Raw genomic sequence first — 72,089 nt, forward strand, 5'->3', positions numbered from 1 at the left:
GGGGGTTGGACTAGATGACCCTGGTGGTCCTAGCTCTATGATTCAGTAGTCCAAGTGTCAAAACCAGTAGGGCAAATCCGAAAGACACAAGTCAGGTCACAACTTCTTAGACACCACAATACGGATCCACGGGGGACACACAAGCACCACATTGTACCGGAAACTGACGGATTGGCAAACGTATCTACATGCGTCCAGCCACCACCCCAACCATATCAGACAATCCATTGTCTGTAGCCACGCCCTACGCTATAGTCGCATCTGCTCCAATCCTTCAGACAGAGATACACACTTGAGAGACCTACAGCAAACATTTTTGCAACCACAATATCCTGCTGATATGGTGAGAAAGATGATTGAGAAGGCCAGAATGATACCCAGACACAACTTACTACAAGATAAGCCCAGAGAGAATGACAACAGAACACCTCTGGTTGTCACTTATAGCTCCCAACTAAAACCAGTCCAATGTATTATTAAGGACCTACAACCAATGCTGGATTGTGACACTTCCCTCGCTGAAGCACTAGGGAGGCAGGGTCCCTTTCTTGCTTAGACAGCCGGCTAACCTAAAACAACTTCTCACCCATGATGATAAACTACTTAACAGGAACATGGACTCTGGCTCCAAGGCCTGCAACAAACCAAGGTGCCAACTTTGCCCTCATATAGATTCTAGGAACATCATCTCTGGACCCACCAATGTCAGCCATACTATCTCAGGTTCATACTCCTGCTCATCTTCTAATGTGATTTATGCCATCACATGCCAGCAATGCCCTTCCACAATCTACATTGGACAAACAGGTCAGTCTCTTAGACAAAGATTAAATGGACATAAGTCTGACATCAGAAACCACAATATTCAAAAACTAGTGGGAGAACATTTCAACCTTCCAGGACATTCTGTTGCAGATTTAAGAGTAGCAGTTCTCTTACAAAGGAATTTCAAAGGGAGATTGGAAAGAGAAACTGCTGAATTACAGTTCATATTCAAACTAAAGTCAATGCATTTACCTGGGCTAAATAAAGACCTTGCATTAATGGCTCATTACCAATGCTGATTTCTCCACACCCATCTCTCCCCTGGACATCACAGACTCTTCTGCATACCACACCTAATCCCATCACGTCTGCTATTCACATTTACATACTGTTAACATTTACATACTAATGCTTGTCTGAATTCACTCTCCTCTACTTAAAGACAGATGGATTCACATTCTAGCTGTATCTGAAGAAGTGAGCTGTGGCTCACGAAAGCTCAGACCCTGCCAGAAAATATTTTTGTTAGTCTTTAAGGTTCTACTGGACTCTTGCCCTTTTCTACTAAGTCAGGTCACAGTACTGGAAGTAAAACACACTGAGGTCCAGAGCAAGGCAAGGCCCAATGACAAGCACACAAGAGTTGTTGAATGACAAGCACACAAGAGTTGTTGCTTCCACACTGGCTTGCCCTTTCCTGGTGGCTTTTATGTGAAAACCCTGCTGAGCCATCCAGGGACAGATCCCGACTGAGAGTCTGAGGGACCGAAGGTTTGATTCAGTATAAGGCAGTTTCATGTGTTGTGTGTCATGTTAGTAGCCATAACCACTTTGCAGGTACCTGTAAGTGTACATCCGGACAGCGTCACTTCTGGCTAGCTCCCTGGAATTTCTGGGGGATGGGGGTGAGGGGTCAGCCCCCCTGCTTGGTCCAGCCGGGTTCTGCTCACCAGGTCAATCATCTCACCCAGGGCTACGCTTGGCACGAATGCTGTTTTTCAAGGGACTAACCTGGCCTGCAGCATATGTATTCGGTGTTCAGGTATTCACATGCATTATTGTACTGCAAATTTGATGTCAGGGCTAGCATTACCCGCTGAGAGCAGATGGGCTTGAGCGACGCTCTAGCCTAAGGCCACCTGGTGAGTTTATAGCGGAGCAGAAGCAGGAACTGGTTTCTCCAGATTGCCAGCTCGGATGTACCAGTATGTCGGCCGCCCATGAATTTCTCATGGAATTATGCCGGCGGTCGGACCCAGAATATTGATTTTACAGCCAGAAGGGAATCAAATGTACAATGTGCGGAGCTGAAAATATGATTATGGGAACTCGTCCTTGTGAATTCTGCCTGCATGCAGGGCTCTCTCGCGCACATACAAATGCTTGCATTGGATTGTGTCCACAGGAAGGAAAGGAAAGATAACAATCGCACACTGGGCGAAAGTTTCTCTCACAAAGAACTTGCCTGACAAAACTAACAAGGAAGCAGAACTCCCCCCCCCCCCAGCAGCACAACCGGAGGCCTCCCGTAATTTCAGCCTTGTTTGGGGCATTTGGCTGAATCACTCAGTTTGGGGAATGGGGCTTAACTGGTCACCATGTTGCTGAAGTCATAGAATCATAGAGCTGGAAGGAACCACCAGGGTCATCTAGTCCAACCCCCTGCACAATGCAGAAAATTCACAACTACCTTCCCCCACCACACCCCTTGTGACCCCTACTCCGTGCCCAGAAGATGACCAAGATGCCCGCACTCTCATGAACTGCCTAAGGTCACAGAATCAGCATTGATGACAGATGGCCATCTAGTCTCTTTTGATTTAATTTCAACCCGTTGGTTCTGGTCCGACCTTCTGGAGCAACAGAGAACAACTCGGCACCATCCTCTATATGACAGCCCTTCAAGTACTTGAAGATGGTTATCATATCACCTTCCGGATCAATGGGCAGAGATGGGTATTGGGGTACCCATAAGCTCCAGTGCTTGTGTTCCTGTCCAGCTCACCGGCACCAAGAGGTGGGGTTGGGGGAAGGGGAATTGATGCACAATGATTTGACCTTTATGCTCATCAGTCCAGCAGGGTTCTTATCTTGACCTAGGCACTTTTTTGTATGTGCTGGCTGGGACAACTCATCCAGAGAAATGGAGTGAAGTGTCATTGGTATGCTGAAGGCACTCAACCCTTCTATGCCTTCTCAGCACAGTCAGGTGAGACTGTGGAGGTCCTGAACAACAGTCGGGAGTTGATGATGGGCTGCATACGGGATAGGGTTGCCAGCTCCGGGTTGGGAAATACCTGGAAATTTGGGGGGCGGAGCTTGAGGAGAGTGGGGTTTGAGGAAGGGAGGGATGCCATAGAGTCCAGTTGGCAAAGCGGCCATTTTCTCCAGGTGAACTGATGTCTATCTCCTGGAGATCAGTTGCAATAGTCCAAGCTCACTTTGTTGAGCCTGATGAAGTAAACTTTGACTCATAACAGCTTACAGCCTGAAAATTTAGCTGGTCTTTTAAGTACTTCACCGGAGTCACCATCCCATGCAAAGGGTTGGACGGTGGGAGGGGCTCTGGCTCAGTGGTAGAGCATCTGCTTGGCATGCAGAAGGTCCCAGGTTCAATCCCTGGCATCTCCAGTTAAAGGGACCAGGCAAGTAGGTGATGTGAAAGACTTCTGCCTGAGACCCTGGAGAACCACTACCGGTCTGAGTAGACAATACAGTGACTTTGATGGACCAAGGGTCAGATTCAGTAGAAGGCAGCTTCATGCGTGTTCATGTGTTTGTGGCTTTCATCCACAGGGGTCCTACAATCTCTAGGAATAACTTTTCAGTGGTCAAAAGCGGTTCTCGTCTCCCTCTTTTGCCAGCTGAAAAAGGTGGTAGGGCTGTGGCATTTTAAACTCAGAACACTCATTCCACATCTGTTTGCCTGACTCCAAATGAACGAGAAGAACGAACGACACTTTGAAGACTAACAACATTTATCCCAGTATGAACTGTCAGGTGACAGAGCTCAATTCTTCACACATAATAGGAGGGGCGGGGGGAACCCTTTAAAGAAGTTTCACAGAAAATTACAGAAAGAGAAAAGGAAAAAAGGGAAGAGTTGAGCAGTGAGAAACCTAGCATGAAAGATCAGATGAAATTCTCTGTTTGAGGACTTGGGTAGTTTAATGGACGATGGGAGATGGGAGATACCACAAGTTCTGGCCTCTCTTGCATGTGGTGAAGATAAAGAAAATTGCCATAATGTAGGGCAGCGGTTCCCAAACTGTGCTCCATGGAGCACTTGGTGCTCTGCGAAATGTCTCCTAGTGCTCCGTGAAGAGACTGGAAAGAAAAGTACTACTGTCATTCAGTTTACTATACAGGTGCTGGGTGAAAATTAGTGCTCCGTGATGAATTTCTCTCCTGAAAAGTGCTCCATGACTCAAAAAGTTTGGGAACCGCTGATGTAGGGTAAATAGCAAACTAATTAAGGGAGAGACAGTTTGAAGCATGAGAAAATTGACTGCCATCAGTAAAGGATTGTGGTATGCTACAACATGTTAAGAACAGTCTATTGAAGTTATTAAAAGGAGGAACCACTTGGGTTATTAGAAATTATAATGAGCGAAGAATCCCAAGTCTCCGTTTAAACCAGGGCGACAGAAGGTGTTTAGTTTCTTGATGAGCTCTAATTCAGCACTTTTGCACTGTATATTCCTTTTGAAGTTTTTCTGTAGAGCGGGGACTTTCAGATCTGCCGGAGTACGTCCAGGAAGATGAAATGGCCCAGCAGTTCCTGAATGTTGCCATTTCTTCTGTCTGATTTGTGTTCATTGATCCTTTCATGTAGGGACCTACATGTTTGTCCAATGCAGACAGGACAAGGGCACAGTTGGTGCATGAGAGCATGCATTAAATTGGATGATGTGCAAGCAAATGAGCCAAGACGGTATAGCTGACGCCATTAGGTCCCATAATAAGCGTGACCTGAGTGTATGTCAGGACAAGGTTGTCTTCTGGGTCTGTTGTAGGGTTTGGTTCCTGGGTTTGTCTCTGTGGTTGAGTGGTTCCTGAGTTGTTTGGGGACTGTCTGTCTCAAAACCTCCTTCTAGCTTTCAGTGTGAGCTTTGTTTTCTGTTGCCCCAGTAGGTCAGACCAGAACCAACGGGTTGAAATTAAATCAAAAGAGTTTCCATCTAGACCTTAGGAAGAATTTTCTAACAGTTAGAGCAGTTCCTCAGTGGAACAGGCTTCCTCAGGAGGTGGTAAGAGCTCCTTCCCTGGAGGTTTTTAAGAAGAGGCTAGATGGCCATAAAATTATAGATCGCCCTGACCTGGATGGCCCAGGCTAGCCTGATCTCATCAGATCTCAGAAGCTAAGCAGGGTCAGCCCTGGTTAGTATTTGGATGGGAGACCACCAAGGAATACCAGGGTTGCTGTGCAGAGGAAGGCACTGGCAAACCACCTCTGCTAGTCTCTTGCCATGAAAACCCCAAAAGGGGTCGCCATAAGTTGGCTGCGACTTGATGGCACTTTACACACACAGAGATGGCCATCTGTCAGCAATGCTGATTTTATTACAGGCCATTCCTCAGCTGGGAGGGCGAAAGTCCTCAGAAGGTGTGCAAGGGCCCGTGCCAGTGTCCGGGCCATTTGTGCTGCCAAGAGTGGCATGGATGCTGTTGCTGGGGCGCTCACGCTGGCCTCCCTGCGCTGCTGTGGCAGCGTGGCCCTGGGACACCGGCTTGGCCTTCCGCCAGCGTCCTCACTGCACATCTACATGCACTGTTGTCCCAGGGGGCATTCCTGGGACGTTCCTGGGGGTGGAGCTGCCTTTAGGCGACTTCCTAACCCCCCCTTCAGGCCGGGAACACCCCCTTTGCCCTTACCTGGAGTTACACCACCTTTTTAGGTGACTTAGCCCGGTGGAATGCTATGGAGCAGTTCCCAGGGCTTGCACGTAAGGGCAAAGTGCAGGCTTCAGTGAGGGCCCCCGAATCCTCCTTTGGAGGCGGGGCGGCTGCGCTGCCTCCAGCCACTGGCTCAGCCCTTCCCTTCAGGAATGGGCTGCTCATCTCTTGCCTTGAAAACCCTACTTGGTTTCCATTAGTTGGCAGTGACTTGATGGCACACATTTGATGAGAATTATAAGGCATTATTTGCTCTTCCATCTCCTGCACTCATTTTTAATGCTCCGATGTTTTATTGCTGTTTCTTGACATTGTTATTGGTTGTGGTGAAGTACTTCAAAGCTGCTGGGGTTTTGTTGTTGTCGTCTTCCCCCCCATCGGTTTATTACTGCTTTCATTGGTCTTTTATGTTATGGATTGCTTGCATTTTAATGTTTTAATAATTTTAAATTGGGCATTGTTATATAAGTTATCTTTGAAAATATTCTAAATAAAGATATATACGATGCTTTCAGCTGCACCTCCAGAGTCTGTGCTTGGATTTGCTCAGATGATTAGGGCCTGTTAAACTCAGCCAGCTTTTCAGAGTCTGGCTAAAGCCTCAGCCCAGAACAGGTTCTCGAGCTGCCCTCCATAGATACAGTTATGCTGGCAAGAGCTCTAGAAAGGGAGTTCTTGGAAACCACTTCACCGGTTCAGTCCTCCAGAAACAGCCTATCGAGCTACCATGCATCAGGTAGTTTTCCAGTGCATTCAAAGGGAGGAGCTGTGGCTCAGTGGCAGAGTATCAACTTGGTATGCAGAAGGCCCCTGGTTCAATTCCCACTGTTTCGGTTAAAGGGACTAGGCAAGTAGGTGATGTGAAAGTCCACCACCTGAGACCCTGGAGAGCTGCTGCCAGTCTGAGTAGACAATACTGAGCTTGATGGACCAATGGTCTGATTCAGTATAAGTCAGCTACAAGTTGTGTGTAAGTGCACAGTTCTCTGCCCCAAATTCTGTAATGGAAAAACTTGTACTTTTATACCTGTAATCAAAAGGGGGGGAAAAGGTTTATGTATATATAGATATATAGATATGTGTGTGTGTGTATAAGAATATATATATATATATATATATATATATATATATATATATATATATATATATATATATATATATATATATATATATATATATGAATATATATATATATATATATATATATATAAGAATATATATATGTGTGTGTGTGTGTGTGTGTGTGTGTGTATAAGAACTTGCAATAAATATTAAGCCCTCGACCAATAGTGCTGTAATTATAGTTTCTCTGTTTTTTCTTGTTTTGTATTGTTTGCTTTAGGTACTTACGTGTTTCTGTGTTTGTGTAATGTGATTGTATCTATATCTGTTAATAAAAAAATTTTTTAAAAAAAGAAAGAAAAACTTGTTATTCAGAAAGAAAGTTTTGTGGCAGAGGAAGAAGCAGGAGGTTGGGGGACATTTAACATGTTTCCAGGGGCGTTGGAGTGATGTAGTTTAGGCCAAGTACTTAGTTTCATTGAAACAATTGGGACATTTTTCCTATGAAGAAAGGCTGAAGAGTCTGGGGATTTTCAGTTTTAAAAAATATGATAAAGGGGGTACATGACAGAGGTTTATAAAATTATGCATGGGGTAGAGAGAGAGGATTTAGAGAACTGCTCCGAAATTACAAAATACTAGAACTTGAGGGCATCCAATTAAGCTGATGGGCTGTAGATTCAGGACAGACAAAAGAATATACTTCTTTACACAGAAAGTGATTAAAATGTGGAATTAGCTGCTAGAGGATGTAGTTTTGGCCACAGGCATAGATGGCTTTAAAAAGGGATTAGACAGATTCATGGAGGAGAGATCTATCAGTGGCAACTAGCCAAGGTGACTGAAGGGAACCTCCACTTTCAGGGGCAGTTAACCTCTGAATCCCAGTGCCAGGAGGCAACATCAGGGAAAGGCCTCGGCCTCTATGCCCTATTGTTGGACCTCCAGAAGAACTGGTTGGCCTCTGTGTGAGATGGGTTGCTGGACTAAATGGATCCTAACTGGTCTGATCCAGCAGGGCTTTTCTGATGTTCTTCATTACATGGATTCTAAGATAACTAAGATACCCCATGCATAGGTGAGGGGCTGTGGCTCAGTGGTAGAGCCTCTACTTGGCATGCAGAAGGTCCAGGTTCTATCCCCAGCATCTCCACTTAAAGAGACCAGGCAAGTAGGTGATGTGAAACACCTCTGCCTGAGACCCTGGAGAGCTGCTGCCGGTCTGAGTAGACAGTACTGATTTTTGATGGACCAAGGGTCTGATTCAGTAGAAGGCACCTTCATGTGTTCAGCTTTGGTTGGATCATATCCTTCATCTTATCTCAATCGTTTAAGGTGTACATATTCATTTTTTTAAAATGTTACTTTCCGTGATGATCCCATGGTGATCAGGTCAGTTAAAAATAACATCCTTGTATTCAGAACAGTTGGTGCAGGCAGTGACTTTTCTCTCAAAGGTCGGCACCTTTGCCTGGGGTTACTTCAGCTGCCAGGTTTCTTTCAATGCTCTGAAGCACAATCACATCACCTGTTTACCACAGACCTGTTATTTACACCAAGAGTAGAAAGCAGGCAGAGATGTTACCCTGGACAAGGTCTTAAAATACCTCCTGGGGCTGAGAAAAGTCTCTTCCTTTTGACCTTTCAGCATCTGCCCAGGGAACTCCTCATAACACAAGGTAAAGAGGCCCATTTTGGCTTCCATTGACTCTGTACCATACACCAGGGCTTCTTAAACTTTTTCGACTCACGACCCCTTTTCACCCGAGAAAATTTTACATGACCCTGGGTATATAGGTATATAAAATACAAATCAAAAATTTACTGATAATAAATCAAATCATTGCGATCACCACATTCAGTTACATGACCCCATATGGGGTCGCGACCCACAGTTTACGAAGCTTTGCCATAAATTCATCTCCAGCATTGTTAATTAGGGGTGTGCATATCAGGTTTACTGAACCAAAAATAAACCTGAAAAAGACCTTTTCGGCTTTTTTCGGGTTTAATTTTGGCCAAATATAAAAATTGGGACTCAAGCCCCAACCTGATAGCAGATTGCCAAAATCGGCTTTCACCAGGTTTTTTATGAGCTGGGGTGGGGGGAGCATTTTTCAAGGTAGTCACCACCCTTTGGAAGCCCATAAAATTGGAGCCCCTGTCCCAAAGACTGGGGTTCATGCAAGGAGAGTCCCTTGCAGCTACCTTGAAAATTTCGCGACTCTACCTCAAAAAACACCCCCCGGGCTTAAAAAAAATCCATATATACTATAATGGACCTGAATTTTTTAAGGTAACCCAGAAATAAAGCTGAAATACCCATTTACCATTATGGGTATTCAGCTTATTTCAGGTTTTCCCCCCCCCCAAAAAAAAAATTAGGTTCAATAACCCCAAACCCGAAATTTACCGGCATTTTTAATTTTAATTTTTTTGCACAGCCTAGCAGGCTAGCAGGCGCTTCCTTTTGCCCTCAGCCTTCAAGGGAACTGTGTGTCTTGCCAAGTCAAGTCCTGGCATTTGAAAGGAATCTGAATGGGCTTTTCCTGGTTTCTGTATTTTCAATGCGTGGACCAAGAGTGGAGTCAATTGCTTCTTCCCGGAGACCGGTGTGGTAACACAAAGCCAGCTCACAAGGGAAGCAACATGCCTGTTTAGCATCTTAAAAGCTCCTACTTCATTTCAGCTCTTTGAGATTTCTGTTTGTTATCACATTTCTGAATGCTGCCGCACTGTTCACTGGATGTCTCATCCTGGACTTGACTTAACTATGTAATCCTCCTTGAATCTCAGCCCGAGAGGCGAACCATAAAGAACCTAAACAAATAAACAAAAATAAATGTATAGAGAATGCCAGCAGGACCAGCTCTTAACACCACGAGCTGAAAAATCTGCTCCCCTCCAACCTCTATATTTTGAATTTTGTAACAACTGGCCTGATGAAGAGTTCTGGTTAGCTCAAACGCTTGCACAATACTTTGTGTAAACTAGATCGGTCCTAATTAAAAGTTAGAACATAGACTTTGTTTTTGTTTCTGGAAATTTTTTGTTTTGTTCTGCATGGGAACGACGTGGCTGTTGATGATTTCTCCATAGTCTGCATGAAGCCCATGGAAGAGACAGAATGTTGGGAAGAAATCCTCAGCATGCAGTTGCTTTGGGTGAATTGAAAGTCTAGCATGGTCTGACTGGGTGCCCGTATCCCTAACTCACTATGTCTATACCCTGCAGATGCTGAGTCAGACCTACGGGGCAGCAGCACAATCTACGCCTGCAATGGAAAATCTCAGGTTCCCTCTACCACATCTCTGGAAATAAGGATATAGGACTGGGGGAGTGTTTTTGTCTGAGACCCCAGAGAAACCCTGAAAGCTGGCCATATGTGGTCCATATGGCTCCAGGCTCTGGCTTTTATGCATCAATAGTCTAGGGCTGCCAACCTCAAGGTGGTGGTTCCTCCTTGGGAGGTGGTAAGCTCTCCTTCCCTGGAGGTTTTCAAGAAGAGGCTAGATGGCTGTCTGTCAGCAATGCTGATTCCATGACCTTAGGCAGATCATGAGAGGGAGGGCATCTTGGCCGTCTTCTGAGCATGGAGTTGGGGTCACTGGGGTGTGTGTGTGGGGGAGGTAGTGTGGAATTTCCTGCATTGTGCAGGGGGTTGGACTAGATGACTCTGGTGGTCCCTTCCAACTCTATGATTCTATCTCTTGCTATTACAACTGATTTCCAGCCAATAGAGATCAGTTCACCTGGAAAGGATGGCCGCTTTGGCAATTGGACTCTATGGTGTTTAAGTCCTTCTCCTCTCCAAACCCTGCCTTCCTCAGGCTCCGCCCCCAAAAACTCCAGGTATTTCCCAACCCGGAGCTGGCAACCCTACAATGGTCTGACTTCATATACTCCTTAAAACACACCAGGTCTCTGGTGCTTTTTCCTCCCAAGAAAGCAGGAAATGTGAGCCCTACAATTTCTTACTGTTCAGAGCAGGGAATGCAGAGCAATATATATTCAGTTGGGTTGGGTATATTTGCCAGAGCACCAAACTATATTCTGCTTCCACTTTTATGATGCTGTTTGAATGTGGGGATGGGGGGGAGGAGAGGGGGGCATTGCGAATTAAGCTGCGAGTAGGTCAGCTAACGCAGCCGGGTGTGTGCGCAGCCTTGCCAAGATGGATAGCATTGTACTTTTAATTTGCACAGCGGCGTAAGACAAACAGATGAGGTTTCAGAGCGGCGCCTCCAATTAATCAGGGTTTTGACAGCTGTGAAACGGGATGTTATTCATCCCCCCCCCACAGGCCAAAAAGGGGAATAATTACACTTAGACGGTGTGTGCCCCCCTCATCCCACGCCCCGCACGGCAAGGCTGCTTAGCGGCAACCCTTCATATCATTCATGACACTAATTCCAAACCGCCTTGGCAATTGCAGAAGGGGACCGAGGCAGGGCGCTTGGCGGGCAGTTTGACTCTGCTGGCCAAAGGGGCTGGAGGCACAGTCAGGAAATTCTATCCCCTGCATCAAAAGCTGGCCAGATCCTGATCAGCTACATGAAAGATACCTTGCACCTGCAGATAGCCATGGAACCCCTTAGGTGAAGGTAGGATCGCCAGCTGTGAGTAGAGAAATTCCTCCAGATTTGTGCAGGGGATTCATAGAATCAGAGTTGGAAGGGACCACCAGGGTCATCTAATCTCTGCAGCCTGGCGATCAGTTGAAATTTCAGATCTCCAGGTCCCACCTGGAGGTTGGCAACCCTATGAGTAACAAAGCTGGGCCAGATCTGGGCCTGGACTGAGCAGCTGCATCCGCGAGGCTCAGCCAGATACAGAATGACAAAAGACTTTTTGTTAGTCTTTAAGGTGCTACTGGACTCTTGCCCTTTTTGACTACTGCAAACAGACTAACATGGCTACCCACTGTGAATTAACCAGATACAGAATGTTTTGTCAGCGTTCCTGATACCTCTTGTGTGAAGCCCGAATAGAACAATCTTTTTGGGGAGGGGCCATGGCTCAGTGGTAGAGCATCTGCTTGGCATGAAGAAGGTCCCAGGTTCAATCCCTGGCATCTCCAGTTGAAAGAATCAGGTCATAGGTGATGTGAAAGACCTCTGCCTGAGACCCTAGAGAGCCACTGCTGGTCTGAGTAGACAGTACTGACTTTGATGGACCAAGGGTCTGGTTCAGTATGAGGCAGCTTCATGTGTTCTTGAGTGCTGTCAGTGTCCCAGTTCTGAGGATTTTCTCCCAATCCATGTGGGCTTCTAAATGTCATGCAAAGTGACTCTTGGCCAGCGGTTCCCAGCTTTTTCAGTATGGTGACCCACAAGGCCAAATTTGCTTGGAATGGTGGCCCATCCATGGCTGGCCCAAGGTTTTTTGGTGCTCTAAACCAACACTGACTTTGGCACCCATCTAGTGCAGCATTCCCTTTTCTGCAGTGGCTAACCAGATGTTTTTAGAAACCAACAACCATCATACCAAGGGCACAACTGCCCTCACTATGAATCTCAAGCAAGTGGCATTCAATTTCTGACTTTTCAAAGGGATCTACTGTCTTCATGTCAGCTTTCTTCACTGTCCAGCTTTCACACCCATACATAGTAATAGGGAATATGATGGCATGAATTAACTCGATCTTGGTGGCCAGTGACACATCCTTACACTTCAGAATCTTTTCTAGCTCCTCCATGGCTGCCCTTCCCAGTCTCAGCCTCCTCCTGATTTCTTGGCTGCAGTCTCCCTTTTAGTTGATGGTGGAGCCAAGGAATAGAAAGTCTTCAACAATTTCAGTTTCCTCACTGTCAACCTTAAAGATGAGTAATTCTCCAGTGGTCATTAGTTTTGTTTTTTGATGTTCAGCTGTAGTCCTTCTTTGGCACTTCCTCCTTTAACTCTCCCCTCAGAAACTCACTCTAGTAACCGTCAGGACATGTTTTACTTGATCAGCATGCATCTGCAATGAAGAAAAGATACCAACTAACCTATGACACAGAAAAGGCTGTTTCCATGGTCAGGTCTTGGTTTTCAAATTACAAAAGAGAAAGGGGTGGGGGCGGGCATTAGGGAGGGTTGGCATGCAACCCACTGGTTAGGAAGCACTCCTTTAATAAATAAAATATTTGTGTGCATAGAAGGAAAATGCACACGTGAGTTGTACACATGCTATTGCACCGTTCCAATTTTTCCTCCAACTAGCCCTGCCTGGGCTAGGTGGGCAGATGGTCCGACTTTGTACAACTTCAGTCAGCTTCCTGTGTCTGAGTTCAATTCACCGGAGACTCGAATGGCTTTGTCTCACAGTTCAGCAGCACCTGAAGCAGGCAGAAGCAGCATGAGCCCCTGCCTTGGCTGAGCCTCGGCGGAATATTTTCATCCACTCCAGACAATGTCAACTTCACGCTGTCCCAGAGGCATTTGAAAAGGTGAGGGTCTGGGAAATAAAAGCGGGGGGGGGGGGTGCGCAGAGCGGCCTCACAAATGAAAGAGATCAGAAGAAAAGCTGTTTATCCTTCCCCCTAATTCTGTTGTGCTTCTTTGCCTTCCCTTGCAGCTCATGTAAATACCAGGATGAGCCGCGTTTATCCAGAGGGGAAGGTTTTATTTGACAGCTTGCCATTAGAGCATCTGAATAAACTGACATTGCCTCCGGCCACAAAGAAACTACCCTTCCCTTCAAGAGTCCCAGAGCTTCCTTAGAAGCGCACCACGGCTCTCGTTAGCAAGTAGCAACAGCCGGGAACGGAGCTGCCTTTGGTGTTTGGGGGGGATTCTCGGAGGTGTGGGAAACAGGCTAGGGGGTCACCAGCGCCTCTCCATAGACAAGAAGCCTTCGGAAGAATCCCAACCTTCGTCAAAGAAGCGCAGGGAAACAGACACAACGTTTTATCTGCCCCCCATTTTATCGCACAAGAGTGTTGCAAGGAAGAGTAGGCTGACTGGCTGAGCTTCACATAGGGTTGGCAGCTACAGGTTGGGAAATTCCTGGAGATTTGTGGGGGGGGGGGGAGGCAGCCTGGGGAGGGCAGGGTTTAGGGAGGAGCAGGTCCTCAGCAGGGATGCACTGCCATAGAGTCCACCCTCCAAAGCAGTCATTTTCTTACAATCATAGAATCATAGAGTTGGAAGGGACCACCAAGGTCATCAAGTCCAACCCCCTGCACAATGCAGGAAATTCACAACTACCTCCCCCCTCCACACCCCTAGGGACCAGAAGATGCCCAAGATGCCCTCCCTCTCATCATCTGCCTAAGGTCACAGAATCAGCATTGCTGACAGATGGCCATCTAACCTCTTCTTAAAAACCTCCAGGGAATGAGAGCTTGCCACCTCCCTAGGAAGCCTGTTCCACTGAAGAACCATTCTGTTAGAAAATTCTTCCTAATGTCTAGACGGAAACTCTTTTGATTTAATTTCAACCCGTTGGTTCTGGTCCGACCTTCTTGGGCAACAGAAAACAACTCAGCACCATCCTCAATACGACAGCCCCTCAAGTACTTGAAGATGGTTATCATATCCCCTCTCAGTCTTCTCCTCTTCACGCTAAACATACCCAGCTCCTTCAACCTTTCCTCATAGGACATGGTCTCCAGACCCCTCACCATCTTGGTTGCCCTCCTCTGGACACGTTCCAGCTTGTCTACAACCTTCTTAAATTGTGGTGCCCAAAACTGAACACAGTACTCTAGCTGAGGTCTAACCAGAGCAGGGTCAAGCGATACCATCACTTCGCATGATCTGGACACTATACTTCTGTTGATGCAGCCCAAGACTGCATTTGCCTTTTTAGCTACATTTTAGCTGCATTTGCCTTTTTTTTTTTTTTTTACCGCATCACACTGCTGACTCATGTTCAGTGTTTGGTCTACTAAGACCCCAAGATCCTTTTCACACACACTACTGCTCAGACAAGTCTCCCCCATCCTATAATTATGCATTTGATTTTTCCTACCTAAATGCAGAACTTTAAATTTGTCTTTGTTGAAGTGCATTTTATTAGTTCTAGCCCACTTCTCCAGCCTGTCAAGATCATCCTGCATCTTGGCTCTGTCTTCTACCGTATTTACTACCCCTCCCAATTTAGTATCATCTGAAAATTTAATAAGAATCCCCTCTATTCCTTCATCCAAATCATTTATAAAGATGTTGAACAACACAGGGCCCAGCACAGATCCCTGAGGAACTCCACTAGTCACTTCTCTCCAAGTGGATGAGGAACCATTAACTAGCACTCTTTGGGTACGATCTGTCAACCAGTTGCAGATCCACCTAACAATAATAGGATATAACCCACATTTTCCCAATTTGTCAACTAGAATACTATGTGGAACCTTATCAAAAGCCTTACTGAAATCTAGATAAACTATGTCTACAGCATTCCCCTGATCCAGCAAGGTAGTAACTTTCTCAAAAAAGGAGATAAGATTAGTCTGACATGACTTATTCTTGAGAAACCCGTGCTGGCTCTTAGTGATCAGATCCATCCTTTCTAAATGCTCAAGGACTGACTGTTTGATGATTTGTTCGAACACTTTTCCTGGTATAGAAATCAAGCTGATGGGTCGGTAGTTACCCGGATCCTCCTTTTTCCCCTTCTTGAAGATGGGGACATTTGCCCGCCTCCAATCTTCTGGTACCTCATCTGTTTGCCAAGACTTTTCAAAAATAACGGACAGAGGTTCAGAAATTACAACTGCAAGTTCTTTGAGTACCCTTGGGTGCCATTCATCTGGCCCACAGGATTTTGTTTCATTTAAAGAAACCAGGTGTTTGTGCACTACCCCAATGCCAATTCTAGGCTGCAAATCCCTTCCCTCATCACATGTTCTGTTTATCAGGGGAACTGATCTCTGTGGTCTAGAGATCAGCTGTAATTCCAGGAAATCCCTAAGCCCCCCCACCCCCACCCTGGGGGGGGGAGAAGGAGAAGAGTTGGTTTTTATTTGTCGACTTTCTCTGCCACTTAAAGGAGAATCAAAGTGGCTTACAATCATCCTTCCCTTCCCCTCCCCACAACAGACACCCTGTGAGGTAGGTGGGGCTAAGAGAGCTGTGACTAGCCCAAGGTCACCCAGCTGGCTTCATGTGGAGGAGTGGGGAGTCAAACCCAGTTCTCCAGGTCAGACTCCACTGCTCCAAACCACCACTCTTAACTACTACACCACGCTGGCTTTCAGGGGCAGTCAACTATGGGTCAAAGTGTGCACCATGGATGAGCAAAGGGATGAGTCTGGTTCTCTGTGGGCCAAGCCCAGCCCACTGGCCATTCAGCCACATGGACTCTCCATGAACTCTGCCTTGAGACGGACTGAGAAAGTTTGCAATTTTTCTTTCAAAAGAACAAACACCACATGGTATAGCAGCCCACTGAGTCCTTGTCTGCCCTGGGCTATAATCAGGGATTGGGGGTGGGGGATGTTGCGAAGAACTAGGCAGACCACGATTCATAGTGGTGTTTGTAGGGCTGCCAACCATAGGGTTGGCAGCTCTAGATTGGGAAATACCTGGAGATTTTGAGGGTAGAGCCTGAGGAGGGTGGGATTTGGACAAGAGAGTGACCCCAATGCCACAGAGCCTAATTACCAAAGCGGCCATTTTTCTCCAAGGGAACTGATCTCTGTCACCTGGAGATCAGTTGTAATAGCGAAAGCTCTCCAGGTACCACCTGGAGGTTGGCAACCCTAGCCAACTATCAGGTGGGGCCTGGAGATCTCCCAGAATTACAATTGCCCTCCAGATGACAGAGATCAGGTGCCCTGGACAAAATGGTTGCTTTAGAGGGAGGACTCTGTGGCCTTGTACTCCACCAAGGTCCTTCCCCAGGCTCCACCACCAAATTTCCAGCACATTCCTAAGCAGGAGTTGGAAGCTCTCATGACCCCCTTCTCCACCTATGGCCCCAACTAGGGTTGTGCAAATATATATATATATATATTGGTAAATTTCAGGTTCCGGTTTTTTGAGCCTGGTTTTTTTTATTTTATTTTGTAAACCCAGAATAAGCCGAATACCTATAGCGGTAAATTTTGGTATTTGGCTTATTGCTGGGTTTACCAAAAGGTTTGGGTCCATTATAGTCTATGGGGAATTTTTTTGAAGCTCCTGTAGGAACGTTTTTGGAGGTAGAGTCCCCAAATTTGCAGCATGGCTGCAAGGGACTCTCCTTAGATGGTCATCAAAGTTTAGTGAACTTTGGGACAGGGAGTCCAATTTTATGGGCCTGCAAAGAGGACACCCCCATTCAGCAGGCATTTGTGAGCTGAGCTGTCCATCGGTTTTCAGGTTCAGACGTTCAGCATTGCTGATGACTGGTGGAAAGACCCAATTGCCAGGCTGGCGCCTCAAAATCTGGGTGTACCTCAAAGTCCGGAGTTCATATCTGGGGTGCATAGCATCATGTCCATGCAAATTAGCTTCCAAACTGAGGAAAAAGGCTTAAATGCAAGAAAAATAAGGTATGGAAAACATTTCTTTTGGTGGCAAATGACATCCTGTGAACAGTTCTTTATTGTGGTCATCAAAAATCTGATTTCAAGAGATGGTCACAGTGTGAGGAAACGAAGCCTCTACTTGGGGAGACCTTCAGTTTGACAGCAGGTTTTCGGGGGCGGGGGGGAATTGGAGCCAGCTGAAGTCATGACCAAGGCAGCTCTTGTGAAGGAGACTGCTCATCCGCGCAGGTTAGCAGTCTCCTTCAGAAGCCTGGTGGTAGCAGCAGTCAAAGCTGGCACTTTTTAGTTGGAGGGTATATCCCACCGGATGGGACTTGGTGAGCCCCATCTTTAAAAAAAAAACCCTTATGCCTGATCCGTATCAACCCAGCGAAAGGTCAGACCAAACTGGCTCCAATTACACAACCCCAACCTCAAAAGGGCCCCAACTATGGGGCCTTAAAAAAGATAGAAAAAAGGGGGAGAAAGCACAGACCTGTGCCTCCGAGCAAAGGCGAATAGCCGAACCTGAAAAAGCTGAATATTTATTCAGCTTTTTCAGGAATCGCCTATTCGGCTTCAGGGAGACCCCCAGGTTCTGGTATTCAGTAAACCCAAAGCCCGAAAATTACTGAAACGGCTAATTTCGGGTTTATTTTCAGTTTCGGTTTATTGATATGCACAACCCTAGCCCCAACTCATTACCGAGTCTGATGGGAAGGCAGACATCTGATCCTTTTCCTGGGGCATGAACCTCCCTGCCTCGGACCTTCCTCCTTTCCATCCGCTCTTTCTTTTCTTCTCCGTTAACACAGCAGGTCGGCCAACGATGGCAGAATCCTGCTGATATTGCAAAGGGGTAGCCACTGTGTTCCTCCGTAGCAGCAAATGAAAACCAAAGTCCGGTGGCGCTAACAACTATTATTAGTCCGGTGGACTCACAACATTTATGTCTGGTTTCCCATTTGCAAAGAGACCAGCGGCCATCATCCCAGACCACGGCCCTCTTTCCCAGGCAGTTCATGAACCCAGCAGATTTCCAGATGAAATAGGAGCTTTTCTCCCCCCTCCCACACACACAACTCCTTTGAAATCAAAAACAAAGCAAAATGGAAACCATCCCCATTCTCTACTCTCCCTCCCAGGAGGTTAACGATTTAGTTATTTCCTGTCGGTTACAAAGGAAGAAGCAGGATTATAAACTCGAATTCAAATTAATTCTCAATTTAGAGACTTTATATTGGGTCAAATGGTGGGGAAGGCTGTTGGTGCACCCAGGAGTGGGAAGGGAACAGCTCAACTTAAAAATTTGGACAAAGAGAAAGAGAGAGTGTACGTTCAGGGTGGTGGGGAGCTTCTTGCTCTTTTCCCCAAAGGCTTCCTGTTCCGATTGTCTCCATGTACAAACACCTGAAAACTATTCACTGAAACAGATAGGCAGGCCAGAGCTAGATTCTAGTAGCGCTGTCAAGAAGATTTTTGGGGTATAAACTTCCGAAAGTCAACACTTCTTTGGTTCCATAGCAGGGCAGAGAGTTTAACACAAGTACATTGAGAAATTGGATGCCTGGGTAGGGTTGCCAGCCTCGAGGTGGGACCTAGAGATCTCGCACTATTACAACTGATCTCCAGATGACAGAGATCAGTTCCCCTGGAGAAAATGGCAGCTTTGGAGGGTGGACTCCGTGGCATTGTACCCTGCTGAGATTCTTCCCCTCTCCAGCCCCCCCAGGCTCCACCCCTAAAATCTCCCGGTATTTCCCAATCCAGAGCTGGCAACCCTATCCATGGGACTCATTGGTCCTGGACATTTGTAAGCACAAAAACTGGGTATGTAAGCTTAGGTGGAGAACGTAAAATTATATAACAGAAAAATATTTTTATTTTAAGGCACTTAAATCAGGTTAAAAACATTAAAATGATAAAACAAGACCCATTGGCAACTCATAAGAGTGATAGAGATCTGCTGCCAGTTTGAGTGCACAATATTTCGACAGACCAAGGGTCTGATGCAGTATAAGACAGCTTCATGTGTCCATGTGAACCTTTTAAAGCAATGGAAGGAGGGCACTTTTCAGATGCTGGACACCATAAGCCCTGGCTGCGAATCATGCTTGCAGGACTGGGCTGGGCATTCTTTATTTCCCACCAAACCGAGAGTGGGAGGCGATCCAAGCCAGAATTTTCTGTCCTAGTCCAAACAAGCAACCATAGGACAAGACCTATTCGAGCCCTGCTTGGCCTTCTCCCCTGAGACTTCGGACAGGTGACGTCATGCCTGCTTTCAGGAACTTCTGTGCATTCCTGCCCTCTCACCGGCTCACGGCGATCCCCTGATTGCCTCGCCAATGCTTGGCACACCCTTATTCTGCACACCCTCTTCCTTCCCACCCTAATGTCACATCATGGCTTGGCGTGATTTATCCCTTCGTGTTATTTCAGGAACATTTCCTTCCATATGCTCTGACACTGATTAATACCACTTAGCACTTTCCATCTCCAAAGCTCTTTGCAGTCATTTGCTAATTAATCCCCACAACTTCTCTCCAGAAGTAAGAAAGGCTAAGCCAGGGAGCTCGCCGTAGTGCCTACAAGCCCTCTCAACTCAAGGAAGCGGAATGTCTGTGCTGTGGGTCATGCCCCCTCTGCAGCTTCTGGATAAAGGAGATTCTCCTGCTTATACGCACCATGCCTCAGACCAGGGCCATGTCCGCACTGCACATTTGCCGCTCCGATTTATGCGGGGTTTCCTTGCATGTTCACACTTCATCTCAACCGAAGGATTTCGGAGACATCTTCACAGCAGAATTTCTCCGCGTTAAGAGGATCCGCTTATACGGCGAATTATTAAAATGAAACGTTTTCCTCACGCGGAGCTTTGAAGTGCGAACATGCAACAGGTCGTTGCAGAAACGTCTTGCAAGGAGGGGGGCTGGGGGGCTGGAGGAGGAGGGACCGTGTTGGTGACTGGGGAGAAAGAGGCTGGCGGGAGAAGGATGCGGAGCTGGACAGAGCTGAACTAGGAAGAAAAGGGGTAGCGCCGGCGAGCATCAGCGGGAAGGGGCTGGACGTTGAGGACGGGAGGGGAAGGGATCGCAGGCGTGCAAACAGGGGAGGGAAGGGAGTTGCTCCCGGCTGGGGCTTCCTCGCAAGCAAAGGCACATAGGCTGGGATCGGGGTGCACCCCGCTGCAGTGCCCCCCAGCCAGCCGGTCCCCTTCCTTCCTTTCCCCACCACCCTTCGTTGTGCACAGTGGGGCTTGCTTCTGAGTAAAGGCGCCTCGGTGAGGGCTTTGCCAGATCGCGTCCTCAGGCGCCACATTCCTTTCCGGGTCTCCGGAAGGATCAGGGAGGCAGCCCGCAAAGGTTTACTGCTCTCGAGCCTGGAGGTTCCATGCTTTGCTGTCAGGGCTAACAGCTGCTGATAGACCGCTCTGTCCGCCAGGAAGGTCTTTAGCCCTTTAAGCGTCACAAAGGCGGCATGGTGGGAACAGAAATCATGCGAACTTTATCAAAAAAAGTGGAGAAAGGTGGCGCGGTGGGAACAGAAATTTTATTTCGTTTTGGATGCTTGTGTGCTCGACACATATAAATAGTGAGGTAAGTTGCTGGTGCGTTCACGGGCCAGTTTCTGCTCCCATCATCTCCTGCTTCATCTATGATTAATGATGGACCTTGGCGCCTGAATAGGCTTCTTATTATCTTCCATGAAGAATGTAAAGTGCTGTGCCTGATGTAGAGGGCTCTCTAGGGCTTGAGTCATTGAGTTCTAGAGTCCTAGAATTGGACAGGGCCTTGCTGGCCATCCAGTCGGATCCCCTGTACGGTGCAGGAAATCCAAGGCTAGAGCATCAGGGACCCATGGGGTCTCATGGCGAGAGGTGAGCAAAGGTGGTTTGCTATTGTCTGCCTCTGTGTACCAACCCCAGTCTCTTTGCTGGTATCCCATCCAAGTAGTATCCTGGGCCGACCCTGTTTAGTTTCTGAGATCTGATGAGAATGAGCTAGCCTGGGCCATGCAGGTCAGATAGTGATTGCCCCAAGCATGTGGTGGAAAGTGCCATCAAGCTGCAGCCAATTTATGGCGACCCTGTAGGGTTTTCAAGGCGAGAGACGTTCAGAGGTGGTTTGCCATTGCCTGCCTCTGTGTAGCATCACATGAAGCTGCCTGATACTGAATCAGACCCTTGGTCCATCAAAGTCAGTATTGTCTACTCAGAACGGCAGCGGCTCTCCAGGGTCTCAGGCTGAGGTCCCTGGACGTCCCGGATGGTCTCCCATCCAAGTACTAACCAGGGCCAACCCCACTTAGCTTTGGGAAGCTGGAGCACCTTCCCTATGAGGAAAGGCTTGAGAGTCTAGGGGTGAAAACGCACGGTCGCTTTAGCCTCCTTTATTCCTTGTTTCAGCCAGGATTCAGCCAGGATCGAAGGCATACATTTCGCTGAACGTGCGTTCGATCCTGGCTGAATCCTGGCAGAAACAGGGAATAAGGAGGCTAAAGCGACCATGCATTTTTGCCCTCAGACTTTTCAGTCTAGAAACAAGACGGCTAAGAGGAGGCATAATAGAGGCTCATAAAATTATGTATGGGGGGCATGAATAGAGGGAGCTTTCTCTCTCTCTTCCATAATGCTAGAACATGGTGGCAGCCAATGAAATTGCTGGGAAATAAATTCAGGTCAGACAAAAGAAAATACTTCTTTACTCAATGGGTAGTTAAACTGTGGATTTCACTGCCAGTGGAGGTAGTGATGGCACAAGAGAGCCAGCATGGAGTAGTGGTTAAGAGCAGTGGACACTAATCTGTAGATCCAGGTTTGATTCCCCACTCCTCCACATGAGCAGCGGACTCTAATCTGGTGAATCGGGTTAGTTTCCCCTCTCCTCTACATGAAGCCAGCTGGGTGACCTTGAGCTAGTCACAGCTGTCTTACAGCTCTCTCAGCCCCATCTATCTCACAGGGTGTCTGTTGTGGGGAGGGGAAGGTGATTGTAAGCCGGTTTGATTCTTTCTTAAGTGGTAGAGAAAGTGGGCATATAAAAACCAACTCCTCTTCCTCTTCCTCTTCTTCTTCTTCTTGTGTTAATTGTTATCAAGCTGCTTCCGACTCATGGAGACCCTATGAATCAATGTCCTTCAAAACATCCTCTCCTTAACAGCCTTGCTCAAGTCTTACCAACTGAGGGCTGTGGTTTCCTTTATAGAGTCCATCTCACGTTTGGTCTTCCTCTTTTTCTGCTGCCTTAAGCTTTTCCTAGCATTATTGTCTTTTCCAGTGACTCTTTGTCTTCTCATAATGTGACCAAAGTACGATAGCTTGAGTTTAGTCATTTTAGCTTCTAGGGACAGTTTAGGCTTTTTGATCTAGACCCCCCTGATTTGTCTTTTTGGTGGTCCACAGTATCCATAAAACTCTCCTCCAACACCACATTTCAAAGGAATTTACTTTCTTCCCAACAGCTTTCTTCATTGTCCAACTTTCACACCCAAACATAGTAATAGGGAATACTGTGGCATGAATTAACTCGACCTTGGTCACCAGTGATGCATCCTTACACTTAAGGATCTTTTCTAGCTCTTTCATGGCTGCCCTTCCCAATCTCAAACTCCTTCTGATTTAGATAAATTCATGGAGGAGAGGTCCATCAATGTCTCCTAGTCATGGTGAATGAAGGGAGCCTCCACCTACAGAGGCAGCAAACCTCTGAATACCAGTGTTGGGAGGTAGCAGCGGGGAAGAGGCTTTGGGCTTGGCCTCAGTGCCCTGTTTGTTGGTCCTTCCAGGGCAAGTGGTTGGCCACTGTGTGAAACAGGATGCTTTACTAGGAGGACTAGAAGGACCACTGTTCTGATCCAGCAGCGTTCTTCTTATGTTCTTATGAAGGCCCTTGCCTGTAGCCCTGTTGTTGGCCTCCAGAGGAAGTGGTTGGCCACTGTGTGAGACAGGATGCTTTACTAGATGGACCACTTGTCTGATCCAGAAGGGCTCTTACAATGCTCTTATGTTCTCTTCCTAAGGCCTTGCCCTCTGTGTGATGTTGTTGGACTTCCAGAAGAACTGGTTGGTCACTGAGACAGGTTGCTGCACTAGATGGACCACTGGTCTGATCCCACAGGGCTATTTTGATGTACTTATCAGGGGAAGGCCTCAGCCTTTGTGCCCTGTTGTTGGCTCTCCAGAGGAAGTGGTTGGCCACTGTGTGAGACAGGATGCTGGACTAGATGGACCACTGGTCTGATCCAGCAGTGTTCATCTTATGTTCTTATGAAGGCCTTGGCCTCTAGGCATTGTTGTTGGCCCTCCAGAAGAACTTGTTGGCCATTGTGTGAGGCAGGATGCTGGACTAGGTGGACCCTCACTGCTCTGCTCCAGCAGGGCTGTTTTCATGTTCTTATTTTTCCATCTGTTAGTGAAAAACTTAGTCTGAATCCCATCCTATGCTCTGTAACTGAAGCCCGCCAGTTCTAGTTCTGCCCTTGGGAGCAGCAGAGAACAACTCCTGGCCCTCTTCCACTTGACAGCTTTTCTGGCAGTTGAAGAGCATGTCTCCCATCATCCTTGTCTTCTCCAGGCTAAACACAGCCAGACCCAGTTTCTTCAAAATGTCCTTGTCCATCCTACTTCAGAGCATTCTTCATATTGCCCAGCCATTTCAAACATTCAAATTTCACTGTTGACAAATTAACCTGTGAGTCTTCAGTTCCATACCACTTTCTGTTTCTTTGCACTGAATGCTTGTTATAAAAATGTACACATTTCTCAACACGATAGGTGCATCATGATCATGTATTTTATTGCATTAAAATATTTCAACGGCAAAATACCAGTAACAGCAGGAAAAACTGGAGTGGACTGGAGCCCCAAAGAAGCAGCGCACCTTAAATTCTTCATGCTTTATGTTTTAGCTAATCTGTCAGGGCAAGGATGCCTCCTCTTCAATGACCCACACCATTAATCCACTTCTCTGTGGCTGCCCCACAAGTAAGGTTGCTAAGCTCCAGGCAGGCCCAGGAGATCTCCCAGAATTATATCTGATCACTCTCCAGATGACAGAGATCAGTTTCCCTGGAGGAAAAGGCTGCTTTGGAGGGTGAGCTGCATGGCATTATACCCTGCTGAGGTCCCTCCCCTCCCCAAATCCCGCCCACCCCAGGCTTCACCCCCAAATCTCCAGCAATTTCCCTACATGGAGTTGGTAATCTGACCCACAAGCACCAAATCTGACAGAGCCTCTTGCAGACCTGCTTGCATTGATAAGAACAAGCAAGACAGCCCTTCTCTGCCTGCCTTCGTCTTCTTCATCCATCATCTCCTGGGCCCCAGCATTCATTTGCATGTCCTTCACAGGTGGCTGGCTGGCCAGTGACCTCTCTGCCCCCTGCCCAGCCACACCTGTATTCTCTTGACCCTGGGAGTCTCTCCAAAGGCCAAGGGCCAGCAAGATCCTCTTAGGACAGCCTGATGTTGACTTTCCTTCCCCTGCTCTCCCAGGAGGCTCATTAAGGCCTCAAGGGCAAGAGGGCTCTGGCTGCAAGACGTTCTCATCTACCAACTTTTATTCCACAGCTTCCCGCTCCTTTCTAGCCATTTCCAAAATAAGTTGATTAAACTGCCCTCAAAGTTCCATTTGCTGACAAGGAAGCCTTTCCCCCAAATCTACATACTTTAGAGCTGGTTGTGGCTATTGATTGGTAAATAAAAAGCACTCTACATATGCTTTGAAGCATTCTCTGTTGTCATATTTTCTTTCACCTGGGACACTGGTGAGATCTGGCTTAGATTAAACACAGTCCTTGCTGCACTGGTCATGACCAGTTTGGGGGAGGAAAGGCAGAGGAGAGAGCTCTTTTTATGGGGCCATGGCTCAGTGGTAGAACATCTGCTTGACATGCAGATGGTCCCAGGTTCAATCCCCGGCATCACTAGTTAAAGGGACTAGGCAGTTAGGTGATGTGAAAGACCTCTGCCTGAGACCCTGGAGAGTCGCTGCCAGTCTGAGTAGACAATACTGACTTTGATGGACCAAGGGTCTGATTCAGTAGGAGACAGCTTCATGTGTTCATAACCAGTTGAGGTTTAAGGAAGAGCCAAAACAAATGGTGGGGCAGGTGTGGGAAGGAAGCCTCACTTTGGGCCCCTTCATTTGCAACACAATCTTGGCAGCTGCTTATGATGCACAAATGAAGCTGCCTTCTACTGAATCAGACCCTTGGTCGAAGAAGAAGAAGAGTTGGTTTTTATATGCTGACTTTCTCTTCCACGAATCAAACCGGCTTACAATCACCTCCCCTTCCCTCCCCACAACAGACACCCTGTCAGGTAGGTGGGACTGAGAGTGTATGACTAGCCCAAGGTCACCCAGCTGGCTTCTTGTGTAGGAGTGGGGAAACATCCAGTTCACCAGATTCGCCTCTGCCACTCAAGTGGAGGAGTGGGGGGAGTCAAACCAGTTCTCCAGATCAGAGTCCACCGCTCCAAACCACTGCTCTTAACCTCTGCACCTCACTGGCTCTCAATACTAACAAGATTAGTATTGTCAATACTAACAAGGTTAGTACTGTTGTCCACTCAGACTGGCCTCAGCTCTCCAGTTTCTGAAGCAGAGGTCTTTCACATCATTTACTTCCTGGTCCTTTTAACTGGAGATGCCGGGGATTGAACCTGGGACCTTCTGCATGCCAAGCAGAGACTCCTCCGATGAATTACAGTCTCTCCTCACCTATAATAGGTGAACACATGAAGCTGCCTTATACTAAATGAGACCATTGGTCCATCATGGTCAGTATTGTCTACTCAGACCCGCAGCGGCTCTCCAGGGTCTCAGGCAGAGGTCTTTCACATCACCTACTTCCTGGTTCTTTTAACTGGAGATGTTGGGGGTTGTACCTGGGAACTTCTGCATGCAAAACAGAGGCTCTTCCCCTGAGCCACAACCCCTCTCCAATGCCTGCATGGAAAGCAGAAGGGGCATGTGCTCAAAGTAGCCCTTTTCATTACTTTGCAAATTGCAGAATGGAACCTATGCTTTCAAGAGAGACTCTGGAGCTGCCCCCAGCTGAGAATGCATCCCATTCCCTCCCCCTGGTGCGTGTGCGCTTGTGTACATGAAGTCAGTCAGATTCTGAGTTTAGTTCATACTGGAAATGAAATCCATTTGGTTCGAAAGCGCCTTTTATTTTACTAAAGTGCCAGCACTTGCGCTAAACTAGCAATTCTTCATAATAATACAGGAAACATTCCCTCACAAAGATCAGAAGCATGAGAGAGAATTAAGGTGATCCACAGAAGATTAAGTGGCTTTCAGTGTAGTTGTTTATGTCAAATTTTTAAAAGCGATGTGGATAGATAGAATTTTTTTTGTAAAAGCTTGAGATCTTGGAGCGAGCACAATTACAGCGGCTCATAGAGCGCAGCCAAGAGGATCGGCTTATCATGGGTCTATTTTGAGAACACGGGGGCCTTAAGATCAGGGGAGAAAATGCTTGCTTGAACAGCGTAGCATGGGCTTGTGTAGAATCTCCTGGAGGAATTCGGTTTCACACTTTAAACTTGCATGGAAAATCCAACTGCCAAATCTAATTCGGCAGAGTTCTGCTTGCTTGCTAATTCCTTCAGCACAAACTGGCCTCTCCCATAATACTAGAGCACGAGGTCATCTGCTGAAGCTGGAGGGTGAGAGATTCAAAACAGATAAAAGGAAGTATTTCTTCACACAACGGATAGTTAAATTGTGCAACTCCCTGCCCCAAAATGCCGTGATGGCTGCCAACTTGGAAGCTTTTAAGAGGGGAGTGGACATGTTCATGGAGGAAAGGGGTATGCATGGCTACTAGTTAAAATGGATACTAGTCATGATGCATACCAATTCTCTCCAGGATCAGAGGAGCATGCCTGATATATGAGGTGCTGTGGAACCCAGGCAGGATGGTGCTGCTGCAGCTGTCTTGTTTGGGGGCTTCCTAGAGGCACCTGGTTGGCCACTGTGTGAACAAACTGCTGGACTTGATGGGCCTTGGTCTGATCCAGCAGGGCTTTTCTTATGTTCTGATGTTCTTATGGCCTTTTCTTTAGGTAAATAACATCCCACAACTTCTGCCTGTACAGTTGCACTGCGCCACGGCTTTGTAGTGTTATGGCTGCTTAAGAAACCATTCATTTGAAGGACCGCCCTTTCCCTATAGGGTCAACCACCAGCTCATGCAGCCCGGAGCTGGAAGTCTGCTGCTTTCGGGAAGTCACAGAAGAGCTTACTTGAGAAAATACATAAAGTGCTTTCTGTGGTTAAGTTATACAAGCTAGTCCAGTGTGCCATTGCCAGCTGATATTGACGAACAAAGACATTTGAATTTTACTGAAGGAAAGAGAGAAGTCTGTCTCCCCATGGTGCTTGTATGTCACCTGTTGATATTTTGAGCGGTGCATTTCTGTAGTTTTTGAGAACAGCTCTGTCACAGCTTCTCTCCCCCTTGTTTGTATTTTTACTGTATTGTTTCTCTAGAGTAATGGCAGATGCTTTGAACACAGGGATCAGCAGGGCATAAATTTTTAAATAAACAAATATATGTTTTGCTTCGGGAAAAGAAGGCAGTTTTGGCATGAAAGGCTTAAAACAAACAAGGAGTCTGGTGCAAAATTGTGAAGTGGGATAGCACAGATGTCTCCAGGTGCGTTGCTGCCTGTTTGCAGGTAAGCATGAACGGATTAATAGGCACACATGAACACGCACACAGGAAGCTGCCTTTTACTGAATCAAACCCTTGGTCCATCAAAGTCCATCTTGTCTACTCAAAATGGCAGCAACTTTCCAGGGTCTCAGGCAGAGGTCTTTCAGATCACCTACTACCTGTTCCTTTTAATTGGGATTGAATCTGAGACCTCCTGCATGCCAAGCAGGTACTCTGCCACTAAGCCATAGCCCCTCCCCTAGATGGCCAGCTGCATTGGGGCAGGATTAGAATGTTAATTTTAGACATTTAGGGGAAATGTGGCTATCCTCCATCTGCCTGAGCTCCTGGATGCAGAGGAGGAGGAGGAAGAGGAGGAGAGTTGGTTTTTTATATGCTGACTTTCTCTACCACTTAAGAAAGAATCAAACTGGCGCCTTCCCTTCCCCTCCCCACAACAGACACTCTGTGAGGTAGGTGGGGCTGAGAGAGCTTGGGGAGAACTGTGACTGGCCCAAGGTCAAGCAGCTGGCTTCAGGCATAGGAGTGGGGAAACCAACCCGATTCACCAGATGAGCGTCCACCACTCATGTGGAGGAGTGGGGAAACCAACCCGGTTCACCAGATGAGTGTCCACCGCTCATGTGGAGGAATGGGGGATCAAACCCGGTTCTCCAGATTAGAGTCCACCACTCCAAACCACTACTCTTAACCACTACACCATGCTGGCTCAGATTGCAACACTAACACATACAAAACCTCAAGCTGGCCACCAGTGCATTTTCAGTGCATTGAACACATGAAGCTGCCTTGTAGTGAACCAGACCCTTGGTCCGTCAAAGTCAGTATTGTCTACTGAGACCAGCAGCGACTCTCCAGGGTCTCAGGCAGAGGTCTTTCACGTCACCTACTTGCCTGGTCCCTTTAACTGGAGATGCCAGGGATTGAACCTAGGACCTTCAGCATGCCAAGCAGATGCTCTACCCCTGAGCCACAGCCCCTCCCCTACCTTCTTGCTTTCCCGCCAGCATCTCACCCATGGTCCACTTCTGGTCACCACACCTAAAAAAAGGATATTGCAGAGCTTGAGAAGGTGCAGGAAAGAGCAACCAACATGATCAGGGGGCTAGAGCAACTGCCCTATGAGGAGCGGTTAAAATGCTTAGGGTTGTTTAGCTTGGAAAGAAGGCGGTTAAGGGGAGACATCTATAAAATTATGCATGGTTTGGAGAGAGTGGACAGGGAGAAGCTTTTCTCCCTCTCTCATAATACTAGAACTTGGGGTCATATCCTCAAGCTGGATAGTGGGTGATTCAAAACAGATAAAAGGAAGTATTTCTTCACACAACACACAGTTGAATTGTGGAACTCCTGTCCCAGATGTGGTGATGGATGATAACTTGGAATGCTTTAAGAGGGGAGTGGACATGTTCATGGAGGATAGAGCTATCTATGGCTACTAGTAAAAATGGGTACTAGTCATGATGTATACCAATAATGCAGGATCAGAGGAGCATGCCTATTCTATTAGGTGCTTTGGAACACAGGCAGGATTGTGCTGCTGCAGTCATCTTGCTTGTGGGCTTCCCAGAGGCACCTGGTTGACCGCTATGTGAACAGACTGCTCAACCTGATGGACCTTGGTCTGATCCAGCAGGGCCTTTCTGATGTTCTTATGTTCACTTCCATCCTGTTTCCTGCCCCAATGCACAGCTCCCCTGGTTTCTGACCTTCTGGGATACCAACTGTTCAGCCCCTCTCTACAGCTGTGCTTTCAAAGAAACTCGATTTGCATCCACAAGGAAGTGGTAACATTCATGTCCATGCTATGAAAAACTTCACCTGCGAATCCCAACCCCCCACCCCTGGCTCCAGAAAATCTCAGTTGTGGAGGCCAGTTGAACAGACTGAACCTATGCTTGGTTTTGGGATACTTTTTGAGGCTTTCTTTATAAAGTTTCGCTGGCTCACACCTCCACTCCTGTCCAATTTCCAGCAGGACTTGTGTGCTACTGCCTTAGAGACTATGGTCACAACCTGCTAGTACCAACAAGGAAGTCCAGGGTTGGTACACAGAGGCAGGTAATGGCAAACCACCTCCGTTCATCTCTTGCCTTGAAAACCCTATGGGGTTGCTGTAAATTGGCTGCCACTTGGCAGCCCTTTCCACCACCACCATAACAAACATTATACGTTTATATTTGTAAATTTTGCTTCTACATGAATGTATATCTATCTAGTTAAAACGAATAAACTCACCAAGACAATGTTGAGTGGGCAGTGGACTCCTCTGTGGGGGTCTCTCCCCTTTCTGCCTTCTTGAGGGATTTGGGGAAAGCACAGCAAAGTCCTTCCTGTGCCATGAGCTCCTTCTATTATGGGGCTTTTAAGTAAAGCATTAGAGATGAGTAGGGTTGCCAATTTCCAGGTGGGTCCTGGAGATCTCCTGGAATTATAATTGATCTCCAGATGACAGGGATCAGTTCCCCTGCAGAAAACGGCTGCTTGTAAGGGTGGAGTATGCCATTATACCATGCTGAGGTCCCTCCTCAAACCCCACCTTCAGGGAGCTCCACCCCCAAATCTCCATGAATTTCCATACCTGGAGTTGGCAACCATGAATACTAGGGTTGCCAACCTCCAGGTACTAGCTGGAGATCTCCTGCTATTACAACTGATCTCCAGCCGATAGAGATCACTTGGAGAAAATGGCCGCTTTGGCCACTGGACTCTATGGCATTGAAGTCCGTCCCCTCCCCAAATCCCGCCCTCCTCAGGCTCCGCCCCAAAAACTTCCCACCGGAGGCAAAGAAGGACCAGGCAACCCTACTGATTACATCAACCTCACTAGCAACTGTCCCCCAACCAGTCATCCTTTGCAAACGGAAAATTCTCAGCTAACTTGGGCTTTGCTAGAAGCAGCCTCCTCTGCCAGCCCACCAGCCCTCCCTTCCTATATCTCATCATTATCTAATGGGAGTTTTTGAACTAGTTATTATTATTACCCCCCAAAAGAAAAGAAAAGCAAGCCCTAAAAGAATGCAAATAAAGCAGGGAGAGACTGGAAAGCATTATTACTCTTTCATTTAGGTACCAACTGGATTGCTTGGAGTGCATCTCCCTCCAGGCCTTCTTCATCAGCTCAGCTGATCAGCAGATGTCTTTGCAGGCCCCCCGGTCTGCACTTCACAGGTAGCTCCAGGGAGAAGCTGCCTGCCGATTAGGAAGGGAAGATGCCAACAACACTGGGCCCAATTGGCTCTTCCCCAGATGCTCCCTGAAGTTTTATTTCTAGACTCAGAGCCATTTGCATAGAAAACAGAGCATCCTCCTGAAGAGCGGTCTGGGTGTAAGCAGTCGGACCCCTCCTCCTGCTAAAGGGTGCCACGAAGGCATGGGGGCCCAAAGACTGGCATAAGAGCAAAACACTGCTCCCCGCAAAACTGATGCCTCTCAGAGGGTTTTGGGATCCATCTTCTGTGTCAAGCCTGGGCAGGAAGGCAGTTGGCCGATGAACATGTCCCCTGGCCCTAAAGTGTGCCTGGCTGAACAAAGGGGCTAGCTAATCCCCATTCTGTCACACTAAGGTGATTTAATCAGTGCTCTGAGCAGACCATTACTTACCCCATCTGCACCCATCTCAGCAATCCATCAGTATTCAGGAGAATAGCCCAGGCATTCTCTTGGGTCCTGACCACTCATCAAACCTCTCCTAACTTTTTGTTTGGATCCCAGAAAAGCAATCAATTATTTGTCTCTGGCTTTCCTGCCACCTATTCTCTCCAGGATCAGAGGAGTATGCCTATTATTTTGGGTGCGGTGGAACACAGGCAGGATGGTGCTGCTGCACTCATCTTGTTTGTGGGCTTCCTAGAGGCACCTGGTTGGCCACTGTGTGAACATACTGCTGGACTTGATGGGCCTTGGTCTGATCCAGCAGGGCCTTTCGTATATTCTTATCTCCTCAGGACTCATTATGGGGTATAAATATTGGTCCTTTGTCCATTCATAGTGAGTAGAAGAAGAAGAATCATAGAATTATAGAGTTGGAAGGGACCACCAGGGTCATCTAGTCCAACTTCCTGCACAATGCAGGAAATTCACAACTACCTCCCCCCCACACCCCCAGTGACCCCAACTCCATGCCCAGAAGATGGCCAAGATGCCTTCCCTCTCATGAACTGCCTATGGTCATAGAATCAGCATTGCTGACAGATGGCCATCTAGCTTCTGCTTAAAAGCCTCCAGGGAAGGAGAGCTCACCATCTCCCGAGGAAGCCTGTTCCACTGAGGAACCGCTCTGACTGTTAGAAAACTCTTCCTAATGTCTAGACGGAGAGTCTAGAAGAATTGGTTTTTATATGCCGACTTTCTCCACCACTTAAGGAAGACTCAAACCGGCTTACAATCACTTTCCCTTCGCCTCCCCACAACAGAAGCCCTGTGAGGTAGGTGAGGCTGAGAGAGCTCTAAGAGAGCTGTGACTTGCCCAAGGTCACCCAGTTTCATGTGTAGGAGTGGGAAATCAAACCCGCTTCACCAGCTTAGCCTCCGCTGCTCATGTGGAGGAGTGGGGACTCAAACCCGGTTCTCCAGATCAGACTCCACAGCTCCAAACCACTGCTCTTAACCACTACACCACACTGTTCTGGATCTGTATGGGCTCTTTCCTTTGTTCCTGGAAATGCTGGTTGTTTTCCTCTTCAGGTCCTGCTTTCTCAGGACCTCCCCTCAAGACTATCCCCCATCCCTGAAACCCTATCCAACTTCCTCCCTTTTCTTGTAGTCAGCTCTTGTATGCTTTGTATGTATATGCTCATTGCTTGGGATGTGTTTCTTGTTTTTAGTACTTAATTCTTTAATAAAAACCCATTTTAATTATACAACTGTCTGCTCATTTGAGAGTTTTTCACCCAGAACTATCCTGGCATGCATAGGTTATCGATCCCAGTTACCCTCTCTTGTTCTCTGTCTCAAGCTAATTACCCTACCACCACCAATGTGACACGGGTTCCTGCTGTTTATTTCCCATCTGGAATCACAATCCCCTCGCTTCTGATATCACAGCTGGTTGCTGTGGCAATCAGAGCCACCTGTTGCAGCAGTGGAGTTTGTGTGTCTGGTCATGGGGAAGGGGAAGAGTGAAGGCTGGAAAGGCAGGGAGGGTTGCCAACCTCCAGGAGTTCTCCTGGAACTGCAGTGTATCTCCAGACAACAGTTGCCTCCTTCACAGGCACTGCCCCCAACCTACCAGAATTCCCCAGGCTGGAATTGGCAGTCCTAAATTTGCAGGGCAGAGCCGTAGAGAGCCAGCGTGGTGTAGTGGTTAAGAGTGGCAGACTCTGAACTGGAGAACCAGATTAGATTCCCCGCTCCTCCACATGCAGCGTGCTGGGTGACCTTGGGCTAGTCACAGTTCTCTCTGAACCCTCTCAGCCTCACCTACCTCACAAGGTGCCTGTTGTGGGGAAAGGAAGGGAAGGCAATTGTAAGTCGCTTTGAGACTCCTTAAAAGAAGAGGAAAGTGGGGTATAAAAACCAACTCTTCTTCTTCTTCTAGATAAGATAGGGACCAATGAGCTGAATCTTCAGAGCTGCTTTTGGCTGGAAAGATGAGTGACCTGGGAGTGGGAGCTGAACTGTCTTTGGAAAGGACCACACACTTTTGGAACAGCTAGATTCAAGTTCAGGAGCACCTTAGAGACCAACAAGATTTTGGGGATATGAGCTTTTGAGAGTCCAAGCCCCCTTCGTCAAGCTACCCTCTGAAACTCCTTTGGAAAACTCATACCTGCAGTTCGGGGATTTGCTACTGATGGGTTGTCAGGTGGGAGAGGGAGCAGGAAGGCCTTGAAGAGGCATGGATTGGCTTGTCTGCTGTGCCTCTTCCCAGCCGAGAGGGATCTGGTCCTTGTGACAACATGCCATAGTGACGCCTATGGATGCTTGGATGCCCGCTGATTCAGCTCACGTTCTGTTTGCAGGTCTCAGACAGGGAGCCAGTTTTTCACCAGTGGTTCAGCTGTTTGAGCAATTCAAGCCAGTTTATGGGGTTGTTTTTTCACATATTCTGCTTGCATCATCTCTTTCATGTATGTATTATCTTGCTCTTGCTGCATTGTTTTCTGCTTTTGTAATGCCTTGTTCTGCACTGAAAATAGTTCCAGGCGGGGTAGCTGTGCTGGTCAGCAGTAGAAGAGCAAGATTTTGATTCCAGGAGCACCGTTAAAAGCAGCAAGATTTTCCGGGGTGTAAGCTTTCAAGAGTCAAAGCTCCCTTCATCAGTATCTCATAAACGGAGCTTTGACTCTTGAAAGCTTACACCCCGGAATATCTTGTTGCTCTTTATGGTGCTCTGGATGAGAATCATGTTTTGCATTGTTTAACATGTCATGTCTAATATTCTACGCTTTGCTTCAGTTTTCAATAACACTGCTCCTACAACATTGCTTATTAAATGTCTCATCCAGTTGCTTGCGCCGATTTACATGGTGCAGTCCACCTTGTGCCTCAGTGGGAAAGACCGACTATAAATAATGTAAATAAAAATAAAAAAATAAAATATTCAAACAGTGTCGTCAGATCGGCAATGTTTCACGCATGTGCCTTCTCACGCAGCCCAATGAGATGTTTACATTCCCCTGCCCCACAGGGCTGTTGTCACCGCGCAGCGCTTGGCAGCTGATTGTATAAATAGTGATTAAATCAATCAGTCAGCCGGTGCTTATAAATATGTAAGTACGTGCCATCAAGTCGCAGCTGACTTACAGCAAACCCAGCAAGTAGGGTTGTGCAAAAAAATAAATAAAAAAAATGTTGATTTCGGGTTCAGGTTAATTGGGCCCGTTTTTTTCGGCAAACCCGGAATAAGTGGAATACCCATACTGGTAAATATAGTATTCAGCTTTATTTCCAAATTTACGAAAAATATTCGGGCCCATTATAGTCTACAGCGATTTCCCCCCCAGAGAATCATAGAGTTATAGAGTTGGAAGGGACCACCAGGGTCATCTAGTCCATCCCCCTGCACAATGCAGGAAATTCCAAACTACCACCCCCCCACACACCCAGTGACCCCTACATCATGCCCAGAAGATGGCCAAGACGCCCCCCCTCTCATGATTTGCCTAAGGTCATAGAATCAGCATTGCTGACAGATGGCCGTCTAGCCTCTCCTTAAAAACCTCCAGGGAAGGAGAGCTTGCCACCTCCCGAGGAAGCCTATTCCACTGAGGAACTGCTCTAACTGCTAGACAGTTCATCCTGATGTCTAGATGGAAACTCTTTTGATTTAATTTCAACCCATTAGTTCTGGTCCGACCTTCTGAAGCAACTCAGCACCATCCTCTTAAAGATGGCTATCATATCCCCTCTCAGTTTTCTCTCCAGGCTAAACATACCCAGTTCCTTCAACCTTGCCTCATAGGACTTGGTCTCCAGACCCCTCACCATCTTTGTCCAACTCTGTGTTTTCAAGGTTGTTTCATATATGCCCATTTCTGCACAGCCTTATGGGAGGCACATAATTTAATTACTTGATCCGTCCATCCATTAATTACCTGATTCTACCATCCACAATCCTTGGGGAGAATTAGATTTCCCCTGCTGTGAAGACGCAAAAGTCCTTGCATAGTAAGTAAACGAACCTCTGCCACTGCAGCTACTGCACAGCCCCAGTGTTGTTCAATAGCTGTTCAGTTTGGATGGAGAGCAGCACAAAGATCAGATGCGAGGCATGTTCACCAGCCAGTATGGTGTAGTGGTTAAGAGTGGTGGTTTGGAGCGGTGGACTCAGATGTGAAGAACTGGGTTTGATTCCCCACTCCTCCACGAGAGCAGCAGAGGCTAATATGGTGAACTAGATTTGTTTACCCACTCCTACACATGAAGCCAGGTGGGTGACCTTAGGCCAGTCACAGGTCTCTTAGATCTCTCTCAGCCCCACCAACCTCACAGGGTGTCTGTTGTGGGGAGGGTAAGGGAAGGTGATTGTAAACCGGTTTAATTCTTCCTTAAGTGGTAGAGAAAGTAGGCATATAAAAAACAACTCTTCTTCTTCTTCGTTGAACCTGTTCACCAGCAACCCCAGGGGCAGCCACACTAGACAATTATGAGCAGTCCAGATGTTCCACAGGTCACTAGCTTTAAAGAGTGCTTGAAAACAGCAGTTAGTCCAATCTACGGCTGCCAGGATTTGGCTTGGTGAGCTGCCAGAAGGACGTTTCTCCTGTTGCGTCCCATCTGTGCTGGTCACCAGACCCAATTTTCACATGAAGCTGCCTGATACGGCATCAGATCCTTGGTCCATCAACGTCAGTATTGTCTGGCAGCATCTCTCCATGGTCTCAGTCAGAGGTCTTTCACATCAACTGCTGCCTGATCCTTTTGCCGGAGATGCTGGGGACTGAACCTGGGCCCTTCTGCACACCAATCAGATGCTCTGCCGCAGCCCCTCTCAAAGTTGTGATCACAACTTTTCTATACAGCCTAGGGCAAAAGCGTTTCGTTGACCCCCTTCTTCCAAGAAGACCCCAGCGGGTACTGGGATTCTCTTTGGAGGTCCTGTTCTTTGTACCCCAAAAATTAAAATGCAGAGGGATGCAGATGGATCCACCACTGCATCTCAAGGAAGGCCTGTTCAGACTTGTCCTGTCTGGTCTTCTTCTACCCGCTGAAGGTGATCCTCTATGTGATGCTCAGTTGATAAGCATTAGCATGCTACTGGCAAATTGTTTTCTGATCAGCATTAGCGATGGTTGTATCACATGTGGAATTGCTGGCTCTTAAGTATTATTATTCTTTAATGCTTTATGTTGTTCTTCCAGAGAGGAGAGGAGGAGAAGAGTTGGTTTTTATATGCTGACTTTCTCTACCTTTTAAGGAGAATCAAACCAGCTTACAATCACCTTCCCTTCCCTGCAACAGACACCTGTGAGGTAGGTGAGGCTGAGAGAGCTCTAAGAGAGCTGTGACTAGCCCAAGATCACCCAGCAGGCTTCATGTGGAGGAGTGGGGAAACCAACCCAGTTCTCCAGAACCACCACTCCAAACCACCGCTCTTAACCACTACACCAAACTGGGTTTTTTTGTACTGTGATTTTACATTGTTTAAAACCTATAGTAATCTGCCTTGGGATAGATTAGGAAAGAAGGTAGGGATAGATATGCTTTTAATAAATTATAGATCAGTGGTCCCCAATCCTTTTAAGCCTGTGGACACCTTTGGAGATCTGCCATAGTGTGGTGGGCACAGCCACAAAATGGCTGCCACAGAAGATTGAACCACATCCACAGAGGAAGCTCAAATACAAGGGGAAAGGGGATGATTTTAAAAGCACACTAGGGAAGAGGAGTGAGAGAGAATAAAATGAACTCTCTGGTGGCAGCTGCCGACAAAACCATGTTATTTAATCTGCAGCGCCAGTCCAAGGGCCAATCAAAAGCCCTGCTTTGCAAGTACCCCACATGGTTCCACCCACTTTCTAAAAAACACATGAAGGGTACCAGGAAATTAGGGTTGCCAACCTCCAGGTAGTAGCTGAAGCTCTCCTGCTATTACAACTAATCTCCACCCAATAGAGATCAGTTCCCTTAGAGAAAATGGCCACTTTGGCAATTGGGCTCTATGGCATTGAAGTCCTTCCCCTTCCCAAACCCCTCCCTCCTCAGGCTGTGCCCCCCAAAATTCCCACTGATGGCGAAGAGGCATCTGGCAACCCTACATACGTGTGATGACTTGACAAAGGAGACCCAGAGGTGCCCTCTCTGGCAAGAGCACATTATAACCACCTGGGAAAAGGGCTTTCAGTCCAAGCCTGGTGCTGTTTTTCGCCTTGAGACTCACAGTCCCATGCCTGAAGTGAGAATCCTTGCAGGAAATAGGAGATTATTATCCTATTTTAACAATTATTTAACAATTATTATCCCTTTTAACAATTCCCCTGCGCCTCCTGTTATCGATAACCTTGTTTTTCTACGATTTGCTCTCCCTGCATGAGGCCTCTTACTGAGATTGCAGGCAGATATGAAGCAGTACCAACCAGCCCCAGCTCACTCCAGAGCCTTCCTGGCCACACAGCGAAAGCAGATAATCCAGGTAGATAAGGAATTAATGCGCAGAAGAGATTTAGCCAGCCATGGGAGGAGAACTGATACAGCTGTCTTGGCTTTAAAGAATGGAACTCTTCTCCAAGTTTCTCCCCCAGTATGGCAGATTATTGGGGTGGGGTGGGGGGAACAGATGCTAGGGAACATAAGTAATAGCTCCTGGGAGTTAGTCCAGCAAAGCCCTAAAGTTTGAAGTATATGCAAGGGTGTCTCTAAGTCGAGCTCTGTCCTTCTTTAACTCAGTTCCCAGCATCCATCATAGACCGTTTGGTACCCATGAAGGGACTGCTTCATGGGCACAGTATGGTTGCTACTTCTGTACCTCTGTGTGCTCATAGTGCTTAAAATGGGGAATCACAAAGAAAGGGCAAGCCATGTGGGAAGTGCTGGACATTTCCAGCTCCTCAGGGGTATGGTGAACTCTAATCTGAAGAAACAGGTTTGATTCCTCACTCCTCCACATGAATGGCGGACTCTAATCTGGTGAATCAGGTTGGTTTCTCCACTCCTACACATGCAGCCAGCTGGGTGACCTTAAGCTAGTCACAGTTCTCTGTGAACTCTCTTAGCCTCACCTACCTCACAAGGTGTCTGTTGTGGGGAGAGGAAGGGAAGGCGATTGTAAGCCGGTTTGATTCTTGTTAAAAAGGTAGAGAAAGTCGGCATATAAAAAACTCTTCTTCTTCTTCTTCAGATCAGATCACCAGGAGAAAAATGGCCGCTTTGGCAATTGAACTCTATGGCATTAAAGTCTTTCCCCTCCCCAAACCCCACCATCTTCAGGCTCCGCCCCCAAAATCTCCCACCTGTTGAGAAGAGGGACCTGGCAACCCTACCCACCCCTGATTTACGATTTGCGTCCTTAAACACTAAGGACCAATCCTCGTTTAAGATCTTCTTTCGTAACTGTTTACAGTGGCTGCTTCCTAAAGGTACACTTTCAAACCAGTTCCTGTCAGCTGGCCTCTTGCAAGAATCCATCTCCTATGATCCTTTTGGACTATGTTCCCATCTCAGCACACCTTTTGGAAATCCAGAATTCACGCTCCTCTCTGGGGTCTTGCATTTTTCACCTGCAAGTCTCCATTAGACTCAAGATTTTAAAAGAGAGAGAGAGAGAAAGGAATTCTAAGCAAACACGATGTGGATGTTGTTGACATATGCATTTATTCTGTTCATAAATTTATGCAATACACAAGATCATTACGATGTTCCCAGTTACCATGTCTAAGGCTGCTCAGTAAAGTCATTTGAATTCTACTGATTGCATATACTCCCCTAGGAAATGACTGCTAGGCTTGCTGACAGAAAAGCTAAAGTCATTTTTGAACACTTGAGATCAGGACTATCTCAAGTTGCCAGCTCTGGGTTGGGAAACACCTGGAGATTTGGGGAGGTGGAATCTGGGGAGGGCAGTGTTTGGGGAGGGCAGGGACCTCACCAGGATATAATGCCATAGAATCCATCCTCCAAAGCAGCCGTTTTCTCCAGGGGAACTTATCTTGGTTGTCTGGAGATCAATTGTGATAGTGGGAGATCTCCAGGTGGCACCTGGAAGTTGGCAACCTTAAATATCAGCAACGCTGGTGATTTCAGCTAGCAGCTTAGGGTCAAGAAAATGGGGCATGGAATAGGAAGAGGGTCTTGCAAAGCATTTGTTAATGTGTGGCAAGCCGAAGGCTTGGGTTGTTTCCATTAATTGCCAGTAATGTTGCTTGGGAAGAGAAAGTGCATTAGAACAAAGACCATATCATGGGAGGGGCCGTGGCTCAGTGGTGGAGCATCTGCTTGGCATGCAGAAGGTCCCAGGCTCAATCCCCGGCATCTCCAGTAAAAGGGACTAGGCAAGTAGGTGATGTGAAAGACCTCTGCCTGAGACCCTGGAGAGACCCTGCCCAGGGTCTGATTCAGTATAAGGCAGCTTCATGTGTTCATGTGAGGAAGGACTAGAGGTCAATCTTCAACCTCATCTGACACTCAAAGTGGGAGAAGGATGACCCACATCTTCTGAAAGTTGCTTTCTGGCAAATGTGCCTGTAATTAGAATCACTGCAAATTGAGGTGATGCAAAATGTTATGTTAGGGTGGAGCCATCCAACAGAGCAGTCTGCCAAGCTGCGGGAGAATCAGCCATGTGGTGGGGAATGGGTGAGGTTGCCAATCTCCAGAGGGTGGCTGGAGATCTCCCACTATTACAACTATCTCCAGGCAACAGAGCTGAGTCTCCCTGGAGAAAATGGCCACTTTGGAAGGTGAACTCTATGGCATTATATTCCATTGAAATCCCTCCTCTCCCCAAACCCCACCCTCTTCAGGCTCCACCCCCAAAATCTCCAGGTATTTCCCAACCTGGAGCTGGCAACCCTAGAAATGGGAGGCATCAGAAGCATTGGCGTCACGTGGACCTGACTTTGGGGCAGACATCGGGTTGCCAGCTCCAGCTTGAGAAATTCTGGGAGAATTGAGAATGGAGGTTGACAACCTTAGATTTGAGGACTATCTTGCCATATAAAGGAGGGGGGGCATAAATTAAGAATCTAAAATCCCAAAAATGAGCCACTGATCATGAGCAAAGGAGAGAGCCCGCCTCCCTGCCGTCTTTTCTCCTCCCCCCCACTTGCAGGCCTGAGATTGCAGGGTGAAAACAAGGCCCTTGATCACAAATTCACGGGCACAGAGAAGGAGGCGAGAGCCGTCGAGGGCTTTTCAAGAGTGCTTGCACAATTAGCTGTTCTTTGCTTAGTGCACCAAGTACGGCAGAGAAGTGCAGCCAGTCGAACGTTCGGGGCCACACAGACCCTTCCAGACATGGCCATCTGAATCAGTGGCTGCCAAAATGAAGTCAATGAGCCCACCGGAAACTTTTGCTTTATGGGCCCCATCTAGGGTTGCCATTGCCAACCTCCAGGTACCAGCTGGAGATCTCCTGCTATTACAACTGATCTCCAGCCAATAGAGATCAGTTCCCCAGGAGAAAATGGCCGCTTTGGCAATTGGACTCTATGGCATTGAAGTCCCTCCCCAAACCCCGCCCTCCTCGGGCTCCGCCCCAAAAATCTCCAGGTAGTTTTCTTCAGCTTTATTCTAATTTTCGATATTAGAATGAGAGGTGGGTGGGACCCACTGCTGGAAGCTGGTTATCCGAGCCCTAGATGCGGCAGGGGGGTCATCAGTTGCCACCAAACTGTGAACAGGGTGGACGCAAACAGCCACCGCTTGCCCCGTCTGCCCAAACCCCAGATGGGGCAGGTGCAAATGGCTGCAGGAGGCTGCTCCTGTCCTCCCCTTGTCAAGGGGGTGGGGCCATAGGCAATGCCCCTCCCAGCGCAGGGCCCGGGGCAACTGCCCCAGTTGCCTGTTGGTTATGCCTGACCCTGAGACCAGAGATAGAGATCCTATTCCAAGCAAGAGAATCTGACATGTAGTAAAACTCCCAGCTTGACTCAGAAAGCATTTTTGGGTGACCAAACCATTTCGCGATGATTGACACTAATACAGTGAGTAGCACACTGCACTGATCAGGAGCACCGCGCTGCCCAGTCTTGCCCCGCACAGGTTCGTTGTCTTAGCAACTTGACAGAAAGGCCGGCCAAACTGCCTTCTGTCTCCCCTTCTGAGCTTATTTCAGACCCTGACTGGCTTTGGGAGCATTTTTCAATTGTGTTTATGAGCTCTCCCTCCCTCCCTCCTTTCTCTTTTGATCAGGGCCCAAGGTTTCTCAATGGCAACTTTCCATCCCAATCTGCAGAACGGGCCATTGCCAATCCACTACCTTCATGGCAAACCGTAATCACTGAATTGTTCAAGGGATAATTACGGCTTGATAGCAACACGGCAGTAACTCTTGCTTTTATGGCCGTTTGTGTTAAATATAATTGCCATGTAAATTATAGTGGGGGAAAAACACCGACCATAAATGATTACAGAGAACTTGTGGTGTGTAGGAACGTGCCGAGGGGTGGGGGTGGCGGCTCTTGAGGGTAACGGAGGGAAGCTGGCAGAAGCAGGAGTTAAAACAGTGCGTCAAACTCCAGAACTGGAAAAGATTAAAGGGGTCAGGCCTCAGACTGGACGAGGGATGTGCATCTGTGAAAGACTTGTCACAGGTGAACGTCCGGACTCTGACTGCAGAAGCTTTTGGTAGTCAGCTTGTATAGTTCTCTACCTGAGGCATATTCACAGGTGGCAGGATATGAAAGTAAGCCTTCTAGTCATAAGGGGAGGGGCTAATATTGTCATTATTGCGTGATGTTTTGGGGTCCTAGGAGTGGCCACAAATCCTTCAAGTTCTTCCAAGGGGGCAGTGGCCATGAATGTTGCCAGAGCTGGCCCTTGGACAGAGGCTATCCCTGGGTCTTGTTGCCCCATTTTGCTCCTAGACACATTTGAGCAGGTCCCCAACCTTTTTGCCCTGACCTGGATGGCCCAGGCTAGCCTGATCTCATCAGATCTCAGAAGCTAAGCAGGGTCAGCCCTGGTTAGTATTTGGATGGGAGACCACCAAGGAATACCAGGGTTGCTGTGCAGAGGAAGGCACTGGCAAACCACCTCTGTTAGTCTCTTGCCTTGAAAACCCCATAAGAGGTCGCCATAAGTTGGCTGCGACTTGACGGCACTTTACACACACACACACCAGCCTTTTTGAGCCGGTGGACACATTTGGAATTCTGACACAGGGTGGTGGGTGCAGCCACAACATGGCTGCGGCGGGAGGCGGAGCCACAGACAGAGAGGAAGCCCAAGTGCCGGGGAGAAGAGGGGTAAATACACTGGGAAAGAGGAGAGAGAGAGGGGGAGGATAAAACCAACTGTGTGGGAGCAGCTGCCACTGAAACACTGTCATTTTAACCAGCCTGGCCAATCAGCTCTCCAATGGCCAATCAGAAGCCCTGTTGGGAAAGAGCCCCATGTGGCCCCGCCAACTTTCTAAAAATGCTTGTTGGGCACCCAGAAAGGTGTCAGTGGGTACCATTGCACCCACACGCACCACGCTGGGGACTAGGATTGCCAACCTCACTAGCTGGAGATCTCCTGCTATTACAACTGATCTCCAGCCGATAGAGATCAGCTCACCAGGGGAAAGTGGCTACTTCGGAAGGTGGACTGTATGGCATTGAAGTCCCTCCCCTCCTGAAACCCCTTCCTCCTCAGGCTCCGCCCCCAAAACCTCCCGCCAGTAGTGAAGAGGGACCTGGCAACCCTACTGGGGACCTCTGATGAAAGAAGTGTTTTCCCTTCCTGCTTTATAACTGCAGCTAGCCTCAAAGCATCTCAGGTCAGAGAAAGGGGGTTCCACAACAAAAGCCGGGACTTCCAGGTAGCACCACTCTTTTTAGCTGTTTGCGAAAGCTAAGCTTGCAGAGCCCTGACCTGGATGGCCCAGGCTAGCCCCATCTCATTAGATCTCAGAAGCTAAGCTGTGTCGGGAGGGGCCATGGCTCATCTGCTGGGCATGCAGAAGGTCCCAGGTTCAATCCCTGGCATGTCCAGTTAAAGGGACTAGGCAAGTAGGTGATGTGAAAGACCCCTGCCTGAGATCCTGGAGGGAAAGCCGCTGCCGGTCTGAGTAAACAATACTGACTTTGATGGACCAAGGGTCTGATTCATTAGAAGGTAGCTTCATGTGTTCATGTGCTTAGCACTTAGATGGGACACCACTAAGAACGCCTAGGGTTGCTATGCAGAAGCAGGCAGTGGCAAACCATCTCTGTTTGTCTCTTGCCTTGAAAACCCATAAGTCAACAGCAGCTCGACGGCACTTTCCACCCCCACCAAGCCTGTCGATCAGACCACAGATAGGAGCTGGCAGCCAGTGGTTGCACATGAGGATGGCGGATGGAGTTGGGCATCGATGGTGAGTCCCTCAGCAGCCTGGGCCCAGTCGATGCTGCCTACGAACATTCACGACTCCTCCCGACAGCTGCAGCCACTCACTGCAACCCCTTGGGAGTGCCATCTTGATAGATTTTTAATTGTGGGAGGGGGAAATGTGACCTTTTCAAACCACCAGCCGAAAAACAATAACAGGAGTGTCTCTGAGAAGCGTGGCAGAGAGGCGTCACGCCGCCGATTCAATTACAGTCCTGCACACATTGTGAATGAGTTTCCCCTTCCTTCCCTGTAAATCTGCACCATCTATGCTAGCTTTATTATTATTGCACTAGGGATGCGGATTGATTCCAGCGCCTTACGTCAGACCTTTAACATCATTTAAGCGCGGCAAGCTGAAGGCTTTTCCTCGCTATTGAAGGGAGCAGATTTTGCAAAGGCAAAAGGAATCTTCAGGCAGAAAGACACATCTGGGAATTGTGCATTAATCCCTCAAGAGCATACTCTGTGGGGGCTTTAAACAGGTTTGGAGGAGTCATTTTTTGTCTCTGGCAGGAGCTATGCAGTAAGTCCGGCATTGCCACCCTCTGCAGCTGTTCAGAACCCCACAGAAGCCAATTTTGGGATAGCATCTGGCATACTAGGCAAGAGGAGAGTACGGACAACCATTTCCCCTTGTGGTTCCAGTTGCCATAGAGCAAAGAGACCCTGTGTGATCAGGCAAGGCCAAGAGATTCTCCACTTTGATTCAATGATCCTCAGCACTGCAGGTTATCACTGTAGCAGTCCAGCTACTGGACTCTTGCTCTTTTCTACTGCAAGAGAGGAAGTTGTTCTTGTGACTATAGAGATGGCCAGAATAGCCTTGGAGGTTCTGCCCTTCAGCTTCACCCGCTGCATCTCAATTCTAGTATTTTGGGAGAGGGAGAAAGCTTTTCCCATCCCTCACTGGATCATACCAGTGAGGGTGCATTGAGTCCAGCATCTTGTCTCACATGGAGGCCAACCAGTTCCACAGGAGATCCAACAACAGGACATAGAAGCCTAGGACTTTCCTTGATGTTGCCTCCTGGCACTGGGATTCAGAGGATGACGGCCTCTGAACATGGAGGTTCTCTTTAGTCCCCTTTTAACATTGTCTAGCCAGTCCTCATAGGGACCCCTTGACCATGTAATTTCCTTTTTCTGAACCTCTTCCAGCTCCACAATCTTCTTTGGATCAGGCAAACAAATCTATAGAAGGGCATTAGAGAGCCAGCATGGCGTAGCGGTTAAGAGCAGTGGTTTGGAGTGGTGGACTCTAATCTAGAGAACCGGGTTTGATTCCCCACTACTCCACATGAGCAGCAGACGCTGATCTGGTGAACCGGGTTGGTTTCCCCACTCCTACACATAAGCCCAGCTGTGTGACCTTCGGCTAGTCACACTCTCTCAGCCTCACCTGACTCCCAGGGTGTCTGTTGTGGGGAGAGGAAGGGAAGGTGATTGTAAGATGGTTTGATTCTTCCTTAAGTGGTAGAGAAAGTCGGCATATAAAAAACAACTCTTCTCCTCCTCCTCCTCCTCCTCCATCCCTATCCTAATAACCCTGGCTGAGTCAGTGGTACCAACCGAGCAGCACTCATCCTTGGCTGGCTCTTCCCTTCCAACTTCCCCACAGTCTCAAAAAGCACCTGAAAAGAATCAAGGACCTGCTGGCTCCCTTTCAATGTTATAATTGTAATAATCCAAGAAGATCTGAATTTGCAATTTCCTTTCTGAACTTTGTTGAATATGACTTTAGACCATTTTGACTACATTTAATTCAATTTCTTTAAATGGGCCACTCATATAATTGGGGGGGGGGGGGATATTTAATTTTAAAATAAAATCTTATATCAAATTCTTCATTATATTTCCTTTGGTTCCTTGTCCCAAGAGGTATTTCAAGACCAAATTAACTGTTATTCAATTAACAGGACTGGCCAGAATTCACCTTTTCTCTCCAAGCAAGCCTGGCATATTAAGAATGGCATCCGTTTTCATTTTTGTTCAGAATGATGGGTAGAGTTCCCAGCTCCAGGATGGGAAATACCTGGAGATTTTGGGAGTGGAGCCCGAGAAGAGTAGGGTTTGGGGAGGGGAGGGACTTCAACGCCATAGGGTCCAATTGCCAAAGCAGCCATTTTCTCCAGGGAAACTGATCTCTATTGGCTGGAGATCAGTTGTAATAGCAGAAGATCTCCAGCCACCACCTGGAGGTTGGCAACCCTAATGATGAGAGCCTCCAAAAATTGGAAATTCCAGGAAGGCCACATCTCATGGCTCACTGCCTGGCCTGGTGCCAGCAGTCATCCTGGGTTAGCCTGGCCTCTCCCTCTCCTTTTGTTGTTTAACCACACACCCTGCTTCAGCTTTCAGGCAGGGGAGATAATCAGTATCTCCATCAGCTTTCATGCAGGGGAGGGGCCGTGATTCAGTAGAAGGCAGCTTCATGTGTTGATGTGTGTTCAGCGCTTTGGGAGGGACCATGGCTCAGTGGTAGAGCCTCTGCTTGGCATGCAGAAGGTCCCAGGTTCAATCCCCAGCATCTCCAGTTAAAGGACCTAGGCAAGTAGGTGACTGTGAAAGACCCCTGCCTGAGACTCTGGAGAGCCCCTGCCGGTCTGAGTAGACAATACTGACTTTGGTGGACCGAGGGTCTGATTCAGTAGAAGGCAGCTTCATGCATTCCATGTGTTTGCATTTCATGCATTCCATTATCATTGGCATTCCCCACACCAGCAAAAATAGCTGCTTTACTTACTTTTTGAATATATATTTTTTGTCACCTGTCAAGAAAATTTCTCGAAGAGCCTTAAAGTAAAGCAGAAACAGTGTGGTTAGGGGTTAGAGTGTCAGACTGGGATCTGGGAGAGCCAAGTTCAAATTCCAGCGCTGCCCTGGAAGCTTGCTGGGTGACTAGGGTGGCCAGGTCCCTCTTTGCCACTGGCGGGAGGTTTTCAGGGCGGAGCCTGAGGAGGGCGTGGTTTGGGGAGGGGAGGGACTTCAACACCATAGAGTCCAATTGCCAAAGTGGCCATTTTCTCCAGGAGAACTGATTTCTATCGGCTGGACATCAGTTGTAATAGCAGGAGATCTCCAGCTAGTACCTGGAGGTTGGCAACCCTGTGGGTGACCTTGGGGCATGCACAGTCTCTCAGCCTAACCTCCCTCACAGGACTGTTGTGGGGAGTCCAGAAGAACACATGTGTGAGTGCCTGCTGCACTGTCCAGGTTAGGTGGGACCAACACACCCTCCAGAGTCCCTCTTGGAGGTCCCCACAGGCCTCAAACTAGAGAGGGGAAAGGCTTAACAGCACGTTCAGTCTTTGTCTCTTTCTACTGCCCTCTGGGGTTGCCAGCCTCCAGGTTCTATACAAACAATCAAGCAATTCAGGCTTATATGTATATCAATATGAAGAGTTATATTCACATCAAAGAATCTAATAATTAATATCCGTATCAATGCCAAGAGTTATAATCACATCAAAAATATATCGACATAGCACATACAACATACAATAGTTAGAGATCCAACTGCAATGCAAATGAGTTCATAAATTGAACTAAATTCTTGGTCAGATATATCGATGAGGACCATTGTTTATGGTCTGTAATTCAATCTTTCATATCAATATAAGTTGCTGTGTCCATCTTTATTCTTATTCTTTACAGGTTTCCAGTATCCACCTGTTTCGGCTTAATTCCTTCTTCAGAAAATGTTGATGGACCACATATGGCTGTTACATATAAACATAATATTCATAATTCATATAATCATGGCAATTTTACAATCATTGTACATTTTAACAATGAGGAAATCTACTTACAAACTGACCGCACTTTAGGTGGTTCCGTCCATAATGAGTTCAACTAATTTCAACCCTCAGGGAAGCAGGAAGAGGTGGGCATTTGCCAGGTCCCTCTTCACCACTGGGAGGAGGTTTTTGGGGCAAAGTCTGAGGAGGGCAGGGTTTGGGGAGGGGAGGGAATTCAGTGCCGTAGAGTCCAATTGCCAAAGCAGCCATTTTCTCTGGAAGAACTGATCTCTATCAGCTGGAGATCAGTTGTAATAGCGGGAGATCCCCAGCTAGTACCTGGAGGCTGGTAACCCTAACTCTCAGCTGGTCAACAGGCGGAAAAGGGCCAGTGGAAGGGAGGGAGAGATCATCACTTCTGGGTAAACCCAGAAGTCATGCAGATGCTCTAGCACTCTCCCCCAAAAGGTGATTGCTAGAGCATCCACGTCACTTCCAGGTTGCATCGCCCCTGCCCCAGAAAACTCCTGCCTGTTGCCAGGGGGGGACCTAGCAACCTTACCTGAGTCTAGGGTTGCCAACCTCAGGTACTAGCTGGAGATCTCCTGCTATTACAACTGATCTCCAGCAGATAGAGATCAGTTCTCCTGGAGAAAATGGCTGCTTTGGCAATTGGACTCTATGACATTGAAGTCCTTTCCCTCCCCAAACCCCACCCTCCTTAGGCTCCACCCCCCAAAATCTCCAGGTATTTCCCATCCCAGAGCTGGTAACCCTACCTGAGTCCCTGACTCTTATGAAAGAAATTACCTGGGGTATGCCTGCTAGGGTTGCCAACCTCCAAGTAATAGCTGGAGATCTCCCGCTATTACAACTGATCTCCAGCCGATAGAGATCAGTTCCCCTGGACAAAATGGCCTCTTTGGCAATTGGACTCTATGGCATTGAAGACCCTCCCCAAACCCTGCCCTCAAGCTCCGCCCCAAAAACCTCCTGCTAGTGGTGAAGAGGGACCTGGCAACCCTAATGCCTGCCCCTTTCTGCTTCCCTGAGGGTTGACACACCCTCTTGGGATGCTTGGCTGAAGCAAACGCCAATTGGGGGTGACTGGGCCAGCATGATCCTTCAACTATTTTAAATGGCTCCCTGCACTGCCCAGCCAGCTGTTGCAGCTACATTAAGGTTCAGGGCCACATCACGCAGTGGCTCTTCCTCCCTCACTTGACCCTGTTGGGTTGGGTGTCCCACTGGCCTTTTGGCTAGGCCCAACTTCAACAGACCTCCCTCTAGGAGGTAGGGCTGTCAACCTCCAGGTGGTAGCTGGAGATTGCCTGGGATTACTACTGATCTCCAGCCAATAGAGATCAGTTCACCTGGAGATAATGGCCACTTTGGAAGGTGGACTCTATGGCATTATACCCCATTGAAGTTCCTCCACTCCCCAAACTCCACCCTCCTCAGGCTCCACTACCCCCAAATCTCTAGCATTTCCCAACCCAGTGGGTATCTGGCAACCCTAGTGGTTACCACTGGACAACATGCCACCCTGATGTCTAGGTTTGCCAGCTGTGGTTTGGGAAATTTGGGATGTGGAGTCTGGGAAGGACAGGATTTGGGGAGGGGATGCAGCAGAATGTGATGCTAGAATGTCCACCTTCCAAAACTGCCATTTCCTCCAGGGGAACTGATCTCTTTCACCTGAACACCAGTTATAATCCCAGGAGATCTCCAGTCACTACCTGGAGGTTGACAATCCTACAATGTCCTTGGTGGAAGGGTGGGATAAAAATAAATGATACCAAATATATAATAAAGAGGAATATCCCTGGAATCAATACGGTTGCCGCTGTCATTAAAATGACTGCAACATAAACCCAAACCCTGAACCAAACCAGTAAAACTGACAGGCCTGTTAGCTGAACTTATGTCCCAGGTGAATTATTTACTTAATTCATTTTCATTACACTTTAACCTCACCCTCCCTGGCCTAAGTAGACGCTTTAATCAAAGATGGAATTATTAAGCACATAGAGGAACAAAGCCTGCTGAGGGGAAATCAGCCTGGCTTCTGTAAAAGGAAATCCTGCCTCACCAGTCTTTTGGAGTTCTGTGAAAAAGTGAACAAGCATGTAGACAAGACAATGGTGACCCAGTAGAAATTATATACTTGGACTCTCAAAAGGCTTTTGACAAGGTATCTCCCCAAAGATTCCTGAGCAAACTTAGAAGTCATGGGATATGAGGACGGTTCTCTTATGGATTAAAAACTGGTGCAATAACAGGAAGCAAAGAGTGGGAATAAATGGACAGTTCTCACAAAGGAGGGAAGTAACCAGTGGGATCCCATGAGGATCGGTATTGGGGCTGGTGCTATTTAATTTGTTCATAAATGATCTGGAACTAGGGGTGAGTAGTGTAGTGGCCAAGTCTTCAGATGACACAAAATAATTCCGGATGGTAAAAACCAAAGATGGCTGTGATGAGCTTCAAAAAGTTCTCCACAGATTCAGTGGGTGGGCAACATAAGAAAAGCCCTGCTGGATCAGACCCAGGCCCATCAAGTCCAGCAGTCTGTTCACACCGTGGCCAACCAGGTGCCTCTAGGAAACCCACAAACAAGACTACTGCAGCAGCACCATCCTGCCTGTGTTCCAAAACACCTAATGTAGTAGGCCTGTTCCTCTGATCCTGGAAAGAATAGGTATGCATCATGACTAGTATCCATTTTTATTAGTAGCCATGAATACCCACTTCCCTCTTAAAGCCTTCCAAGTTGGCAGCCATCACTGCATCCTGAGACAGGGAGTTCCACAGTTTAACTATGTGTTGTGTGAAGAAAGAGGGGAAGGAGCTCAGCAGGGGTGTAATTCCATACAGTCCATCTTCTGAAGCTGCCATTTTCTGATCGGTGTAGTCTGGAGATCAGTTGAAATGCCAGGAGAACTCCAGGCCCACCTGGAGGTTGGATTCCCCTGTCTTGCTCCAAGTATGGCTGTTTCTGAGCCCGGTGTGACCCTCTTGAATCTCTTGGTGCGCTCTGGTTTTCCACACATTCTTTGGTGATGGAGTAATGAGCGGTGAGGGAATCCGGCCAAATGACAGGGAAGGCCTCTCTTCCAGATGGTGGCTATGGAGCTTGGAAAGCGTGGTGCGAAGGGAGGCGTCTGCCCTCCCAACCAGCAACTGCAGGCATTTTTTAGCATAATCAGTCAAGGGAAAGACCATCCACTTGTGGTTCACTCCCTCTTCTCATCCTGATTATTATAATCATTACTGTCTCATTTCAAGCCGTAAATCAAAAATATTGTACCTCATATTTTTCTTCTCTGGGGATTGTGAAGCCGAGGCTGAGATAGACTCAGAAGTTTAGCGCCATTCCACTGAAAAATGGGCTTGACAAATCGAAAGTGTAGCCCGTCTCTTTTCTTCCTTCGGTTCCCCCCCCTTTTTTTTGGAAGAGAAGTTTTGATTGGAATCAATCTTATTTTTTTTACAGGTAGAAAAAGGGAGTAGTTAAAAGTAAGATTTATTCCAAATTCATCTTATCGGCTCCCAGACATTCAATTTCGTAATCAATTCCTGCTGGGTCCTCACCAAGAAACCCGTATTCAGAATCAATCTTGTATTTCATTAGGTTATTTCTGGTGTTAAAAAATAAGATTGATTTGTACTTTATGTTATAGTGCTCCTGCAATTTATTTTTTAATGATATGAGGTAAGAATCAATCTTGGCTCAAGCTTTTCTCTTTCCACTCCTGCTCTCTTTTCCTGGAGTCAGGACCATAAAGAATTTCCAAATACCTTCTGACAGGGTTTGGAGACTTCGTTCACCCCCAGATTTGCAGGGCTCATGACAGGGATTGATTGCTGAAAACGTATGACAGTAGTAAAACCTAATTTTGCATCAGCTCCCTGTTGTCTTTTGGACCCAATCCAAAGTGCCGTGTCTAACTCAGAGAACGCTACCTGGACTGGGACCATCAGAGCCTGAGCATTTTCAACAACCCATATACAAGAGAAAATAGAATAATAATAAGATTTGGTTTTTATATGCTAACTTTCTCTGCCACTTAAGGAAGAGTCAAACTGGCTTACAATCACCTTCCCTTACTCTCCCCACAACAGACACCTTGGTAGGTGGGGCTGAGAGAGCTTGGAGAGAACTGTGCCTGGCCCAAGGTCACCCAGCAGGCTTTGTGTGGAGGAGTGGGGAAACCAACTTGGTTCTCCAGATTAGAGTCCACCACTCATGTGGAGGAGTGAGGAATCAAACCCAGTTCTCCAGATTAGAGTCCACTGTTCTTAACCACTACACCATGCTGAATAAATTCACAAGTGTGGTTTGCTCCACAGAATCAATGGAATGCAAGGCTGACAGGAACACGGTAGGTCACTGGCACATAAAAATTCTAAATTAATAAATCATAAGAACATTAGAAGTATCCTAGTGGATCAGACCATGGTCCATCTAGTCCAGCATCCTGTCTCACACAGTGGCTAACCAGTCCCTCTGGAGGTCCAGCAACAAGGCATAGAGGCCAAGGCCATCCCCTGATGTTGCCTCTTGGCACTGGGAATCAGAGGCTGACTGCTTCTGATTGTGGAGGTTCCCTTTAGTCATCATGGCTAGTAGCCACCTCTCCTCCATGAATCTATCCAATCCCCTCTTAAAGCTGTTGATGTCTGTGGCCATCACTACATCCTCTGGCAGCAAATTCCATGTTTTGATCACACTCTCTGTAAAGAGGTATTTCCCTTTGTCCATCCTGAATCTACTGCCCATCAGCTTCACTGGATGTCTTCAAGTTATAGTATTTTGGGAGAGGGATAAATGGTTCTTTTGTTGACTGTGGCTATGGCTCAGTGGTAGAGCATCTGCTTGGCATGCGGAAGGTCCCAGGTTCAATCCCCGGCATCTCCAGTTAAAGGGACCAGGCAAGTAGGTGATGTGAAGGACCCCTGCCTGAGACCCTGGAGAGCCGCTGCCGGTCTGAGTAGACAAGACTGACTTTGATGGATTGAGGGTCTGATTCAGTATAAGGCAGCTTCATGTGTTCAGGTGTGACTCTCTCTACCCCTTGCATAATTGTATAACCTCTATCACATCTCTCCTTAGTTGCGAAACTGGAAAATCCCAGAACCTTCAGCCTTTCCTCATAGGGAAGGTGCTCCAACCCCCTAATCATCTTGGTTGCCCTCTTTGCAACTTTTCCCAGCTCTGCCAGGTCCTCCATGAGATAGAGTGACCAGACCTGCATACAGTATTCCAAATCAGGTGCAGTCCCAGCCCTGGGGTGTGCTACGTGCGTACGTACGTGAGTACCATCAAGTGGCAACCACTTATGGTAACCCCAGCTAGAGGCTTTAAAAACAATGAAGAAGCAGAGGTGATTTGCCATCACCTTCTGCTGCAGAGCCCTCCTGGATAGTCTCCCATCTAAGTAGAAGAATAAGAAGAATGGGTCTTTATACACCTTAAGGAGACTCAAGGCGGCTTACAATCACCTTCCTTTCCTCTCCCCACAACAGACACCTTGTGAGTAGGGTTGCCAGGTCCCTCTTAACCACTGGTGGGAGGTTTTGGGGGGTGGAACCTGAAGAGGGTGGGATTTGGGGAGGGGAGGGATTTCAAGGCCATAGAGTCCAATTGCCAAAGTGGCCATTTTCTCCAGGTGAACTGATCTCTATAGGCAGAAGATCAGTTGTAACAGCAGGAATCTCCAGCTAGTTCCTGGAGGTTTAGAAAAACAGTACAGGAAACTGTATATACACAAAGTGCAAATATTTATAAGCTACTGAGGTGAAACATAGACCATATACATGACATATACACAACACAATTATATACAATATGTACAGTTCCCACAAAAAATGTAGAGAAATTTCCAAAGGTCTCAACTGAGAACCAAAAATATATAGAGGAAGTTCCAAAGGTCTCAACTGAGTACCAAATGAATGCTAATATTGTAATCCTAGTGTAAAGTTCATATAGAGCCACAATCATCGATGGATACGGCCGTTTCAGATCCACAGCAGTGGAAATCTTTCTTCAGTCCTTAATACAAAAGTGCTGTTACATATTCATCATTCCTTCCCACACAGGATAAGTATAAGCAATTACAATCAGACGTCAGTAAAGCTGGGAGGCGGGGAGTCCAGGGAAGGGGGGGCTTTGAACTGCTCTGTGCTGCCTGCAGGCTGGGCGGCGGGGAGTCCAGGGAAGGCAGACGCAATGGCTGCTCAACTTACCCGTGCGTGCCCACAGAGAGGGCTCGGCGTGCCAAGTTTGGTTCGCCAACACAGCACTACACTATGCTGGCTCTACCAACTCTCTTTACTCCCAAGAAGCTACTTTCTCCTTCCTGGGGCATGCTGTCAACTTGCCTACAACAGCATGGACAGAAAGTAGATCCGTGACCACCACTGCATCACTGGCTGGTTTCCAGTGGGCCACCTTGAGCGAGGGCTTTTGCAGAGAATTCTCCACTTGATCTGACCTGGGAAGGCGCTTCTTAACATTTCGAGCAAAACTGCCTACCTGGGATCATTCAACACTGTCTATGATACCCTGTTCGTTAAAAGTATTCTTGAGGATGCACTCAGGCATTGCGGATTCAAAACACATCGGTGCACCATACGAAAGAAGAAAAAGTAGAGACCACACAAGACAGAAACCAGCCCACCTTGAGCCTAAAGCAGCATCCCTGATTGACGTCTGTCCAATCTACCATGAAGGTCTTCAAGGAGGGCGAATTCAGTCCTCTCCCTCGGCAGCCAGTTCCTTTGCTGTTCTGATCTGATGGAGCAGAAACTTCTCCTGAATCAGCACGCCAGCAACAAGCCAACTTCTCCCTGTCCTGTGCTCCGAGGGGAAGAATGAGCACATGTATCCTTTCCTGCTTCTAGCATCCTTTCACGGATTTATAGTGGCCTGTCATGTTCCCTCTTAATCATCTTGGTTCCTAGGCTGAATGTTCATGGGTCCCCTAGCCTCCCACACGGGTTTTGCTGCCAAGGCCTTTCATCATCTTCTGAGATTCCCCAAGTCTGAATCCCCTCTCATAGCTCTTGAATTTGGAGTGGACCAAACAGAACACAGCATGGCTGCTCCTATATGGGGGATTTCCAACCACATGGAACACAAGATACAAATTTAAGAGAGGGTCTGTGACTCAGCGGTAGAGCCTCTGCTTGGCATGCAGAAGGTCCCAGGTTCAATCCCAGGCATCTCCGGTTAAAGGGACTAGGCAAGTAGGTGATGTGAAAGACCCCTGCCTGAGACCCTGGAGAGCCATGGGGAGGGTCTGTGTCTCAGTGGCAGAGCATCTGCTTGGCATGTGGAAGGTCCCAGGTTCAATCCCCAGCATCTCCAATTAAAGGGACTAGGCAAGTAGGTGATGTGAAAGACCTCTGCCTGAGACCCTGGAGAGCCGCTGCTGGTCTGAGTAGACAATACTGACTTTGATGGACCAAAGGTCTGGTTCAGCATAAGGCAGCTTCATGTGTCCAAGGGGCAATATCTCCATGATATTGTGCTTGTTCTGAACATGTTCCTGGGGTTCCTTACTAACAACTAAGATCTCTGTTATTCTGTTGGTTGTTCAGGGATGACACAGCTGCCTTGGGTCCCTCAGGAGCCTCCTCCAACCAGTGTGCCCCATGGAAGGGCGAAAGCTACCAGCAGACTCTGCCTGAATCTTTCAACTGTCTCCTGTTTGATTCACTGGGCAGACCCTCTCATTCTCCCTGATTCCACTGCCTCTCCAACTTTTGCCAGCAAATCCCTTCTGTTCTCCCCAGTGAACTGTCCTCCACAATGCAGAGTTGCTTTGAAGGAGGGAGGGGCCGTGGCTTAGTAGTAGAGCATCTGCTTGGCATGCAGAGGGTCCCAGGTTCAATCCCCGGCAACTCCAGTTAAAGGGACAAGGAAAGCAGGTGATGTGAAAGACCCCTGCCTGAGACCCTGGAGAGCTGCTGTCATTCTGAATAGCCAATACTGACCTTGGATTTATGGTGTGATTCAGTATAAGGTAGCTTCATGTGTCTGTGTGTTCAAGAAGCTTTGACAGACAAAGTGAGGGATCCAATTCTCCTTACATCCCAGGTCCATTATGAACTGAATCCAGATCCCTTAGAAACTTCACCTCTGTTTGTAAAGGTTTTGTTCCACTGCAAAGAAAACGTCATTCCCAAGACTTTTGCAACTACATTTCCAAAATTTCCAAATTGCCAGTTTCCAAAACTATTTTTTTCCTCTGGTTGCTGCTGCAGTAGCATTTGAAAGACAATGGCATTGGGTGGTAAGACCTCCCCACTGGCCCTTTACCCCGCCCCCTCCAGTAGGGTTGCCAACCTCCAGGTACTAGCTGGAGATCTCCTGCTACTACAACTGATCTCCAGCTGATAGAGATCAGTTCACCTGGAGAAAATGGCCGCTTTGGCAATTGGACTCTATGGCATTGAAGTCCCTCCCCAAACTCAGCCCTCCTCAGGCTCCACCCCAAAAACTTCCCATCACTGGCAAAGAGGGATCTGGCAGCCCTGCCCTCCAGTAAGGTTTGGGGAAAGAGAAGAAAGTAGTGGGTGGGCTAAAGGCTGGTGAGGGGGCTTAGGGTGGAAGTTGAGAACCGGGAGGCAAGTAGTATGGTGTAGTGGTAAAAGAGACCTTCGGAGACCCAGGTTTGAATTCCACTCTGCCATGGAAGCTTGTGGGCTGACTTTGGGCCAGTCACATGCTCTGAGTCTAACCTACCTCACAGGGTTGTTGTGAGGATAAAACAGCAAAGGGGAGAATGTTGTAAGCCACTTTGGGTTCTCATTGGGAGAGAAATGGAGCATAAATAAGCAGGCACCATTGGACGATTAGAAGTTTGATTGGGTCAAGTCTCAGAATGGATGTATAAAAATAATGTACGTGTGGGTTTTTTCTCGACAAGTAACCTTTCCAGACCCTATTGCAAATTATCCAAGAGAGCTCACCATTTATAGGGTTGCCATCCTCCAGGTGGGGCCTGGAGACCTGCTGGAATTACAACTGGATAAAACGGCAGCTGGAGGGCGATTCTATGGCATAATATCTCGCTGAGGTTGTTCCCCTCCTCAAACCCCACCCTCTCCAGATCTCCAGGAATTTCTCAACCCAGAGTTGGCAACAATAAGTCGTTAGCCGAAATTGTTTCTGCATGGGCACTTACCGCTATGAGCTTTGCACTTTACTGCCACAAGTTACTTCAGGAATAAACTCCTGATTCTTGAAAAGAGAAGTACAAATATACTTTGTGTCTATTCCGAGGGTCCTTTTCATGCACAAAGCTTAAACCACCTTTGTGCCTCTCTCCTGCTGTTTAAAGTCCGTGGTCATTGTTCATGCAGAACACAAAGTGGAATTTGTAATGCAAATGAGCATTCTGGTCAATGGAGCTTTCGCATTCACAGTACAAACCAGATTGCTTCAAAAGCCACTTTAAAGCTCTGCTGTGAAAAAAGCCCTGATTCAAGGGATTGTCACCCCAGGGATCCTTGAATATGCTGATCGCCGAACTGGGGAATTAAAGAGGGCCCGTGAGGGCAGAGGGGTGTGAAGGTCACGCGCATAGCTTGGAGAGTCATATGCAGATTTTTGACACATCTTTTGGAACGGCATAAAGATCTGATGGTTTTTTGAGACCGGCTTTGTTAGACGTTAAACAAATGACAGGATATGAAATCCCTGCTACCCCGGCTCGGAGTATTGTTGAATTATCTATACAAAGCTATTGATGACACAGATAGGACAAAGGCAATTAATGCGCTGGCTGCCACCAAGGTGACAATCTCTTATTGCGGGGAGGATTCTGCCCCACAGCCGGGACATGGCTCTCATGGCTCTGATAGCGCAGGTATTGGTATGCAAGGAAGCTGTTCCACAGATAATTGGCTTTTAGGAAAATGGTCCACCTTTGTGATGCTTGAGAACAAACTGTTTCAGGGTAACTTTAGACTTTATTCTGTCCCCCACCCCAACCCCCGATTTGATAGCAGCACGAGGGCTCCCGTGTTTCTCTGCCCCCCCCCCCCCGGTTGATTGGATTTTTGTAATTTTTGGATCTGCAAGTGTTCAATAGAATCATAAGAACATAAGAAAGGCCATGCAAGATCAGACCCAGGCCCATCGAGTCCAGCAGTCTGTTCACACAGCTTGCCTTGTGTGTAGGGGGGTCTGCTATGGCTGGTAAAAGTTGGAAGAAGATAAGAAAAGCCAAGTTGGATCAGACCAAGGCCCATCAAGTCCAGCAGTCCATTCACACAGTGGCCAACCAGGTGCCTCTCGGAAGTTCACAAACAAGACGACGGCAGCAGGACCACCCTGCCTGTGTTCCACAGCACCTAATAGAATAGGCCTGCTTTTCTACTCCTGGAGAGAGTAGGTCTTCATCATGACTAGTATTCATTTTTACTAGTAGCCATGAATACCCCTTTCCTCCATGAACATGTCCCCTCTCAAAGCCTTCCAAGTTGGCAGCCATCACTGCATCCTGGGACATGGAGTTCCACAGTTTAACTATGCATTGTGTGAAGACACACTTCCTTTCATAGAATCCTAGAGTTGGAAGAGGCCATAGAGGCCATTTAGTCCAACCCCCTGCCCAATACAGGATCAGCTTAGAGCATCACTGACAAGTGATCCTCCTAAAGCAGGGGTGGGGAACCTTTTTCCTGCCAAGGGCCATTTGCACATTTATAACATCTTTCGGGGGCCATACCAGGTGTAGATCTCCTGTGGGGGAGGAGAGGCTAGGGTTGCCAGGTCTCCAGCCACCACCTGGAGGTTGGCAACCCCAGGGGAGGCCACCCAGAGAAGGCCTGCAGGGCGCCCCCCCTCCCAGGTGGGAGGGAAGCCAGCGGTGGGCCCCAGAAAACAAGGCGCCAGGGGGGCGCAGTCCACAGTCGATTGGCAAGGGAGGGAGGAAAACAGAGAAAGAGGAAAAGGGAGGGAGGGAGAAAGAAATGGAGAGAGGGGGAGAAAGAAAGAAAAGGACAGAGGGAAAGAAAAGAAAAAGAACGGAGGGAGACAAAGAAAGAGACAGAAAAAGAGGGAGGAAGAGAAGGAGATAAAGGAGAAAGAGTGACAGAAAAAGAGGAAGAGAGAAAAGCCTCCCCCCACACACACACACACCCGCGCATGCTGGCCTGCGCGACCGGGCCCCAGCCACTCCACCTCCCCCACCCACACACACACACATGGCGGCACACGGAGCACCAAGCAACCGGGCCCCAGTCTCCGTGCACTCCCTCCCCCAGAGCTCCGCGGCAGGGTTCCCGCGGCAGGGTTCCCGGAGCTCCCAAGGGCCACAAAAAATGTCCTCTGGGGCCGCATACGGCCCCCGGGCCTGAGGTTCCCCACCCCTGTCCTAAAGCCTCCCTGATGATACTTTCCATGAATCATTGAGAGACGAAAGTGTGGTCTGGTGGTTGGAGTGCTGCATAAGGACAGGGGAAACCCAAATCTCAGCTTGCCATTGGGTGGTCTTATGGGTGGTCTTATGGTAGCCATTCTCTCTTAACCTAACCTACCTCACAGGGTTGTTGTGGAGATAAAATGAAGAGTAAAAACCATGTACGCACCTTAAGCTTCTGGGAGGCCAATCACAGGTCAATTCCCTCTGTATTACAGTCCCCGTCCCACATGGCTTGTTTCTGTGGGGTCCCTTGATTCCTAGCATAGCCTTTTGTGCAATCAGTGGAAAAGTTGGTTGGATCCAACTAGGGTTGCCAACCTCCAGGTGGGACCTGGAGATCGCTGGGGATTACAGCTGATCTCCAGACCACGGAGATCGGTTCCCCTAGAGAAAATGGCTGCTTTGGAGGGTAGTGCAATGTTTTGAATCTAATATGGCAAGAGGCTTAAATGTCCTATGAAATATTGTCGAAGGCTTTCACGGTCAGAGTTCATTGGTTCTCGTAGGTTATCCGGGCTGTGTAACCGTGGTCTTGGTATTTTCTTTCCTGACGTTTCGCCAGCAGCTGTGGCCGGCATCTTCAGAGGAGTAATACTGAAGGACAGTGTCTCTCAGTGTCAAGTGTGTAGGAAGAGTAATATATAGTCAGAAAGGGGTTGGGTTTGAGCTGAATCATTGTCCTGCAAAAAGTATCCAAGGTAATGTGCTAACCATTGTCCTGTAAGTATCAAGATAATGTGCTAATGAGGGTGTGGTATGTTAATATGGAACCATTTTCAAGACACTGAAAGACTGGACAATTCTACCAACTATTTTGTCAGATTGCACAGAGAAGCCATTGAAATTCATAAACATCAGCACAACTTTAACAGAAAAGAAGAGAGTTTAAGAATGAATAAGGCTTGGCTTCCTGTCTTGAAAACCTCCAGACTAACAAAGACTACAGTCAACAATAGCCATGCAGATTAGCTTTGGATTTCACACATTAACAGATCACTTCAGGATACAATGGTTCCACATTAAAATACCACACCCTCATCAGCACATTATCTTGATACTTACAGGACAATGATTAGCACATTACCTTTGTTACTTTTTGCAGGACAATGATTCAGCTCAACCCAACCCCTTTCTGACTATATATTACTCTTCCTACACACTTGACACTGAGAGACACTGTCCTTCAGTGTTACTCCTCTGAAGATGCCGGCCACAGCTGCTGGCGAAACGTCAGGAAAGAAAATACCAAGACCACAGTCACACAGCCCGGATAACCTACGAGAACCAATGTCCTATGAAATAATTGAATACTATGCACAAACTCTTCTGAGATCAAATGACTGATGAAGCCTTTGGCAGAAACAGACTCCTAATTTGTATCCAGAATGACCGCCTCCTTCTTTGATCTCTTTTGGAACTTTTTGATCATTTTGGATTATTGTTCAGCATCCACACTTACCTGACCACCAGTATTCTTCACATCTTGTTGGGTTTCTTTTCTTATTTACCCCCACATGAGATTGGACTGTAATGTTTATTTACATATTCCTTGTCTGTTTCATGACATATTGTTCCATTCTTTAGCCTGGTGTTGTTGTTTTCGTTTTAACATTGCTTTTTACAACACTGTCATTTTTACTTGTTAGTACCTGGGTTGGCAATGCTACACCCTACCAAGGTCGCCCAGCAGGCTTCATGTGGAGGACGGGGAATCCAATCCGGTCCTCCGGATTAGAGTCCGCCACTCATGTGGAGGAGTGGGGAATCGAACCCGGTTCTCCAGATTAGAGCCCCCTGCTCTTAGCCACTACTGTGTTGGCTCCTGCAGGCTCTGAGCCCTGTTCTCTGCTCCAAGCTCTGCTTTGCCTTCATCTGATGGCCGCTGTCCCTGTATCGCCCCCCTCTGCCGTTCTGGTCTGGGCCGTCTGCCGCTCCCTCTGTTTCCCTTTGGAAAGCGGCAGTCCGTTTGATTTCATTATCCCCCCTCCCCATCTTGCTCCCTCGCCGTCTCTTTCTCTCTGCATTTCCTTCCCATGTTCTCATTACCTATTTCCATATTGCCATGCCGACCCTCTCCCAATGAAAGGGGAATGTGATAAAGCCGCCTCGGCTGGCCTGCCAAACGGCAGCCTGGAAATTAGGCCGTTCCGCAAAAATAAAGGCCCCCTTTTTCCCTCTCCCCTTGCCACGAACGGGGAGGGAAGGAGGGGTAATTGATTTGTGTCCGTTGCTCCTACACAAAATGAAATCCTTCCAGCAATTACAGGCACATAATGGCCTGAAATTAAACAGTCTTTTTTGCTTTCTAACTAGAGAGGTGGTTTTTGTTTTTTTTTAAATGAATCGGGTGCATAATAACAATCAGCTATGCATTAGATATTCCGTCTCTCGCTACCTGAGACATTAAAGGAAGCATATCTTGGAAGGCCATTATAAGCGTTTATCGTTAATTACGCAAAATCAGGTTGCTAACTGCTGAATGGACAGACAAAAAGTCCCCTGATGCTGCAGCTTGACAAAGGCGTGGTCAATCCCCAAGGGAAAGAACGTTATGAGACTAGAGACAAATGTGGTATAGCAGAAAGAGTGAAGAAGACCTGCCCGGGCCTGGTGGAGTTGAGTTCAAATCCTACCCAAGCCCTGGGCCAGTTGCCTTATCTGACATCATCTTAGGGTTGCCAACCTCCAGGTACCAGCTGGAGATCTCCTGCTATTACAACTGGCAATTGGACTCTATGGCATTGAAGTCCCTCCCCTCTCCAACCCCCCCTCCTCAGGCTCCCCACCTCTTGCCACTGGTGTAGAGGGACCTGGCAACCCCTACACCATCTTCTGCAAAATTAGAATATCGGGACCCAGCTTCAAGCAGGAGTTGATGTGACAAACAAAACTCACATATTAAAATGTGACGTATCATTAGTGCCAATAAATTGGGGGAGGGGTGGGTTACCTTGCCAGGTGGGGCTGCCCTATTCTAACAGGGCTTTTAAAGGTATGGGTAGGGAATCAACAATTTCTGCACAGCGGACAGAAACTTCTGTAAATCAGCAAGCAATCATTTGTGGCAGAAACATGTAAGGTGAATCCTAAAAGTTCACAAGTCTTCGAGTGTTTAGAATGAAAACCTTTCCTCCGTCCCTTTCTCTCGGGTGATGGCGATCATGAAAAATCGCCCTGAGTCAATAAAATTCTTGGGTTGAGCCACAAGAATCCAGGGGCTAGAGTGTGGGGCTCTGGAACATTGGTGGGGCACAAGACCCCATTTTTAATCTGAACATTTTCCTATTTTTAAAAATCTCATTCTTTACATGAAAGCTCTCATGTGACAAACGCTGATTTTTTTTTTTAAAGTACAGTGAAGCAGTGCTCCAAATTGTGGGGGCCTTGCATCTTCACTCCCCAGCTCCAGGTTGGGGAAGTCCTGGAGATTTGGGGGCAGAGCCTGGTGAGGGACTTCAGCAGCTGTTTTTTCCAAGGGAACAGATCTCTGTCTGGAAATCAGTCGTAATTCCAGATCTCCAGGCCCTGCCTGGAGGTTGGTAACCCTACACCCCACCTCGGGCACAGCCCTGAAACAATATAGGAGTATGGAAAGATTGGTGCAGAAGATGCTGAGAGCCTTCAGAGTCCACCAAGAGTGGGGAACAGCTCTAGGAAAACAGGATTTCATGAAAAACTTTGAAGCAATATGGAAAACTTCTTCATCACAGCTGGGCTTGAGGTGGCCGCCCAATGGAAATCTATCCATCGCCCTTCCATTGAAGAATGGCATCAAAGGGTTTGGAAAGCTTTGTTTATGATCAAATATGCTCACCTGGTAGCTTTCAGAGAAAAAAAAGGGAGGGAACAGATAAGGTGTCATGTTGTTTTGAGAGCGGGGATTTATTCATTAGATATTGGAACAGACCAAAGCATCCCTCCCTGCGGATATTTTGGTGTTTTGAAAACCTTTGTTCTGCAGTCTTTGATGTTTTATCCTCCATTGTATTTTTGCATAAAAATCTCCTGATGCCATTGGCCAATCTGCTCTGATGTCACAGCAGGCATGTGCTGCTCTTAGAAGTGCCAGCCGATATCACCTGTCCACCTGCTGTGATGTCACAGAGGGGCTTTGCTTGTCTTAGCCAGGTAGCTGACATCCTATGGGCAAAGGGAGAAAATTTTGATTCCAAATTTCGAACACTGTGAATAAATCTCATTATTACCCTCACACCAAGGATGCAAATTGGTTCATTGCATTTGAAGCTCTTCAGAGGACAGACCAAAACCATGTTTCCTGTGTCATTAAAAGTCTCCTCATTTGCATTTCCAATATTTCATTGCTGGTGCAGACTCGTCCAGCACCTAAGCAATCGAGGGCAAAGAAGGGAGGGAGAAACCTTGCCGACCCGGAGCTATGGGGTTATTTTGGGGGGGGGGGGCGCGGAGGCAGCAAAAGGTTGCAGAGGCGGGCACCCACATATTGCCTAGAGGGGTCACACTTAGACCCAGTCAAGAGACCGATGAGGTCAGCCTCTGGCAAGAGGGTTAACAAGATAGCAAAGAGATGAGAAGCGTTGGCTATAATTTATTTAAGCTTTCCAAAAGCTTTTGATAAAAAAAAAACCCTCACAGGAGGCTATTAAGGAAACATGCTTAACCACAGGATGAGAGGGAAAGCCAAGTCACGGATTTAAAATGAGATAAGCGCTCGAAAAGCGAAGCAAAGGAACAAATGGGCTATTCTCCGGGGAGAGGCCAAGGTTAATAGTGAAGTGACCTTTTGATCAGAATTGGGGCTGGGTGTGTGTGCAGCGTATTTATTAGTGCCAGCTCTGGATGGAGAGCGGATAATGAGATGGCAGGAGAAGAAGATCACTCACAGCTGTGCACTGCTGGATCCAGATCTCACAGAACCAAGCTGGACATCTTCAGAAATCTAGCTCCTCTGTTCCAACGGAGCTGGGGCAGGAGAATATCTCAGTGGCTGGTGCCTTTTGTTATGTTGATGGGAAAAGCAACTTAGCTTGGGAGAGAAGCAGCTGGAAAAAGAGTAGATTCACCTCTTCAGTGTGCTAGGAAGTCTTTCCTTAAGTGGTAGAGAAAGTTGGCACATAAAAACCGTCTCTTCTTCTTCATCATCATCGCCTTTTGATTAGAGATGCTGGGGATTGGAGTTGCGACCTTCTGCATGCCAAGCAGATACTCTACCACTGAGCCACGGCCCCTCCTTTCATTGTCTTCAGCCAGAAGGGCCATTTGGATTTACAAAGCTTTGATGTCTGATGCTTGTTAGAGCCATTAGTAAAGTGGGCAATGCTTGCAAGCAATTGACTTTCCCCTTCCTGACTCTCTTCAGCTAATCAAGACAACTTTTTAAAATCAAGTGTGTATGTGAGTGTGTTTGGGGTGTGTGTGTGTGAAACCTCAAAATGGATTTCCCCCCAATTGTTATTTTAAAAAAATACATTAAGCAGAGTAAAAGGATAAATTAATAAAGAGCCATAGCTGGGTTGGGTGGTCCTTCCATGGGGACTCCTTTGGGAATACAGAGGAATGCTGAGAAGGAGGATCCTGCATCCTGAACACAAAACATCCGATGTGTGTGGATCAGCCCTGGTTACTCAGAATGCCTCAAAGACATTCTGCACGTATTCTGGAATTGTCTCATCATAGGGTTTTCAAGTAAAGGTTAGTCAGAAGTGGTTTACCATTGCCTTCTTCTGCGCAGTACTAACCAGGTTAGCTGCAGTGGCACTGCCGTTGTCTACGGAAGATCCTCCGCCAGTGTCACCTTCCACTATTGCTTCTGCCCAGTAGCTACCCTCAAGGATTCCTCTGCCCCCATCACCATTGGAACTGCAGGTTCTCTTCTGCAGATGTGGCCATTGATCCCTTAAGGGGATGGATGCATCTTCGTCTGGTGTCTCAGCTGAGACCATTCCGTCTTGAGTGACTCTGCTAGGAGTTTAGTCTCTTGACAGAGCCCACACCCCTTAAGGTATTGCTCTCAGCTTCCCTGACACACACAAACCCCCTCACCACGTTAAGGCGTGCATCCATAAAGGGGGGGGGGAGACCATCATGCTAGGACAAGTTTTCACTGGAAAAGACAGCCATGCTAGGAAAAGTGGAGGGCAGCAGGAAAAGAGGAATACCCAAGAAGAGATGGATTGACTCAATAAAGGAAGCCACGACCCTCCATTTGCAAGGCTGTCAAAGATAGGACATTTTGGAGGACATCAATTCATAAGAAGTGGCTTAACAACACTTAACATACACACACATACACATGTGTTCTGGGATGCTCCCTCCCATTGCCCTTCACAAGTTTCAGAGCAGAGTTCTGGCATTCAAAAGAGGTTCTGGGGCTGAGCTTCAGGGAGCCTTTGGGGCAGAAGCCACCAACAGACAAAGCAGCAGTATTAGCTGCGCCGTAGTTCAGCCGAGGTTTTAAATCAGCTGTGGCTTGAAGCCAAGCTCAGTGAGAATGCCAGCAATAAAACTGCTGGTGGTGTTAAACCTCTGGCCGGTGGATGAGCAGAACAGCTCTTGCTAATCATCCCTTAATGAGGAGAGGTTGGGCCGTGCCCCCGTAGCCCCGGTAGCAACGCTGGCCTCAGCAGAATTTCCAAAGTCATTCGAAAGGCCTCCCCCTCCTCTCCTCTGGCCAAGGTGAACACCTTGTCCCAAAGGTGGGACGGCGGCCCCACAGGGAGCATCTCCTTTTTGCAAAGCTCATCCTGGGTCGCCTCCTGCCTGCCCTGCTAATTACCCATTAGGCAGCAGGCAAGCGAGCCGCCTCCCTCCCCCAAGGTGACCTGCCTTTGAAAGCCACGAGCAGGACCCTCAGAAATCCTGCCCGTCTCCATCTCCAAGGCAGGAGGGGGGTAAGGAGGAATAAACAAGGCCTCCCCCCTTCCCTTGGTTAGCGCATAATTGGCGAGATTGCAAACTGGTAATCAGGACAAAGATCCTGAAACGAAGGAGCTCTCCCTAGCTGGAGGCCTTCACTGCCTCCTTTTGCTTTGGTTAGGAAAGAGATGCTGTGGCTGCTAGCAATACTTGGGCAGATCTAGGGTTGCCAGGTACCTTTTTGTTACCGGTGGGAAGTTTTGGGGTGGAGCCTGAGGAGGGCAGGGTTTGGGGAGGGGAGGGACTTCAATGACTATCAGCTGGAGATCAGTTGTAATAGCAGGAGATCTCCAGCTACTACCTGGAGGTTGGCAGCCCTACCTGGCATTTCTGAAGCCAGAGTTGGCAACCCCCCCTGGAAATGTGCATGTTGCAGTGGTTAAGAGCCTAACATGTAGGATTGCCAACCTCCAGGTACTGACTGGAGATCTCCTGCTATTACAACTGAACCCCAGCCAATAGAGATCAGTTCCCCTGGAGAACATGGCCGCTTTGGCAATTGGACTCTATGGCATTGAAGTCCCTCCCCTCCCCAAACTCTGCCCTCCTCAGGCTCTGCCCCAAGTAGCTCCTGCTGGTGGCGAAGGAAGGGTAGGGGTTGCCAACCTCCAGGGAGTAGCTGGAGGGACCTGGCAACCCTAAGCCCCAGAGGCTTCCCACTGCTTGGAGAAAGGGCACCGTGAGGGCACCATGAGAGGACCATCTCAGCCGGGTTCCTCAGCTCACATTCCTCCAGCTTCTTTTCGGCTCCGCAAGGCCCGTCTTCTGCTTCTAGCAGCCCCCTCTGCTCTCACCAGAAGGTAACTTACGCCCAGGCGCCAAGGAGAGAGAAAGGGAGGGTGGGAGAATCAATAAGGTTCGCTCAGCCGCTCAGAAGGGACCTGGGATGATGATGAAGAGCCTCCCTGGCCTGTGAGGAGAGCACTGACAGAACAGCCGGAGCTGATAAGGAAGGAAGGCCTGCGCTGCGCCCAGCGGTGCCTGGCTCTTGTTTAGCGGGTTTATTAATGACGTGGAAGTGGAAGTAAACAGCTTGTTAATGGCCCCCGTCTGATTAAATTGGGAGGAACTCGAGACAAGAGAAGGAAGCCTCGGAGAGATCCTCAGGAAGCCGAAGCTGCCCAGACCAGAGATGTTTGGTTGGCAGGACAGCCGTGTGTTGACAGAGAAGCCTCCTGTCTGATTCAGCCGCAAAGAAAAGCCAGGTGATGTCTGAGAGGCACAAACGTTTCTTGGAGCGCAACGGAAGCACTGAAAAATCCCACATCTCAATTTCCACATCTGGCGCTGCTTGTTTATTGCTTTTCATACTCCTCGCAATTTTGCAGGAAAGGTTTCCAAGGGCCCTTCCTCAGGAGACAAGTCTCCCCTGATTTGATTTGCTTGGGGCAAGCCATTCTGTCAGGCAAAGTCGAGAAAGATTGTCTCTCTGGACCAGGGTTGCCAACCTCCAGGTACTAGCTGGAGAGCTCCTGCTATTACAACTGAACTCCAGCCCATAGAGATCAGTCCACCAGGAGAAAATGGACGCTTTGGCAATTGGACTCTATGGCAATGAAGTTCCTCCCCTCCCCAAACCCCGCCCTCCTCAGGCTCTACTCCGAAAACCTCCCACCGGTCTCAAAGAGGGACCTGAAAACCCTACTCTAGACTTTTGCATAGCCAGATAGTGCAGTGGTTACTTCTGGCCAGGAACGCAAGTCACATCCAACTAGAGCAGCTAAGCCCTGGTGGGGTAGGGGTTAGGGTTGCCAACCTCCAGGTAATAGCTGGAGATCTCCTGCTATTACCACCGATCTCCAGGCAACAGAGATCAGTTAAGCTGGAGAAAATGGCCACTTTGGCCAATGGACTCTATGGCACTGAAGTCCCTCCCCTCCCCAAACCCCGCCCTCCTCAAGCTCCGCCCCCCAAACCTCAAACTGGTGGTGAAGAGGGACCTGGAAACTCTAGGAAGGGGAGCCCCCACCCACAGCACCCCTTGCCTGCTGTCGTTCCAAGGGGTGGCGGGAGCAAAATTTTCAAAAGGCTGTGTCGTGTGCGGAGCTAGGTCACTTCTGGTAAAAACCCAGAGGTGGCAAAGGGTAACTCTAGGAATCACTGAAAACTCTATGGTAAACCCTTCGATGACAGTTTTACCATAGAGTGTCTGGCAATTCCTTGATCTACCCTATGGCACTTCTGAATTTTTACCAGAAGGGCGTCATGGCCCCCCATGGCCCTGCCCAGAATCCTCCCGCCAGTTGCTAGGTGCTGCCTGGCAACCCTACATCCAACTGTCCACTATCCAACTACAGCTGAGGCCAGTTTCTGCTTGTATGTGGTAGGAGCAAAAAACCAGCAGTTTGGGGCTGGACTACAGAAGGGGGCACCTAGCTTGCAAGAAGCAGCTGTCGCCTCTGGGACTTTAATGAGGCGAAGATGGTCTCTTACTCAACTCCTGCTATAGGGTTGCCAACTCCAGGTTGGGAAATACCTGGAGATTTTGGGGGTGGAGCCTGAGGAAGGTGGGGTTTGGGGAGGGGAAGAGCTTCAATGCCATCGAGTCGAATTGCCAAAGCAGCCATTTTCTCCAAGGGAACTGATCTCTATTGGCTGGAGATCAGTTGTAATAGCACGAGATCTCCAGCCACAACCTGGAGGTTGGCAGCCCTAGTCTTCAATAGCATCTTCTCCCGGGGATACTGACTTTGTAACAATTGCTTTTGACCCCTCGAAGAAATTAAGAGTGCAAACAATGCCCTTTAGAAACAGATTTTGAAAACATAACCCATCTTCCATGTGTGTGTGTGTGAGAGAGAGAGAGAAAGAGAAAAAACCATACAAAATTCAGGAGGCTGCAAGAAGAAGAAATTAGTGCCTCCCAACATAGGGATGGGGGCCCTGAGTCTCATTTATGCCCAGCTGACTGTTCCTCGCCAGTGTGAAAGCCTTGCAGAAGGGAAACAGTTGCCAGTAGATTCAGAAACCTGGCAGGAGGCAGCATCTATTTGCTTTATGGGCAAAGATGAAAAGAGCGCAGCGTGTCTCTCACTTGCTTAAGTGCTGCCTCATGAGGCAGATGATAATAACTAGCAAATATTTGAAGGCTGAAACGCTCAGAGTGCTGGATAGATAGTGGACAGTAAATAGCAGGCTGGAAGCCAGTGTCCTGTTGAGGCAGTGAAAGAGAACACACTTTCCCTGCAGAGAGTATCAATTGTGGATCACGCAGTGGAACAGGGAAGCTGACAAGCAGACTGCTCTATCGATAATAAGGCACACCATTTCGTAGGCGTGGTGATGCTGAAGGGGTTTGGACCAAGGGCTGATGTGTATGTGTTAAGTGCCATCAAGTCACCTCCAACTCATGGCGACCCTTTAAATCATCGTCCTCCAAAAGTTCCAATCGTGAATAGCCTTGCTCAGGTCTTGCAAACTGATATACTGCCCTAAATGCCCGTTTTTCCTTCTGCCATGGGCCTGGTCTGATATAGATCAGATGAAGATCATACATCTTCTTCCATCCATTCAACGTGAATTGCAGGCTCCAGCAGCCTCAGTTTGCCTTGGGGTTGTGCAGGAAAGGGAGCCTTTAGTCAACAGTGCTGTGGAGTGGGTCTCTTGTGGTCCTATTTTGCAGTCCCATTTTTCAGGCAGAAAACTGAGGCTGGACGGTTTGCACAAAGAGCCCATGAAAGATAGATGGGGGCTTTCCGGTGGACACGTGAGAAAATAAAGTGAGTTTCTTTAGCCATTTCCATGAGTTGGCTGCTGTTGTGTTCCCTGCAAGTCTATTTTCTGTGGCACACCTGCTTCCTGCTTGTGGTATGTCATGGTTTGAATTAAATGGATCCGCAGCTAGAGGATGTGGGCTCATCTGGTTGCAGCCTGCAAGAAGGCAGGTAGAAGAAGAAGAAGAGGAGTTGCCGACTTTCTTTATCACTTAAGGAAGAATCAAACTAGCTTACCATCACCTTCCATTCCCCTCCCCACAACAGACTGAGGCTGAGAGAGCTCTAAGGGAGCTGTGACTAACCCAAGGTCATCCAACTAGCCAGTGTGGTATAGTGGCTAAGAGCAGTGGTTTGGAGCGGTGGAGTGGATCTGGAGAACAGGGCTCGATTCCCCACTCCTCCACATGAGCAATGGTGGCTAATCTGGTGAACTGGATTTGTTTCCCCACTCCTACATACAAAACCAGCTGGGTGACCTTGGGCAAGTCACAGCTCTGTTAGAGCTCTCTCAGCCCCACCCACCTCACAGGGTGTCTGTTGTGGGGAGGGGAAGGGAGGGTGATTGTAAGCCGGTTTGAGTCTCCCTTAAGTGGCAGAGAAAGTTGACATATAAAAAACCAACTCTTCTTCTCACTCTTCTTCATGTGTAGGAGTGGGGAAACCAACCCTGTTCTCCATTTAGAATCCACCACACATGTGGAGGAGTGGGGAATCAAACCCGGTTCTCCAGATGAGAGTCCACCACTCCAAACCACCGTTGTTAACCACTGCAACATGCAGGCTAGAGCGGAATGGTTGCCTTTGTGATCCATTCTTGTGCAATGGTTCTCTGAGGTTTTGCGAAGGGCTAATAGATAAGGGGATGCCAACCTCTCTCTCTCTCTCTTATGCTCCCCACCTCTTCTCAGCCAATGGTGGCTGTTAATTCATCTCGTAACCATTCTGTGGAATTTGTCATCTCCCAAGAGCTTAGCAGGCATTAAAAATACATCACACATGAACTCTTCTGCCACAGCAATTACCCAGTCTCTTGTACTTCATTTTCAGACTCAGCTGCAGGAGTGGATTAGGGAGGTAAAACAGACCGGGAATGCCAAGCTGCAAAAGAGAAGTCAGATAGAGGCTCCACCACCACCTTTTCCCTGATTTAAACCTGATTCAAGTCCATGTTGGATCTCCTCAACTTCATCTGCCAAACGAGCACAGTGATGCAGCTGATCATGCCATGTCTACCTGGACAGGTGATGGAGCTGAAGTAAGGCCCCTTTTGAGCTGAGGTTCAGTGGAAGAGCCTCTGCTTTGCATGCAGCACGTCCCAGGTTCAATCCCCAGCACCGCCTGTTAAAAGGACCAGGTGGTAGGTGATGCGAAAAAGACCTCAGCCTGAGACCCACTGCCCATCTGAGTAGACAATCCTAATCTCAATGGACCAAGGGTGGAGAGGGGCTTTGGTTGAATGGAAGAGCCTCTGCTTTGCATGCAGAAGGTCCCAGGTTCAATCCCCAGCATCTCCAGTTAAAAGGACCAGGATGTGAAAGACCTCAGCCTGACACCCTGGAGAGCCTAGGGTTGCCAGGACCCTCTTCACCACCAGCGGGAGATTTTTGGAGCAGAGCCTGAGGTGGCAGGGTTTGAGGAGGGGAGGGACTTCAATGCCATAGAGTGGCCATTTTCTCCAGGTGAACCTCTCCAGGCCATTTTCTCCAGGTGAACTGATCCCTATCAGCTGGAGATCAGTTGTAATAGCAAGAGATTACCAGCCAGTACCTGGAGGTTGGCAACCCTAGGAGAGCTGCTGCCATTCTGTGAAGACAATGCTGACCTTGAAGGTCAGATTCAGTATACGGAAGCTTCATGTGTGTTCATGTAAGCTTTGTTACCTTGATCAGAGAGGTCAGGGTTTGCACGTGGGGCTTTGGACATGCAATGTGCATGCTTTCCCATGAATGCCTGCCCCCCTCCCAGACTCCAGCATTGAATTGTGCCACTCCATGAGGCTGCACTTTTGAACTAACAAGCTCTAAAGACCTCCTGCTTGCAATCATCAGCTGTAGTCTGAGATGATCTCCCTTGCCCTGAAAATGGCATTCTGCTCCTCATTTACAATCCAGAGTATTACGGGCTCATGCGCTGATTTGGGCCCTGTGTGGCCTGCGTTCCTCCGGGTGCTCAGAAGAGGCAGCTGCTGCGTTGACACACATTCATTGATTGCTGGAATTGGCTGGAACTTTTAAAAATGGGTCTGTCATTTCCAGAACAATAGCCTGGCTTCTGTGACTCTGCAATCAAGGGAGCGGGGAATATCTCACACAGCCCCGGGCAGGGCTTGCGTCCTGTAAATATGGCCTGTGTGTGTGTGTGTGTATGTGAAGTGCCGTCAAGTTGCTTCCGACTCATGGCGACCCTATGAATCAATGTCCTCCAAAATGTCTATCTTTGACAGCCTTGCTCAGATCTTGCAAACTGAGGCCTGAGGCTTCCTTTATTGAGCCAATCCAT

Source organism: Euleptes europaea, chromosome 4 (genome assembly GCF_029931775.1).
Source record: "Euleptes europaea isolate rEulEur1 chromosome 4, rEulEur1.hap1, whole genome shotgun sequence".
Lineage (NCBI taxonomy): Eukaryota > Metazoa > Chordata > Lepidosauria > Squamata > Sphaerodactylidae > Euleptes > Euleptes europaea.